The sequence below is a fragment of the Chenopodium quinoa genome, unplaced genomic scaffold (assembly GCF_001683475.1).
Source record: "Chenopodium quinoa cultivar QQ74 unplaced genomic scaffold, ASM168347v1, whole genome shotgun sequence".
Taxonomy (NCBI): domain Eukaryota; kingdom Viridiplantae; phylum Streptophyta; class Magnoliopsida; order Caryophyllales; family Amaranthaceae; genus Chenopodium; species Chenopodium quinoa.
The window spans coordinates 582,844-654,932 of NW_018745170.1; the positions used below are offsets into that span (position 1 = coordinate 582,844).

General features: G+C 35.5%; 5 protein-coding genes and 1 long non-coding RNA gene across 8 annotated transcripts in view; 3 read left to right on the forward strand and 3 right to left on the reverse strand.

Moving 5' to 3' along the window:
• Positions 1 to 14,977: 14,977 nt before the first annotated feature.
• LOC110710471 lies at positions 14,978 to 16,064 on the reverse strand. 2 transcript variants are annotated; one of them, XR_002509166.1, is made up of 2 exons: positions 15,553 to 16,064; positions 14,978 to 15,178 (listed from the first exon to the last, which is right to left on the reverse strand). It is a non-coding gene; the product is annotated as an uncharacterized LOC110710471 (long non-coding RNA). The 2 variants fall into 2 exon arrangements; XR_002509167.1 differs by having other exon boundaries at positions 14,978 to 15,181.
• A 983-nt stretch (positions 16,065 to 17,047) lies between these two features.
• LOC110710470 lies at positions 17,048 to 19,552 on the forward strand. The gene is made up of 2 exons (XM_021888776.1): positions 17,048 to 17,267; positions 18,675 to 19,552. Exons 1-2 carry the CDS (start codon positions 17,192 to 17,194, stop codon positions 19,184 to 19,186), a joined length of 588 nt encoding a protein of 195 aa, XP_021744468.1. The 5' UTR covers positions 17,048 to 17,191; the 3' UTR covers positions 19,187 to 19,552.
• A 1,427-nt stretch (positions 19,553 to 20,979) lies between these two features.
• LOC110710469 (ylmG homolog protein 2, chloroplastic-like) lies at positions 20,980 to 24,749 on the reverse strand. Its single transcript, XM_021888775.1, has 3 exons — positions 24,344 to 24,749; positions 21,760 to 21,959; positions 20,980 to 21,642 (listed from the first exon to the last, which is right to left on the reverse strand). The coding sequence occupies exons 1-3, from the start codon at positions 24,626 to 24,628 to the stop codon at positions 21,378 to 21,380; spliced, it is 750 nt and encodes a 249-aa protein (XP_021744467.1). The 5' UTR covers positions 24,629 to 24,749; the 3' UTR covers positions 20,980 to 21,377.
• Positions 24,750 to 37,350: 12,601 nt separating this feature from the next.
• Positions 37,351 to 52,984, forward strand: LOC110710131 (copper-transporting ATPase PAA2, chloroplastic-like). 2 transcript variants are annotated; one of them, XM_021888384.1, is made up of 18 exons: positions 37,351 to 38,538; positions 38,669 to 38,746; positions 39,567 to 39,664; positions 39,775 to 39,828; positions 40,569 to 40,655; positions 41,979 to 42,143; positions 42,318 to 42,428; positions 43,033 to 43,101; positions 44,018 to 44,127; positions 45,706 to 45,811; positions 48,402 to 48,468; positions 48,598 to 48,677; positions 48,803 to 48,950; positions 49,038 to 49,254; positions 50,209 to 50,383; positions 50,665 to 50,796; positions 51,137 to 51,287; positions 52,504 to 52,984. In XM_021888384.1, exons 1-18 carry the CDS (start codon positions 37,908 to 37,910, stop codon positions 52,617 to 52,619), a joined length of 2,595 nt encoding a protein of 864 aa, XP_021744076.1. In that variant the 5' UTR covers positions 37,351 to 37,907; the 3' UTR covers positions 52,620 to 52,984. The 2 variants fall into 2 exon arrangements, with proteins under 2 accessions (XP_021744076.1, XP_021744075.1); XM_021888383.1 differs by having other exon boundaries at positions 48,803 to 49,254.
• Positions 52,985 to 56,446: 3,462 nt separating this feature from the next.
• On the forward strand, positions 56,447 to 58,893 carry LOC110710310 (PKS-NRPS hybrid synthetase CHGG_01239-like). The gene is made up of 2 exons (XM_021888593.1): positions 56,447 to 58,106; positions 58,195 to 58,893. The coding sequence occupies exons 1-2, from the start codon at positions 56,579 to 56,581 to the stop codon at positions 58,809 to 58,811; spliced, it is 2,145 nt and encodes a 714-aa protein (XP_021744285.1). The 5' UTR covers positions 56,447 to 56,578; the 3' UTR covers positions 58,812 to 58,893.
• Positions 58,894 to 58,977: 84 nt separating this feature from the next.
• LOC110710207 (protein MAINTENANCE OF MERISTEMS-like) overlaps positions 58,978 to 72,089 on the reverse strand; it is a 17,901-nt gene continuing 4,789 nt past the window's right edge. Inside the window, exons 5-7 of the mRNA XM_021888479.1 lie at positions 59,750 to 59,970; positions 59,254 to 59,670; positions 58,978 to 59,169 (exon numbers count right to left, since the gene is read on the reverse strand). Of these exons, the coding sequence (XP_021744171.1) occupies positions 59,029 to 59,169; positions 59,254 to 59,670; positions 59,750 to 59,970 (779 nt within the window). The 3' untranslated portion in view covers positions 58,978 to 59,028. The remainder of the gene's footprint in view (positions 59,170 to 59,253; positions 59,671 to 59,749; positions 59,971 to 72,089) is intronic.

Genomic DNA, 72,089 nt, shown 5'->3' on the forward strand with positions numbered 1-72,089 from the left:
CTAATCAGGTCAAACAAATGTTCGCAGTAACCATCTGTGTCAACCAACCGACTGAACTACTTGGGATAAGAACAGTCGGTATCTTATGAGTTAATAGCTAACAAACATTGGCAAATAAAGGGGAGCAACCGGTACCCACCGCTTAAAACCTCTACTACTCAGTTACCCGGCGGCTAGGTAACAATCATGTTTACTTGGTCACTCCTTGAAAATTTAGTATGAGACTAAAAAGGTGTTCATACAGCGCCTGTTCACACTAGGTTAAATGTGGTGGGAAATAGCCGGCCTGGACCGACTAGAGTCTCTAGCTTAAAAAACAACAAAAAAAGCAAGGCAGGTAGGAAACCACCTTCCTACTTGGATAAAGGGGATCCAGTCTTTAAAGTGGCCGACTGATCGCTTAGCCTGGAAACAGACAACCAGTCGTCCAGGGGCATAGGTGGTGTGATTAACTACCTTGTACCTGTTCGCAACTATCGGCCATGCAAAACAGTCGGTATAAGTATGCAATGGGATATCAGAGTTTCGATACTTAACAAATTGTAACAAATTCAAAACGAAACAAATTCGAAGGACTGGCATAAACATTCATACCCCCGGCCCCTTGGCCAGGTAAAAGATACAAAAGGAAGCCGGTCATGAAGACCGGCAAAATATTCAGAACCCCGGCCCCCTGGCCGGGTAAATAGAAACAAACGGCACGCAGGCCGTGAAAAGAAGACATAAAGCTTAAGAAGGGGGCAGATCTTCAATAATAGCAGCTGCCGCCTGGTCAGCACTCTTTTTGCTGGACTCGGCTTCAGCTGCATCCTTCTTCGATGCATCACCCCCAAGCGGCACAAGCGCCACTACCGGCTCCTCCTCCTCCAACGCCTCGTCCTCAGCAGCCGCTAGGATCTCTTGGTTATATCTATCAGAACACTGGCGGTACGTTTTTCCCCAGGAGGAAAAGTCGGCATTGGGGAAGAGGCGGCCCCAGGTCAGGCGCTGGATTTGAGCAGAGTCTTCCATCATCTCCCGGACCAACTCTTTCTTTTCTTGCTCGGCCTTTGCCGAGAGCTCCTGAGTAAGACTCTTCTCCTGGGTCACCAGGCGTTCCTTAACGTGCGCCAAGGACTTCTCCAAGGTGTCGTATGAGGACATTTTTTGGCGAAGAGGTCTCAGCTCGGCCTTGAGATTGTTGATGGTCGCCTCCAGCTCATTATTTTTCTTCTGGGCCGCCTCTAACTGAGCCCGGATAGCAGAAGTAGCCTGCGCCTGATAATAAAGAATATCAATTGTCAAAATCTCATTTTGGGCAATTTGAAACATTGCCTTATCACAGTCAGAGGCGGCCATAGCTTTTGCAGCCTTTACCTCTTTGTTCTTCCTGTCAAGCGGCTTGCGAAGGCCGTTCACTCGGAGCAGGGCCTAAGTAAAAGGGAACAGGCGTCAGTTTCCAAACCAAAAACAGGCGTCCTGGAATTCAAATAACCAAAAATATGCTAAGTATACCTCAGCAAGGACCCCTGCAATCCCGTCTAGGTCAAGGGTGCCGACACCCCTGACCGCCTCCCTTTCAGCTGGAGGAACGGCTTTGATCATAGACTTGGCCACCTCGACCAAGTCCGGCTCCTGAGGGCCGGCTGCTTCAATCATAAACAAACGAGTTAGACCTAGTAAAGAAGGGAGCAAGTCTAAATTCACAAAGACAGCTTCATACTTCTAGGCGGCCCGATTGGAGTTTTAGAAGGAGTGGACGGCTGTTTCTCAGCCGCCGCATGTTTCCTGGCAGAACCAGGAGAGCTCGCAACAGTCGTCCTCTGGGTCTTGGAGTCCGACTGTTGGGAAGAAGAGGCTCTTGGAGTGCCCGTCTAAAAAAAAAAAAATAAATAAAAATAAAAAAAAAATAAAAATAAAAACACAACACTCGGTCAGTATATGCATAAACCCAACTCCAAAAAGAGAGTGAAAGGTTCGGAGCTCACCAAGGGCGCCCCCTTGTTGGGGGAGTCGGTTGAGGATTGTTGCATGATGGAGGCTCGCAACATGGCCGCCGCAGTCTTGGAGGCGGTAATTTTGCTCATGGCGTCCGCTGCAAAAACAAATAGCAAAGTTAATAAAAAGTCATAACAGTAATGCATGGAAAAACAGAGTATTCGACAGGCCGGCTACCTCTTGAACACCGACTGCTAAGGCCACAGGCGGCCAGAAAGTACTCGTCATAGAGCCATTTGAAGCTCGGGACGCAGTGCAGGGGTACTTGCTCTCGTACCCTTGTAGTAGAGTCGACCCTCGACTCTACTTTAAAGAGTCCTTTATCCAGGATCTCTTTCTTGGCTTTGGGGGGAACAGGCGGCATGTTGCGGCCGCCTGCAAGAAGAGGCGGATTCCTGTTCCACCTGTTGAAGCGCTTGTTCAGCTCTGTGTCTGAACTTTCAATGATAAGGAAGGTGTTTCGCCAATCCTTCCACTTGTTTGCTTTACCTCTTGTCATGAGGTAGCCTCTGTGGCTCATTAGTTGATACCAGCCGGTACCGCCTGCCTTAGGGGTCCGGCTGAGGTAGTTCATGTGGGCGAAAGCCTCGAAGTTTGGCTCCACCCCGTGCAGTTCGCACCCGGCCACATAGCCGAGTACGTTGACCCAGGAGTTTGGGGCTAATTGCCATAACCCCAACTCATACCCATCCAAGATCCGCTGAACAGCCGGATGTAGTGGGAAGCGCAGCCCAGCCCTGATGGCCGCCTCGTAGCAGCCAAAGCAGGCGCCATCATAACTAGTACCAGCCGGCCAGACGATTGTGTCTTCTGGATCCGGCACGAAAACTAAAAAGTCGGGGCCCATTGTGTTGTTCGCAATAAAGCTCCCCACTTTCTCTTGCATGGTCGTGATCCGGCCCCGTGGGACAGTGCAGTAGTAGGGGGTATTCTGCTCTCGGTAAGAGGCGGATGGCTCCGCCCAATTGTCCCCCTTCTCAACTGCGTGAGAAAGTCTCGCCTCTTGTAGGCGGCTGTTTTTCTCTTCTGTGTCCAGAGAAGCATGACCAGAAGAGTTAGACTCGGATTCGTCCTCTAACGAGTCCGAAGAGGACGACTCCTCCCCTCTCCCAGAGGGGCCCGCCTCCTCTCCTTCAAAAGGAGCAGGAGAGAATGTAGACTTGTCAACTGTAAAATTGGAAGGGGTCACTTTGACTCCTCCCTCAGAACTGTCGGCTTTCAAGCCCCTTTGGTTCACTTCCACATCTGGCGCCTGGTCAGATGTTTCACTAATCGGCACCCTGTGGGAGGAGCCGTCTGAGTTCGAAATCCTAGAAGTTCTTTTTGTTCTGGCCATCATGTTCTGCATAGACACAGAGACAGTCGGACTTTGTATAAAGGGCAAAGATGGGTCTGGAAAAGGGCAGGCGGCACTCCTAGTCCTAGATTCAGCCGTCCCCGGTGACCGGCTGATCACTAACCTAGGTCGTGTTGTGTGCTTCCGTGGTGCCATTTCAAAAAAGAATAAAATAAAGAAAAAATTAAGAGTAAGAGAACCGACGGTTACCTGAACGAGTGAAGTTGACGGAGTTCTGGAAATCTTGTGTAGTCGGCTTGTCAGAGCAGGCGGTAGGCAGAAAGGGTCCGAAATGTCAGAGCAAGTTCAGGGGTCCGAATGTTCTCTCCAAAAGTTCTCAAATGTGAAAATGACTGAAGTCAACACCCCCTTATATAGGCGAAGTGAGAAGTCGAAGGGTCACTTCCAGAATTTAAAATTTGGGCGGGAGAATCTCTCGGCCTTTCGCCGAGTGACACCTGTAGCAGGTCGTCGCCTGTCATAGTGCGACACCTGTCACAGGTAACACGTGACCAGTCACGTGCCACCTGTGAGGGGCAAATGATTAGGGGATTTTGCTCCCACCAATTGGAATGCGCCACGTGGGCCAATCAGGTCCTGCCAAGTGTCCCCCAGTTGGAACTGTCAGGGTTTGCCACGTGGCACACGCCTATTTGTCCACCCTGGACCTATTATGTCATGACACGTGGCATCCTCCATGCCTAATGGAGAAACCGGCCACCTAGGCCCAACTTCCAAGGGAAGCCCAATCAGCCCTAGGTTAACCTAAACCTAGGATTGACACGTTTCCCAAGGTTATAAATACCTCCCTTAATCCTCATTAAGGGGGATTACGCACATAAAACACTCTCACCTAGAGAGACCCAATCACCTTTATTTCCGCATTAATTACTCCTTAATCAAGTACTAACTTGACCGTCGGAGGCGGATCTCCAATCATCCGGAGCATCCGTTTGTTTTGCAGGTACAGGCGTCCGGTTCCAGTTTCGGAATTGTAACTCTCCCGCAGGACATCAGAAAACCCCGAAACAAATATTATATAATATATCTCATATTTTCAGAAATTCTTGCATGGACCTGGTCCACAATAATATTATTGTGGACCTGAGATTTATATAAACGCAGAACTAACGTTATTTGGAACATAGTGACCGTAATTTTAACATAGTATCCTTATTTTTTAACATAGTAACCTTTATTAAAACTTGTGTGACCTTGAATGCTATTTTCGTTTACATTTCAAAAAATTAACCTCTTATAACTTTTATAATGTCACAATCGCTTTTATTTCAACATATAACCTTTATTTTAATGTAGTGACTTTTTTTTTTATTAATAAAACAATCATAATATCTTTAATGTTAGTGGTTCACAATAAATTTGTGTGAACCAGGTCCATTTAAGAATTATTATTGTTTGTTACATGTGTTTATCTATAGAAACTGTAGGGGAAGTAAGAATTGTTGCAGACATGCATGAAAGAAAAGCTGAAATGGCTCTTAAACTATGGTGTAAAACTGTAGATGGTGAGATTTTTTTTTATTTTTTTTTTTCACAACGTTAAATTTGTACATAAATCGCCTATCGATCACATATTGTTTGAGCGGCATCCAAATCCCCAAGAGGCTTGATCTAGGGAAATCTAAGGAGAGTAAGGACTTATTATTAAAGGACCATCTCAATCAAAAGCTTAAGCTGATAGTTGAGGCCTAAGAATATGTTTTATACTCTACTACAAATACAAATACAAATACCTACATCAAAATATAAGTAATTAGTAGTGGGTCTTAAACTCAATTATGATGAAGATACATTTAAAAAAAAAAAAAAAGTAAAGAGGCCACTTATGAAATGCCATTGCGTTTTTGTAGCCATAAAATAAAATGTTTTCTGACCAATAATATTGAATGCCCTACAAATAAAGGACCAAATTAATACCTAAAATGGTAGGCTTTTGAGGAAGCAAAAGGGCATATTATAAATGTAAGAAGATATTTGGGTCAATATCATACACTAAAGTTTTAATCATTATTTGATGGTTCCACTTCTCTTTCATAAATTTCTATTCTATTTATCATTAATGTTAATTCTACCCTACATTTTTAATTCTTGGTTAAGTGCTGACCCAATTATATCATGCGTGCACAGTTTGTTGATAATTGATATTCCAACCTTCTTTAAGTATCAACTTGATTTCATCATCAAAATATTTGTAATGTGTGTTGGTCAAGGCCCTACGATTTTTGATGAGGTCAATTAATTAAATACGACATTTATTGTTTATTTAGTCAAGGCTTTCAGCATCAAATCTTTGTTTATCATAGACTCATAGGAAAGATTCTAATTGCAAATGAAATTTCTATATTCCGTAAGAACGTATTCATGTAGAATCTTGTTATTATTAGACTAATAATTTCAATATGTATTTTAAAATTTGAAATATGCATTTCTATGAAGATAATGAACAAAAAGGATTAGAGGGACTACATTGAAAATTATGCCAATAGAAAATTGAGAGATTTTCAATTAATTTTTTTTTTAATTTTATGATGAATAGCAAATTCCCCATTCATTTAAATTTGAGTGTATAGAAGAAAATTAACTGCGGGAATGATATTACTAAGTAACTAAAATAAAATACAAAGTAGTTGTATAAGACGATCTTTTAGAGACAAATAAAATATAATTCACATAATTAATCCCAACTATTGGCGGTCTTTCAATATTAATCCCTACTATGGGTTATCTTAGAATAATCTCAACTAGGGGCTCCTCCAAAAATGATCGGGTGACTTGGGTTCACCGTTTGGACAGGTTACTTGGGCTAGGTGGCATACTTATAATCATTTTATTATTTTCTTATTAAAAAAAAAAAAAAGCAGTCATAAATTTTGTTAATGGACAGCAAATTAAAGTCGAGACCCATAATGGTGACTGCTTATAGGGGTGCCTTGGGTTTTTTTGAATGAATAGGAGAGGAACAATCAGGGGAGTAAAGGCAAGAGAGGGGGAGAGAGAGTGCAATGGAGTTACAAGGGAGAACGCTTGGTTGATGTTAACAAGTGAAGGGAGCAACACGTCGGTCATTTAGGGTAGTCGAGTGGATTGTGGTGTTTGGAGGCCAATAAAGAAAGTGGTCGATTGAGGCTATTTGTTTTCGAGGATCAATGGCGGTCGATGGTGGCATTAAGGTAGAGAAAGGTAGTGAGGGAGAGAGAGATGACTTGGTGGTGAAAGGAGTAGGGTGGACAGCCGGACTGGTGGTTGAAGAGTTTTTTTTTTTTTTTGAAAAATAAATTTTTACCTTCTTAACTGGATTGAAATCATCCGAATTAATTTCGGAAGATATTACCCATAGTTGAGATTATTCTAAAATAATCTATACTCCCTCTGTCCCCAATATATTGCCCCTTTCCCATTTTCTGCTTTATTAAGATATGTTAGGTAGTGGGATTGTTTGTGGTGCCTAGGGCATTTTGTGTAATAAATTAGCAAGTTTTAGAGAGATAATGTGCAAGTGGGCTTCTTAATACTCTCACTCACAATTGTTCACTGTAGACAATGAGAAATTAACTGAACATTTCATAAACAGAGTAAAAGGAAATCCCACTCGGATTATGCTTCAAGAACTCATAATCCTCCTCATTTAACTCCGAATTCATACCTAAATACAGTAAATCTGGAAATGAAACGCCACCAATTTACGAATTTTGGGTAGAAATTTTGTCAAAAACCAAAAGAAAATCAAAGTTTTTCTAACAATGAAACACAAACACGAAGCAAAGATTTAGTTGCAAGTCGGATCTCACTATTCCGGTTTAGTAGATGTAGGTTTTCAGAGATTCTACAACTTAAAAAAAAAAACGAAAAACAGAGAAGAAGGAAATGGAAGAGGAGGATTTGTGTTTGGATGGGATTTTCAAAGAAGGAAAAACACGCCTAGCATGGAGGAGAAGGAGCCTCGGTTGTAACGGAGGAAAAAGGAAGAAGGTGATGGAAGAGAGAAAGGCAGAACCATTTTAGGAGAGAGAGAGGGTAAGAGGAGATTAGGGGAACAAAACGGCTGAGGCTTTAGGGTAAGTAAAGGGCCTAAATGAGGTTAGGAAGTCAATAAGTAACAAGAAAACAAGGCCCAAAATAGAATGGGGCAAAAAATAAGGGACTACTATAAATGGCAATTGGGGCAAAATATAAGGATACATTAAAAAAAAAAAAACAAACAAAGTAAGCGTGAAATATTAGAAATTTCTAAAAAATAGCAAAGATTAAATTAAATAAAAAAATTCTTCTAAGCTCGTTGGGTTGACAAGAACCCAAAACTTTGGCCTGAAGTGACCCCCGCTAGAATGAAAGAGGTTTTTCACTTCCTACACCCTAGCGAAAAAGTAACTGAATATTTTAATCGATTAGAATATATTATAAATGGATGTGGTACGTTTTGAAAAACTTCCTTCACTCCAAAAAAATATTACGATATAAAAAATAATTTATATGATAATTATTGAGAGTTATAATCTAATATTTTTTTGAAAAAAATTATAATTCAATTTCTACCTATGAAATATTGGTATTTTATCGAAATTAAAATTCTAAACTAACAACTTTATCCTAAAATTCTATCCAAATTTGATTGAAAATAGAATTCTAAACTAACTTTTTATTCTAAACTAACTTTATCCTAAAATTCTATCTAACGTGGCGCGACACTTGGTGAAAAGTTGGAACGCCAAGTGTTGTTGTCTCGTGGCCAAGCTAAAAGTTTATTATTTGGTATCTTATCGAAAATGAAAATCTAAACCAACAATTTTATCTAGGGGTGGCAATTCGGGTTAGCAGGTCGGGTTTGGGTCAGATTTTGGGTTATGCTTAGAAACTATCAAAAATAGTATAATATTACGAAATATGAAATTTGGGTCAAATCGGGTCGAATTCGGGTTGTTCGGGTTTGGGTCGTGCTATCGGGTCAGGTCAGGGTTTGCCAGCCCTAATTTTATCCCTAAATTCTATCCAAATTTGATTGAAAATAGAATTCTAAACTAACTTTTTTTATCCTACGAAGTCTATCTAAATCTATCTAACGTGATGCGACACTTGGCGAAAAGTTGGAATGCCAAGTGTCGTTGTGGCTTGGCTAAAAATTAGTTATATATATATATATATTAGTTACTAGTTTTGTGCGCGGGAGATGCGCAGATGGTTGGTAAAATTTTAAGATAAAATTTTTGGCTTGAATGTTAAATACGATCTTAGAATCCCTTTTGATAATGCAGGATATTTACACATAAGATATCATATTGCTTATTTATATAATAGCGTACTTTTTGTAGTTTTGTTTGTAAATAGGTATCTATGTTATTATTGACTTGAAAGTGTTTTTTATTGAACTTAAATTACTTCTAATGAGTTGAAAGTATTTTTACCATACTAATCTTATTTTTTAAAACGGATTTTATGATGGAAATATAACTGAGTTATACGATATTTATTAAAAGTTATGACTAACTTTGTATATATATGAAATATTAGAAGTATATCGATAATAAAACTCTATACAATATTTTTTATCTTACAAAATTTATCCAAAATTCGCTTGCTTAGCATCATATGTGTCACAATAATACCTATTTGTCGCTTAAGTGGCACGACACTTGGCGAAAACTTGGAATGCCAAGTGTCGATGTCTCGTGGCCTAGCTGCGAGACTAGCTTTATTTATTAGTGATATGATATGATATGATGAGTTGAGTTCAAATATAAACCCAATTTAATATCAAACAAAGGTGATCTAAACCCAAACTAGCACCTCGACCCAATTAAATTAGCTCTTGAATTCGAGTATAGCCTGTGAGAACTTATTATTGACCTGACTGAAATTTGACACGTAACAAAATTTCAACTCAACCTACTTGTACCCAACCTAGAACAAGTTTAACTAAAATTTATTTTGAGTTTAATTTGTTTATTGAATTAGGAAAATTGTTTTACTATTATGTAACATATTAATAGTTGGCCTTTTTATTATAAAAGTATAATTATATTAGCGGACTTGAGCTAACTTAACTTGATGTTGATCAATTCAAACTTATGATGTTTACCCGACCCAAACCCAAAATAAATCCAAATTTACCTGCCATAAACCCACCCAACCACGACATAATCCAAGCCCAAGACTAGGACTTGGATAAAATTGACTTAACCTAAATTTGAATCTGATGTGGAGACTAAAATGACCCAACATGACCTGATTGTAATATTATCCGACACTTGACATGACCCGAACTGAACCCGACCCAAATATTTCAATTGATAACTCTAGTTACTAATAGCGAACCTAACAGTCTTTTCAAGTGAGTTTAAATAATTTAATATTAAATTCTAATTAAACTTAAATATGCTTATAATACTATTTTTGTACACATATTGTACATATATTGCACATATATCATATAAGGTACGTCATTACGTGTACATAATTGCACATACAATACTTGCACATTAATTGACTCATTTAATTAAATTTAGGCATGTACCTTGTGTTTTTAGATTGAACTTGCAGATTATTTCTCCAGGATAAGTAATTTAGTTGATTTCTCTTCTTATTATATAATTGAATAATGTAGCAAACGTTTATAAAAGTGAGTTAATAAGTAGGGTCAATTTACCTCATTATCTTGAACAGACTCTGTCTATAGTTACTAGCATATATGTTATGAAGTAGTTGTAATGCATTTAAGTTGAACGGAAAAATAAATCCAAAAGAATAGGACCTAACTTACCTAATGACTTAAGCTATATTTAGTTCACCTTTATTTTATTTTATTTTATTTTATTATATTTTTTTGCTTATTTTGATATGATCTGAACCTATATTTTTTTTACTAAACTAATTAAATCAAATTAAAGTGAAACACATTAAAACAAAGCTAATTGAATCAAATGAAAGTCAAATACATTCAAAAAATGATTTTTAAATCAAATGAAAGTCAAACGCATTCTACAATGCAAATTGACTCTTATGATAGTCAAGCACATTCAAACAAAGCTTTTTGAATGAAGTAAAAGTCAAACACATTAAATGAAAACATTTTGAATCAAATGAAAATCAAATGCATTCAACAATGCTAATTGAATCAAATGAAAGTCAAACACATTCTAACAAAGCTTTTTGAATCAAATGAAAGTCAAATGCATTCAACAATGCTAATTAAATCAAATGAAAGTCAAACACATTGTAACAATGCTTTTTGAATCAAATGAAATTCAAATGCATTCAAACAAAGCTTGTTGAATCAAATGAAAGTCAAATGCATTCAACAATGCTAATTGAATCAAATGAAAGTCAAGCACCATGAAACAAAGCTAATTAAATCAAATTAAAGTGAAACACATTAAAACAAAGCTAATTGAATCAAATGAAAGTCAAACACATTCAAAAAATGATTTTTAAATCAAATGAACGTCAAATGCATTCTACAATGCTAATTGACTCTTATGATAGTCAAGCACGTTCAAACAAAGTTTTTTGAATGAAATGAAAGTCAAACACATTCAAAGAAAACATTTTGAATCAAATGAAAGTCAAATGCATTAAACAATGCTAATTGATTCAAATGAAAGTCAAACATATTCTAACAAAGCTTTAAGAATCAAATGAAAGTCAAATGCATTGAAACAAAGCTTTTTGAATCAAATGAAAGTCAAATGCATTCAAAAATGCTAATTGAATCAAATGAAAGTCAAACACATTCTAACAAAGCTTTTTGAATCAAATGAAAGTCAAATGCATTCAAACAAAGCTTTTTGAATCAAATGAAAGTCAAATGCATTCAACAATGCTAATTGAATCAAATGAAAGTCAAACACCATAAAACAAAGCTAATCAAATCAAATGAAAGTCAAACACATTAAAACAAAGCTAATTGAATCAAATGAAAGTCAAACACATTCAAAAAATGATTTTTAAATCGAATGAAAGTCAAATGCATTCTACAATGCTAATTGACTCTTATGAAAGTCAAGCACATTCAAACAAAGCTTTTTGAATGAAATGAAAGTCAAATACATTCAAAAAAAGCTTTTGGAATCATATGAAAGTCAGATGCATTCCACAATGCTAATTGAATCAAATGAAATTCAAACATGTTTAGGGTAAAAATACCCTAAGAGACGTGGCCCAATAAAGGCCTGCCACGTGTCAAGCTTGCAACGGTCAGCAAAGGCCCAATCCCTTTGCGACACGTGTCATTGTACCCTCATTGAGGTACAGTTCTCCCTACTATAAATAGTAAGGGCAGACCTCATTAATGGGGATCGAATCATTTTCCCACAAACCAACAAAACACAAATCCCCTTGCAAACGCTCTCAAATCGAGAAGCTTTTATTGTCTTATTTCCACATTTAGAAAGAGACTAACTTAACCTTCGGAGGCGGAACACCCCAGCCCCAGCCGGAGTATTCCGTTATTTGTGCAGGTACAGGCGAAGGAAGGAGCGTTCTAGGAAATTGTAACTCTCCCGTAGGACACTTAATAAACCCACAAACATCTGGCGCCGTCTGTGGGGAGAGTACTTTCTAGATGACTTCAGAACCGGTACAGCCGGGTAAAAGTAGTCAACCTGCTGGTGAGGTTGAGGTCCACTCGGACCAAGACACAGCCGACAATCATGAGATTGAAACCTACACAGCAGTCGACGGTTCCTTCAGAACCAAGCATACTCGTTCCAAAGACAAGAGGGAACGGGCAGAGCAGCAGGCAGGCCTTAATCATCCTACTTTGACCTTATATGTGTAGGATAATTCATAAGGAAAAATATATCACATGTGGTTGATAAGTCATATTTATATAGGATTTATAGGCACGTTTATGCTACTTTTATAGTTGCTTTAATTTTTAGGTCTTTTTGTTGCTTTTTAGGTTGAAAATGTATAGGTTGTTTGTTTTGTACTCTATTACGCTCCGTTTGTGTTTTTCTTAATGTTTCAGGTGATTTTATAGTCATTTGGACGCTTTCGAAGTGTTTGGAGTTGATTTGGATGATATTTGGATGGAAGCCAATGAATTGAGTTTATTAACCAAAGATCCCATGTTTGTGGATGTTGATTTTGATTATAGTGTGCATGGAAAATGGACATAGCATTCACAAGGATCACTATGTGCCTTTCCGAATTGAATTTGAGTTGAAAACGAAGTTAAATGATGATGAACGCTATGTCAAAACTGACCTTTGTTCACTCTTTTGACCATAACTTGAGTTCTACAGATCGGATTGAAGTGATTCAAATTGCATTGAAAATTAGACTTGAAGAGCTTTCTAAAAATAGGTCACACGCCTATATAAAATCTTTTCATCAGAAGTTACAAGCCTGTGAAGTCGACGGCGCCCAGCAGCGAGTGAGCCAGAGCTCGCGGGCTAGCTCGCATATGCCGAGAGCAACAGAAGCCCTGAGCGATAGCTCACTCGACCAGGGAGCTATAGCTCCGATTGACCCATGACATAAGAAAGAAAGGGGCCTCGCCGCATGTCCTTCGCTTGGCCCTCGATTCCATCGGGTACTTTATGCCACGTCATCTTCTATCGTCCAATGGTTTGACAACTTGTGTAATTTATATTTTCTTATTTCCTTTCTTTATTTATTTTTAGATTGGAACTTAAGGAATTAAAAATACTCAAGGGGAGATATTTTCTCCTTACGTTTGTTTAATTATTTTTATATGTTCATTTTCTTTTCTCTCTAGCCATAGTTTCTCTTGGGCAATTCCAATCCATGGATTTTTCCATGGATTGCTCTTGAGTTTGTTACATTAAATTATTAGAGGTATTTTATTTCTCTTTTTTAATTATGATTTCTTTATTAGATTTAGGTTTAATTATTTATTTCATGCTTGAGTAGTTTATTTCTAGGGTTTGGGAATCCATGTTAATTTATACAATGAATCTTGATTGATATTATTGATATTTTGATTATTAATTTCTTTAATTGATAATGTTTTATTGTTAATCTTGCAACCTGATCAATTGTTTGATTAGTTATTGTTAATAAGAGTTTGAATCGAAAGATCGCACTTTTAAAGGCTTACCTACAATTAGCAATTCTGATTATGTTAGCGATCGTACTACATATGTTGAATTGAGAGTGTTAAGACCCGACCGTTGGCTTAGCAATTTCTCTAGATACTTGTTTGATTGAATTGTTAATGGTATTTGATAGATTTAGAACTATAAGCATGGTGAACCATAACCTTAGGCCTTTTTTATTAATTGTGTTCGTTCTTGTTTTAGTTTAGACTACCTTTCTATCCCAATTTCTTGACATAGTTTAGATTCTCCAAATTCCCATAAGTTAGATTAAATAACCATCTCCTTGTGGATTCAACCCTACTTACCCTACTATATTGTTAAATGGTTTTGTTAGGAATTTATTTTTGACAGGTGTACGATAACCTATCAGCGGTCTTATTAAACGTGTATTTTCCAAACATGTATTTGTCATAATTCTCTTCATAATGAAATCTAAAATAGTACCAATGATAAAAAAAAAAAAAAAAAAAAAAAAAAAAAAAAAAAAAAATTGCATTCCGTAAATAAAATACTCCATAACATATAAAGTATGGTATGAACTTATTTTTCAAATAAAAACTTACTTGTTTTGATCTAAAATTAATAATACTTCCTCCATTTATTTTACTTATAACACATCATTTAGACATGTAGTTTAAGAAAAATATTAGATTAGGTAAATTGAATTAAGGGTTTTTCTAGGCTATACCCCTAAAGTAGTCGAGTTTTTAAGGTGTACCCATGCTTTTCAAGTTTCTAAGCTGTGCCCTTCAACTGCTTATCAATATTAAAATGTACGTTTATTAGTTGTTTAAAAGTTAATTGAGAGTGTGGTTTCGTGGCTTCAGTTTTCGTTATTCGGGTTGCGGTGGCTAAGATTTCTTTCTCCTATCATTTCCTTACCTTTTATCATCTTTTTTATTAAATTTATAGTTAACTTTAGGTGACGTGGAAGTCCCAAGGAGGGTATCATTCATTAATGATAGTGAGTTGAGGGGCACAACTTAGAAATTTGAAAAAGCATGTGTATACCTTAAAAACTCGACTACCTTAGGGGCATAGCTTAGAAAAACCCTTGAATTAATAAGAAGAATGTTACTCCATCTGTGTTTATTTAAATGTCCTAGTTTGACCGGCACATTTTCCAATGAACAATAATTATATCTTTCATTATCAATAATTATAAATAATAAAAAGCTGATATTTGGAAATAATGCTTTAAGACGATTATAACAAGTACTCATTGGTTATATTTTATCTTATGTATTAAGCACAAAAATTAGTCGGAGCAATGCATATAAATTAGGGGTGGCAAACGAATCAGGACAGGTCGGGTTCGTGTTCGGGTTTTCGGGTTTCGGGTCAGCTAACCCCCAACCTGAACCTGATCCATTTAAGTTTTTGGGTTGAAAACCCCAACCTGAGCCTGATATTTTCAGGTTCGGGTCAACCCAAAAACGTCCTGATTTGGCCCGGTTTTTATTTGTTTTTATTTTTAATTTTTTTTTTTACCTGAATAACCTGATTTTTAGCCTGATTTTGAGTTTTTGACTACTTAACAGTTAATAAAACCTGATTTTTTTTTACCTAATGTCTTCAAACTTGATTTTCAAACTTAAATTTTCAATAAAACCAAATAAAGTATAAGAAGTCTAAATGCCTAATTAATTATTACATACCAAAATAAAGTCTTAACAAATTACAAACCATAATTAAAAAGAAACAAATGTATTTAAAGTTACAATCTCCTGAATCTTCTCATATTCCTAGAAGAAAGCTATTGTACATGGGTGATGGGTGTCCATAACTGCTGCAAAAAAACATAACAAAATAAAACAATTAAAAAGACAACTCAAGAACAACCAAATTAGCAAGAACAACAAATCAGCAACATCTCAGGAAAAACAGCCAAAACAGCAAGAACAAATCAGTAAGAAAGCAACAAAAATTAGCAAGAAATCAACAACAAATCAGCAAAAATCAGCAAGAATCAAGAACAACAAATCAGCGAAAAACAAAAATTAAAAAGACATGCACAATACTTTTTCCCGTCAAACAACAAATCAACAAAAAATTTATCATATTACGATTATTAACCAAGAACATCAACACAATCGAATACAAAAACTGAAATAAAAAAAATTTAAAAAAAAACAACGAAAAAGTAAAACAGAAAAGTACCTCGGAAGCAGAGGAAGATTTGAAGATGAAGGTGAAAGATTTGAAAATGGAGAATTGCAGATCGACCGAAAAGTGTAGTTGAGGATATGAACAACAAATCAACAACATAAAATGTTAATCTTAATATCTGATTTGCAAATGTTAGAAAAAGAAAACAGAAATATAAATTAAACAACAAGTCAACGACAAATCTATCGATCTACGGATCTACCCTTTCCCGTAAAAAAAAAAAACAAATCAAAAATAGAAATTAACAACAAAAATCTTAGGCATATTAAGATTATTATCAAGCAAGAACAACAACAAAAATAAACAGCAAAAACTGTATTTAAAAAATAGAAAAAATCGAAACTAAAACAAAAAAACAATTAACAGAAAATTACCTTTGAGCTTTGACGGCTTGGAGGAGAAGTTGGAGAACCGAAGATCATTCAAAAAAATCGAAAATAGAGAACTTGAGATCGAAAAAAACAACCGAAACGAAAACAAAAACAATTAACTAAAAGTTTAAAAATTACCTTTGATCTATTAAGAGCTGAGACGTTAAGCTTGATTGCTTGAAACGATTTAGGGTTAGGGTTTTGAGGAGAAACAGAGAAACTGAGAATGAAATTTTTGAAGAGAGGGAAATGTAAAAACGGCTGAGATGAGATGAGAGGCTGAGAGAATGAGAGTGAGTGTTAGGGTTTCAAGCTCAATATAAGGCATTTACGGTTTTTGTTTAAAGATTTGGGCTTCGGGTTTGGGGCCTTGGGCTAGTAGTAGTTTTAGTTTTTTTTTTTTTTTTGTAAGACTTTTTTTTAAGGTTGGGTTCGGATTAACCCGACCCGAACCCGACCTGATTTTGACCTGAAAATAATTTTGGGTTAAGTGGGTCATTTTTAGGTTGAAATTTTCAACCTTAACCTAACCCATTTAATTTCGGGTCGGGTTCGTGTCAACCCATTTAAGTTTTCGGGTCGAAAATCTCAACCCAAACCCGCTATTTCAGGTCGGGTTCAGGTTGGGTTTTCGGGTTGGGTCAGTTTTTGCCACACCTAATATAAATAGTGCAAATGCAAACTGGAGCACTTAAATAAAAACAAAAAAAAAAAAATGTTATTACGCTTTAAAGTTTTTTGAATTAATTCATCCATTTATCTTAGAGGTGATCATTGGGCGAGTCGGGCTGGGCCGAAGCTAAAAAAGTTATGCCCACTTCTCGGACCGGGCCGGACCAAGCTTTGGGCCGGATTTTTTGTGCCCAAACCCGCCCAAATTGGTCGGGCCGTGCGGACTTTTTAGAGCAGGCCTAACAAATCAACTATATATGCATAAATACGCATTTCCAAACCCGACCAAAAAAATTAAATTTTGGGTCGGGCCGGGTCCAACCCGATTTTGGGCCAAAAAATCCTGCCCAAAACCAGGCTGGACTAACTTTGATCACCTCTAATTTATCTTCTCTAAACCATTCATGAAAACAAACATAGCCCAATTGTCACGAACAAGTACATAGTCGGATAGTCCAACCGATTTAATATGAAGAGTCGATTTTACAACTCATACTATGTCGGATTGTCGGTGTCAGAAACTTCACCAACGCAACCCCTTCTTATTCCTCTTCCCCTGCTTCTGAAAACCCAACTCACAACTTACAATGGTGAAGCAGAGTATTCTATGGCTTACTGTTACTTCTCTTTTCTTGTTCTCAGCTTCTGCTCTTGATACCCAAAGTAAGTTCTCTTCTCAATCTTCATTCCAATATTAGTTGTTGATCTTGAGTTATTAATAATGTTTTCTTCTTAGTTTATCCTAGCTGATCTTTTCTAATCTCTGCTTTTTGTAAATTAAATCTGGGATCTATTTATTTTTCTTGTATTTGTTTGTTTAATTTATTTGATTTACTGTTAGATTATGGATATTTTTTAGCTGGGTTAGAAGCCATTGCTAAGATTATCAATCAACTTATTATGTTGTTAAAGTGCAAGTATTGATTTTTTTTATTAAATTTTATAATTTTGATGAAATGGGTATGTTGGTAAAATGTCAATTTCCTTCCTATAAAAAAAAATAAAAAAAGCAGCTCTAAACTTGCTCTAAACTTTAGTATTAATCCGTACTACATTTCAATAATAAGTAGTGAAGTAGAAAAAATAAGAAAAATGTTGTGCAAATGATTTTGAAGGATAAAGAGTCCCAATATCCATCCATGATAGCACATGTTGTCAAAGTTGGAAAATTTTGGGTAGTTTTGTTGAGGTTTTAAGTAAAGAATTTTTTAGTTTAAGTGGGTTACAAGTTGCTTTACAAATGAACTAATTGCAATAAGCAAATAAAACTTTGAATTTCTTTTGATGGTTTTTCTAGTATATATGGAGTTGTAAGGGCATCGTATGCATTTGCCAATGTAGATTAATCATTTTTTCAACATTGAGTATAAGTAAGGATTGGAGGATTGTGTGGCTTATGGCCTTGAACTAGCTTATTCGACTAAGTTTAGGGTTTGGAATTATGAAAAATGTCTGTAAGACGAAATGTTAGTAATTTGAAGCTATTGTTGGATTGAAGGCGGAAATTGAAAGAAATCACTTGCGAGCATAAGAAAGGTTTTGCATTAATGAGAATTGAGGGCTTTAGTGCAAAGAAAAACCTCTATTGGTGATAGTGACACCAATAGGCATTAAAGACCTGTATAATCCTCCTCGAAAGTAAGACTGGTATTGGAGAGAGGCTCGGACTTGAATCAAAAGCTAGTTATCCTAGATAGGCAACTATAATTGTTTCAATTTCCTTTTGACATTCAAGAAAAATGATTGACTTTCTGAAAGATCAAAATGGTTGCCATCCTCCCTTTCCAAAAGAAACCTTTTCCAACCTTAATATTTGAGCCATTATCATTGAAGGTTTGATTCTAGGATTATGTTTTACTTCTAAGTTCTAGTAACATCTGTATACACTAAATTCTATCCCTTTCAACAAGAGAATTAGTAGCAATAGATATGCACATCTTCCTATGGAGTATGTACCCTATCTCTTGAGTTTATACAAGCATTTCTATTGCCAGAAGTCTTCATATTATGCAGTTGAATTTCGGTGTTTCCAATTTGTACTACTAAATTTCTTAAACAAATTATTAACAGGTAAAGTGACAAAAAATCCAGCTGACGAGCTTGTACAAATGCTGAATGATAATAGAACTGCACACCATTTATCAGCCCTCTACAGCAATCCTGGGTTGGCATGCATCGCTTTGCAATACATAAAAGCTTATGATGGAGATTGTGGCGACGTAGGTGGACCTAAAGCTAAGAAGCCTGAGGATTCTTCTTTTGCAGAGACATTTGCTCCCAATTGCAATGTGGAGCCTGCATCCATGACTCAAATCACGGGGCGCTTCCTGGGCTGCCAGTCTAAGTATCTTAAGCCTGAAAAAGCATTCTCAGAGATACTAATAAAGGAAAGCAAAAGCCTGAACATTCTCTACAGTAAGAACCACACTGAAGTTGGGGCTGCAGTTAGTGGGTCCGATGTTGGGGGGCCATATTTCTATTGCGTGCTCTTTAGCAATGGTAAATCTAACAGTAGCTTTGTTCTTGAGAACGGTGAGGCTAAAGTAAGTAGACCAGGTTGTTTCAGTGGTGCCAATGATTGAATGATGAATGTAACAGTGCTGAAGGTAGGTTTCACTTTTACCATTTGTTGAACCCTATTTTAAGAGTTTTGGCTGTTATTGGATTTGCTTTCGGCATATGATAATAATTCCTTTTGACATTTGTTCATTTTGATTATACTGATTGGCTTAAGTTTGGGGGGTGGGGGAGGAGAGAGGAGGGTGAGAGATTGTACTGTCAATTGACCGGAGTATGTTACAAATCATGAAGACAAGAGAATGAAAGAAATGCATATTATGATTTGAGAAAACTTGATCCAACTCTAATTTCTCCTTGTGCCTTGTCATTGGCAAAATTCATTATTTACTTCGTTAAATTTTAACGGTTACTATGTATGCTTTCAATCAGTTAAGTGTGTTTTTGGCATTTTTTTTTTCCAAGGAGCAAGAACATCTAAGGCGTCAACTGGGATGCTATTTTAATGGCTATGTGCCTATGTGGTTGTCTGATTAGTGCTTTTATTCGGAAAGAAATACAGTTTTGTATACGACAGCTACGGGTGTGAAACCATAAGATTCAGGAACACCATGAAATCCTAGCTCTAATTTGGTTGCTGCACAAAATGCCATACCCACCAACTGAAGATTTCTTCCCAAAGCCCAAACATTTTATACAATAGCTTCGGGTGTGAAATCATAAGAATCACTGTATCAGTGTCACCATGAATTCCAAGCTTTAGTTTGGTTGCAGCGCAAAGTGCGACAACCCCTTCCCAAAGCCCTAGAGAGCTAGCTGATGAAAGAGTTTGAGCTTCTTGAACTAGTATGTACATAAAAAAAAATAAAAATCACAATCAACTAAAGCCCCTACTCGCCTTACTCGGGAGGGAGTTAGTAAGATAGTAAGATACACACTTCATAAGTTACAGTATTAGAGTAAGCCCGGATACAAGAAACATAAGAACTCACTGAATCAAGCTGCCCTTGAATAACATGTGACTAATAACATTTGAACAATTATGAAACTGATAACTACATTAGAAAAGAAAAAGAAAAAAATAAAAAATAATCTCCTTTTAATGGGAAGCAATTTCATGACTTGTACTTCAAAACTAGAAGAAGAATGGTGAGGATGAGTATTATCCCACCCGAAGAACCCCCAACTCTGTGAATCCAGTAAGGATCGAACCTGTTCTGCTCCAGGTAGCAGGAGACAGATATGGCCAAAATCACAACCAGGAGCAGGAGAGGCAGGAGAAACGCCAAGTTGAATGTTTCTTCTTCTTCTTCCAGCTCACTCTCAGTTCTTCGATCGATATATAAAGGAGAGATCACAGCCACTATGGTGAAGATGATAGCTAAAAGTCTCTCATATGAAGAAGACCTGCTGCTTCTGCTTACTGCAGTTGTAGTCTCCATATTCAGAAATGCTATTGTTTTTTTTTTTTTTTCCTTCTGTGAAAGCCACCCCTCAAAGTTGGGAATATATGCTCAAGTTGTGCTACCTTAATAGTGGGCATCGGAAATAGTACATTAGGAAATTGCTATCTTATTGCTAAAAGCCTAAAACTCCTTTACAAAAGGAAAGGGTAGAATATTTGTGCAATTCTAATTATAATTTAGTATATACATGGTAAGATTTGGCACCTGACTATACCAGGCCCATCTCAACTCTCGACCGTGAAGCAAGAGTACAGCCAGGCCCAACAACATAGGCCGTGGGTCGCCTTTGCAGTCCCCATCCTAAAGCAGATAAAGAGGAACCCTTCCAGAGTATTGTATTCTTTAGAGCTTATTCAAGAAGATTGAAGTAGCAGTCAGCAGACTTGACACAGTTTTCAAATATTCATGGCTTTAGATTGGAATCAGATTCCTGCCTGCTCTATCTAGCACTTTCACAGATCACTGTTTAGTGCATATAGGCCTAATACTGTTACCGGAGCACATAACATAGTTAGCTCAGTCAATATGTTGATAGAAGAACATTATAGAAACAGTTTGAGATAAATTGAAATTACAGGTAAAATTACTGACTATAAAGATATCTAGCGCGCGTAATTTACAGAAATAACTAGTACAGAATTTGATCTTACAAACGCAAAATTAAAAATAAAATTCCACCAAATGCCGCAATATAACAACAAAAGAGCTTCTCATCAAGCAGAACTCTACAGATGCTTGCCATAAGTACCATCTTATTAGATATAGGTGGCTGTCGAATATTGTACGATGGTTAATTGGGACGATCAGAAGTACTCGAACTCTTACTCTGAATTCTTCTCTGCCACTTCTTCTGTGAGGCAGTAAGATCTGATAACCCTGGCTGGTCAGAACCTTCTTGAGAACCCATGGCTGGTGGAAGTTCAGCAGGAAGTGCAGCAGCTGCACTTGTAAAGGCATTCAGAACAAGGAATGCTAATATGGGCGACAAATCCAAGGTTCCTCCAATTGGTGGGATAAGTCCACGAAATATGTTCAAGTATGGGTCACACAGGGTGCTGAGAATCAAGAGTTAGTGGTTAATTTATGCACAAGGTGTTTTCTAAGATAATTGAAAAAAAATGTAAATATACCGAAATCAATGCTACATATGAAGTATATCATAGCAGGCATACCTGAGGGGACTAACTATTTGGGGGGGAGCACTTGGGAACCATGTCAAAACAAGCCTGACAACTAACAATGTATTGTAGATATTCAGAAAGTTCGAAATGCCATTTGCAACCACTAATCCTGCAACCGAATCACCAGGTAAAACAGCAGCAAAGTTGTGACTTGACAGAGTATTTAGATTTCTATGGCTTCTCCAGTGAACCTGAAACAAAGAGTTCACTAGATCATTTTGAATATAGGGTAAATCTTAAGCCTACAAATTTCAACACAAATAGTACTTCACCAAGCTCCCAAAGTTTTACCAATTCCTCAACCCTATGTTACGTATGATGCCAGATATCCAATTCCCTCTACCTACCTTACCTTCTTCAAGACCATCCAAGTTAATGAAAAGCAGCATCTTTAGAGTTTCATAGAAAATACACCAATAAGGCTGCTCTTTTTACCCTGTGTAAGGAACAGCTTTGAGAGAAATGGATATAACAATTTATTTCACAAATATGACCTTCTGTAGCTGAAAGCCCCCAAAGCATGTTGCTATATAGAAATATATTTAGTGAAGGGAGGAATTTCAATCAGTTTGTGCAGCTTGATGTATGAACTTACACATCAGAGTCCAACTAGCAGAGCCAGAACAAGAAAACAGCAAGTGAAGGGGCATTAGATAGAAAGGAAACTGTCAGCATTGGCAAGTCATTGCTTCTTTCTTTGTAAACTGTGCTTGAATGACTCTTGAAGGCCAAGGAAATTGGGTCCATGCAGCCAACTCCATCCTTTTGGGAATAAGGCTTTGGTTTTGTTGTTTTTGTGATAGATGATCAACACAACAACAGTGACAACTGCATCTATATTGTATCTTCTTGTTGGAGGGTGTCAGAAATAGATGTACAAAGCCCTGCCCCTAAGTCCATAACTCTATTAATGGAGAAAGAAGTCAGCCAAAGAGAGTACACAGATATGTAATTCTTGGTCCCACTCTAACTTGACTGTGACATTGTAAAAGGCTGAAGGCGTAGCTTCCCAGTTTCCTTTCCCCGAGGATTTTTACATAATACAGAGTAATCTTGCAAACTTATTTTGATTGTTTTTTACATACTGTCACCATGATCTGATAGAGAATATTTTAAGTGCACCTAACTAGTATGACTTTTGTTCAATTCACTTCCAACTTTCCAAGAATACTACTACAATCAAAAGAGTATTATATTGATTCTATTGAAATTCAAGTTTTGATAATACACCCAGCTTATTCCTTCTTTTCTCAGATATTCTTTCAAATTATTGCACCATAGTTGTACAACTAGTACCCTTGTCACCCTTGGAAGAATACTATAATGCTAAATTTAACTATATAGTAGACACAAGGGGGTGTCACTCTTATACATAAGAAGTGCTAAGGACAAAAATACTATGCCCTAGAGGCTAGAGCTATCATGAAGCAAGTTATCTACAGATATAAGAAGCCAAGATAAGAAATATATCAAAAGTAGATCAAAGGGACAGCAGCGTCACCATAAGGATTAAAAGTTCATGCCCTCAAGCTATGAAGCAAAAGGTTGTTATTAAAAAAGAACCGGCCAAAGGTTGTATTATTTTTGACAATTTTTCCTAATTAAATCAAAATCGATAGAAGGATCCTACTTAACTCCAACCATAAAAGCATAATTTAAGGAACTTGAAACATTAATAGGGAAGCTTCCAAAGTTATTTCCTTGAAAATCCATTGGGTTTCTTAGTTTCCAAATGCACCACCTAATTGCCAACTAAATCATCTTCCACACTTCGCCAAAGAATGCTATGATACATAATTCAACACACTTTTCCTTCAACCTTTACTAAAATCAGGATAGAGCATACATTTACATATAGTGATGAAATGCGCATTAGCTAATCTGAAGAAACATAAATTTTATTCACGTCAATTAATTCTCATTCTCTTCAAGGAAGTCGGGGCTACCCCATCCCCATGGACAATGCAACAGTGTCCTGAGGGAGGACCCTCAACCCTATGACATTGAACCACTCGTTCTCAAAATTTCGGCCAACAAACTCTTAATTCTAACAATTGCCAATTGCTTCACTAAAACGAGAACATTTCAAAATCTTATTTACCTCTACTCCGTATCAAAGATTCTTCAAACACATTGTACCCAACTAACTCATGTAACAGAAATACTTTGTATAACTTTAGGCAATTCAAAGAAAATTTCCACTAACATCCACTCAGGAAAAACTAATATTAGCACCTACAGGTTACATCAAATCTACTAAACACACAATTGTTAGGCCCTTAAGGAGAAATACACTCAAGCGCGCTACACGAAGCATTTTTAACTGCAAACAGCTGATTCTATATATAAATGTTTGGGTTTTTGTATATGTAAATTCACTCATTAACAATCTTCCTCAAAAAAATAGACTATGAATCAAATTCATGAAAAACAAAATATACCCACCAAGGAATAACATTCAATTAATCAATATGAGTTGAATAATCAATCAAAAACAAACTAAAATTGCAGAAAATTATTCATAATTAACATACATAAAATCCAAAATAAAAGTTATAAACAGCATTGATTTTACCTGAGAGAAATTCTGGAGATGGGAAGAGAATTTGAGGAGATTATTGAAAAGGGGGTTCTGGGAAGCAGAAAAGTGAAGAAACTGGAGGAATTTATCGGCATTTGAAGCGATTGTTTTGTGAAAATTGTGAAGAATTTCAACAGGAGAGAATGCAAGAACTGCAGTTGAAGTGGGTTTGAAGAAGAATTGTTGAGGACTGAAAGATGGTGAGATAATTGGGAAAATTGACAATGGATTGGATAACTCGCATTTGGTGATCTTCTCTGCTGGATTTGAAGAAGCCATGTTGTTTGATTTTGAGTCACACACTCTTCACTCACTCGGTCACTCCTTGTTTAAGACTTGAGGTTGAGGTGGGTGATGATAAACGGATAGGCTTCGACCTCCACAATAGATACACTCGGCTATATGTAATAATTAAAAATCGTGGATAATCTATATTACTCGTACGTATAATTTAACAGTTTTATTAACAACACTTCATTATCATCCTCCGAAATCTCAATATTCAAATTCTATAAATTCAACTTTTAAAAAAAATACTTGTACTTATCATTACTAGAGTGTATCCGTGCTAATGCTCGTTTTATACGTAGCATGTATATTTAGGGAAAAAAAAACAATAGGAGATGTGAAATTATTTTAAAATAAAATAAAATAAAAATGGAGAAGTAGAAGTTATTTGATTGGAGGTTATAGAAAGAAAAAAAAAAAAAAAAAAAAGCGCATAAGATTTGAGAATTGGAATTTTGAAAGGCTGTTATTAAGTGTTGAAAAAATGACTCTGCAATTATATCAAAGACTAGACTGTATCCATGCTGTTTGGGTCCAATTCACTTCAATTGGGCCGGTTCAAAAAAGATTCAATTACAAAGCCCAAAAAAGGTTCAACTCTCCTAAAAGCATGTCAAGTCAGTCAAAGGTCCGATCAACATGGCAAGCCCATTTGACTTCAAGGCCCAAGTTATCTATTTGAGCAAGGTATAAAAGCCTTGAAACCCCTCTCTCTACATTCATTCACTTCAAGCCTCAAACATTAATTCTCTTGCATAGCTCTCTCTATCTCTCTCTAAAAACATTGTGCTGACTTCGGCATCGGAGGGGCCTTTCTTGGCACAACCCCCGAGGCTAATTTACGTGTGTTTGCTGTGCAGGAAACCCTCGTCCCAGTCATCACTTGGGTCTAGTCCAGTCTTCAGCCCACAAGAAAGGTCCAGACAAAGGACCCATTGTTTTCACCCGAAATACATTTTAATGCATATGCTAATGCACGAGATATATGTAGGTTTATGGAAAAAAATAGTATATGTGGAAGTTATAGGTGTTTTTTTGTTTTGAAAGGAAGTAGTTTTTTTTAAAAAAAAAATAAAAAATTAATTAAATGGAGTTATTTGGAAGATTTGAGAGTCGGGGTTTTGGAGTGTTTGTGGTAAAATGCTAGGTTGCACAAGAACGGATACTAACACGGATACGGGTACTAAATGGATATGGAAAAACGTCTATCTCAAAATAAGGGACACGGGTACAAGATGTTAAAATTCATAAAATATATTTTTTTAAAAGAATTTGACCATATATTTGTCATTCCGTCCTCTCATTGATCATATTGTATCATATTAACAATGAGCTATATATGAAGGCACCCATACTATCTAACAATTACCTTATTTATCTTTCTTTTCTTAAAATTTCTCATTAAAAAAGTGTTGAACATCCCATATCATAGTAGGATACGGTCCGAAATGTATCGTCGTGTGCCCCACAAGTGTCGGTGTCTAACACGGTGTAATACCCCGTATTTTTTAAACGCATTTTCTAATTAATTAATTATTTTTTTAAAAGGGTATTTTAGTAATTTACTTTACTATTTGAATTTTGGAGCCAAAATGATATTTGAATTTTGGCGCCAAAAGTATTTTAAAACTTAATTTTTTTTTGGATTTTGAATTATCCATTTATTTATTAAAAGCTGGATTATTTATATTTTTTTTTATATTTTAATTAAAGCAAAAATTATATTTTTATTATTTAATTAATAAGTCCGAAAATTCCTAATGATTAGCTAAAGAATTCGGATTTTCCTAGTGTAGAAAATCTGATATTCTTGGTTAACTTATTTAGTGAATTATTGGAATCTTCTTAACTAATTATTTTATACAATAAATATTATTTACACAATTATTTTTAATCCTTAAATGTAACAAAATAATTGCCTAAATATTTAAAGGGAGGTCCGAAAATATGAGCTTAGGAAAGCTCAAATTTTCGGCCACCATATTGTATTTTGAGCAAAATTATTTTGGTAATTTTTGCATTATTCATCTTCCTCAATTCTATTATTTTTCTTAATTCTAATTTTCTACTCCCTCCGCCCACGGTTATGTGCAACAAAGGACATATTTTCGGAATCCTAGGAAAAACTTTTAGGGGAGTGTTAATTGAGTTTTGGTGGGTTTAATTAATGAGAGAGAAAGGTAAAAATACAAAATTACCCATATGATAATATATATAAACTAAACATTTAAGTGTTGAAAAATAAGGGTATATTTGGTATTTGCAGTGTGAACACAAATATTTGTAGTGGGTTTTAGGTAGTGGGTAATAGGTGGTGAAGGGAACCATTAACCAAAAAGTGGGTAATAGTGGGTAATTAATAGTTAAATATTACCAAAAAAAAGGAAAGAAAAAAATTGTTGCAGATAATAGAAGCATCCATTTTGGGCAATTGTTGCAGATAACCGTGGGCGGAGGGAGTATAAATATTTGATCATCTTATTCCCTACCTTAAATCATTCTTGGTTATCCCCCAAGCAAAGCTATTTGCCATATTATTTTTCATGACAACACACTATTCATAATTAATTATTTCTTTGTCACCATAATATTAAACCTTCCTTAATTTTAAAACTCTCTTCTCCAAGTAATAATTTCCTTAAACTAATTTACCATAATTCTTCCTACATTCTCCTGCCATAATTCTTGCATGAGTTAGCCTATAAATACCTCCTTATACCTCTCATATCCTTCACACCAAAAACTCAATTCTCTTCTTCTCTCTTTCTCTTCTTTTCACTAAACCTTTTCATACTTTTCTTTCTACTCTTTTCATACATAATCAGCCCGTATATCTTTAGAGCCAATTTTTGGGCACTTCTGCTCAGTTTTGGGGTTTTGTTATTTCACAAAAAATTGTTCCTCTCAAAAAAATCCTTGAGGTCAGGATCAAGAATCACTCAATTCGGAGTTATATTGAAGGAGTTATAGCCTCTTCAAGTTCTTCCTATTCTTTCCAACGCAAATCTAATTCTCTTTAATCCTATTCCTTTATTTTCTCATGGTTAGTTTTCTAAAATAAAATACCTATTTCAAAGCTATATATTAAAGTATTATTTTTAAAAGATTTTTAAAGTCCGTGCACATTAGATTTGAGTTTATGTCTAAAGATGTTATGATAACCTTATGGTTATGTTAATTGCAAGGTGTATTCGTGATTGAACTTTGAAAGTGCGAAGTGTTAATTGAAATTCGGAACCAAGGTACGTTTATATGGCTAGATACCTTTGAAATTGATTGGATTGAATAAGTATGTTTTACATGATTTTTATGATGATTGAATTAAATTATGATTTATGAAATAAAGCATGTTTTGAAAATTGGTTTTGATAAATAAATTGGAGGATTGATTTTATATCATGTTTTGAATGGTTTGAAATTATTTATTTTGTTTAAGGGGTTTGGTTTTTAAAAATATGTTGGATTGATTTAAAGAGTTTTGAAAAAAAAAAAAAAAAAAAAGGAAGAAAAGGGGTTTGATTTTAAAAGCTTGTTGAATTAAATACAAAAGGAGTTTTTGAGTTATTCTATTATAAAGTTTGATTTCATTCAAAAGAGGAATTTAAAGAGGATTTGTTAAAAAGCTTTACAAGCATAATTATTATATTAATCCCACTATGCGGATTCATTGAAGACTATGGACTTTGTATGACCTAGTCTTTCCTCAATAATAGCCTTGAAATAGTAGGAGACTAGCTTGGGAGGTGTGCACACTTAGAGAGGAGATTGAGTTTTCGAAAATTATCGATTTTATTAATCATTATTATTGAGTTATTGAGTTATTGGAATTGTTTTGAGAATTGGTTTTCAAAAGAGGAACTGGTTTTATAAATCGTTTTATCGAATTATAGAATTATTGGAATTGGTTTTGAATCATGAGTTTTGGAATTATATTATTGGAATTGGTTTTGAAATTTTGAGTTTGGAATTATTGGATTAACATTGGAATTGGTTTTAAAAGCATGTTTACAAATAAATTGAATTTACTTATCTTGCACTTATCGTACCTTAGCATATTTTGCTAATTCGTATTACCTATTTGTTTTGGTTCGCCCTGTTTACCTTAATGGTAAGCAATGTTGACTATTTGCAGGTGGAGTCAACATTTGAGCATATGGGAGTCCCGAGAATGTTCTTCTTCTAAAATTAGGATTGTTGGCCTTTGCTTAATTATGAGCACTCATGACAATGGTTCCTATTTATAATTATTATTAATAAAGAAAGAGTTTAAATTTCCGCTGCAAAGTATTGGTTTTGGTTAGTAGTTTGAGTAGCCTTGCGTAATCACGCGGCGGTAATACTCCTAAGTCTGCCTCTACGGTATAATTATATGTATTATATTAGTATTTCCGTAGAGGGGGATTTGGGGGTGTTACACATGGTGTCCGACACGGACACGAAAATTGGATGAAGTGTCCATGTATCCTAGGTGAAATGTTAAAAAAAATCTTTTAAATTATATAATTCCTCCTTTCTTTTATTATTGCACCATATAGGTTGGGCATACTTTTTTTGGCAGTGAAAAAAAGGAAGAGAGAGGGGGTAAAAGTACAAAATTATCCATGTGATGTAAATATAAACTAAAGAATCAAGTGTTAAAAACAAGGATATATTGGGTATTTACAGTGTGAACACATATATTTTGTTTCCTAAAATGGATATGGTGCAATATTTGTGAAACTTTCTTGAAAGGCAAGTGGTGCAATAATTAAAAAAACAGAAGAAGTATAAGATTACCTTGTCCACTAATTTTCTCCAATAACTACCAACATTTCAATTTGTAATGTTTTCTTTCACAAATAACATTTCCCGTGTATTAGCACGAATGCACTCTAGTTCATGGAAATTTATCAAAAATACTTTTTAGTTGGTTACTCTATCAATAACTTAATACTAATAGTAAAACAGACACCGGGAGTGACACATGTCACATCTTAGTGCTATTTTTTCCCTCCAGAACTCTCCATTCCTTTTAAACCCTTTTTTTTTTTTTTGTGTGTGAATATTTGAAAAAATTATAAAAATATTATTCCAAATCTTTTATATTATCTTTATGACAAATTTATTCCTTTTTAATTGGTGCTTATAATTCTTTCATACACATTTACCTAAAATATTCCAACTCCTTTTTAATTATCTTTTAAACGGAGTATTATTAGATTTTGCCAAAAAAAAAAGTAATAATAAAATTGATTCATATAATTAATATTAATTAATTACTTTAAAACATCACTTAATTTTATTTTTTTTCAAATACCTCTAATATTTTATTTCAATTTAAATATTAACTCTACATTCAAATTAAAGACAATTTTGTTCCTAAAAATTTATTATCACGTATTTATTATCACAAATTAAGGACTTATGGAGTATTAGAATGACTATAAAATAAATGTTGTGTTTGACAACTTTAATTTATATCATATGTCTAATTCTAGGGAAATGTAAATATCAATCAATTTTTTGTAAATTACTTAATTAAAAAAAATACTTAGTAAATACAATAAAATTATTATCTTTTACACACTTAATTAGATGATAAATTTATTACATTCGACATTCATAAATAATTTGCAAACTAAAAGACACGTCATTCATAGTGACAATTAATATCTCATTTTGTATCTTTGTTTTTTTGGATTAATATTTATTATCTACAAATAAACTTTTGAGGCACAAAAAATGATCAAAATACAATTATTGGAAAGCTTCAAACATATTTTTATATAATTACAAAGAACGACGAACATTTTAATATGCCAAACGTTTTTATTTTACTTTCATTTTAAAACATGAGATTATATATTAAACTTTTGCGTGCTTTGCCTTTTAATATAGATCATGACAATATAATTTCTATAATTGATGTTTATGTTTTATCAAATTTTATTTGTTAGGTATAATTATTTTTGTAAAAAAAATTAGACTTACTGTGCATGGCACGGGGCCTAAGCTAGTATGTGATAAAAACAACACCTTTCAAAAAAAGAACAAAAAATACTAGGACCTTTGCTTGGATTTCAGCCATTTACCGCTAGTTTTCAGTATTAACTATCGCATGCTAAACACATGCTTTCATTGAAACTCTCGATTTTCTTTCTTTCTTCTTCTCAACCTCTTTTTCAAACATCACACTGTCATTCCATTGACATTCAAGTATTCAACCAACATTCCATCATATTAAACCCGCAAGATGAGCCCTAGAAGTGTCCTCTAATCAGATAAAAATAAAAATTAATCCTATCCAAACCAAACTATAATTCAGATTGGATTTAAATATTTTTAAAATTTGGATTCTCATACCAAATTAGATTAATAGATTTGGATTGAAATAAATCGAATAAGCTAAAATTCTAAAATCTTAATTTTGTTATAAACTACTTGAATAATAATACATGAAGTAAGAACACAAAGCTAACTCAACTAAAATTGTGTCGATGTGGTTGCCACTTGTGCAATGGATTTTTGGTGGTGGTTTGGTGGTAAACACGGAGAGTTGGTGGTGGAATGCATGGTCGTCGAATGGTGGCATGACATGGTTTTGGATGACGATCACGGTAGTTGGGAAAGAAAAAAGGGAAACTTTGAAGTCATTTGCTAGGTAAAGGTCATGGACTCACGGTATGGTAAATTGGTAATAATAAATACTCTAAGGTCCCAAAATTAGTTTATTTATTTATTATTATTATTAATGACCAATATATCAAAAAAAAAAATTTACTCACAAATTGCCCTAGATTTACTATCGTTTACAAATTATTGTAAATCTAGCTAGTCGAATATTGATGCTTTATTCTTTCAATTAGAGCAAGGCTTTGAGGTAAAGTGTATTTTTCCAGGTCAAATTCAGGTTAGGAAATTTTGTAAATAACCACCCCTAAAAGCACTCTCTGTTGATCTAACCCCACTTTTTTTCGAAATTAAAAAATATCACCCATTAATGACAAAATTAGTAGATATTTGTAGACACCAAATTTGATCCCACTATTGTGATTATTTATTATTAATATCATTAATATTATTTTTTATTATTTTTATTATTATAATTGTTATTTTCGCAATAAATAATTTTATTTTCTATCGTTTTTTAACATAAGCATATGCTAAAATATTTTTATAAACTTAATAACAATTTTAAGCTAATTAAACAAAAAAAAACGAGTAATAATAATAATAATTTTTATTCACAATTTCCGAACATGTTACAATTTGTACTTCTAAGCTACTAAATTACAAAACTTTGAAGTACAGCTAACATCACATGCATTTTTACCCTGCTCCACCGAAGTAATATAGGGCTTCACTTGCTAATTAGCAAGTAAATTAATGCAGCCATTAGGAGGACCACTAACCCCACAGAGTACATGAAGTACAACCGTATCATTCTCGTGTCTTCTTCGAAGGTGAAGAGAGGTTAATTTTCTTGGTTATTTTGGAACATGGTGGGCGAATTAATGGTGGTTTTGGTTGGTTTTTTTTGGGTAAGAAGGAAGATAGAAGGAGATAAGAAACAAGTGGTGAGTGAAGATTTGGATAAGAGTAATCTCCTTTTTTATTGTAAAAAAGTGTGTATATTATACTATATTTTTATACATATATGTATTACTATCGTATAGTATAAAAGTACGATATTTGTCTTGCCATGAAAATGTGTCATTTTTTTTTATGGAGTTATAAATAAGCATTGTTTAAACCTTTAAAGTATTGTAAGTGTATTATTATTTTCATTTAGAGTGTTAGAGTACCTTTTTTTTTTATCTAGTAATTTTGCTTACTTATAAAGTAAACTACTCTAGAGACTAATGCCCAACAAAGGTAGGGAAATGAAAACAGTCCCTTTTTCCTACAATAAAGTTTGCCACACCTAAAAAGGTACTAAACGTCATAATGCTAAGAGAGCCTCCTTGGATGTACACTCTTTACCACTATGAACCGCAGACTAAAATAAAACTGTCTTATTTTTATCCCACGGTTAATATTATATCCAATAATTTTCAATTCAGACCAATTGTGTCAAAAAAATAAAAAATTATCTGACGATAAGCGAAACAGCAAAGTAAATGGGGATATTGATGAAGCATTGTACATATACCACACATTTCCTTCCTTGTGCCACTTCCAATTGCTCTAATCATTGTAAGTCAGCTAGACTTTAGGATCTTGCTTTTTTGTTTATTCCTTTTGTACTTCATGGTGGACTATAAGTACTGTGGCACTTCTTATCTTTCAATTTGTTACGATCATCAGTGATAACAAGCTTTTTATTTTGTCAGAATGAGTTGTGAAGTCGGTAAGTTTTATTTGTACCATGCATTTTATTAATACAACCCTAATAAATGTAAATTTGCGTTTTAGTAGAGTAAGATAGGATAAAGGTTTACAAAAGGTTGTCCGATTAAGGGAATAATTCTTTATCCTTGACCACGTCAAATTTATGTTGTATGACTTTACATAGTATATATATAAGGTAATTTATACCTCACCTTTGTTAGAAAGAGTCATTTTTTTTATTGTTTGTAATACTTGTGCTTATAAGATTTTGTCGTATGATTAGATGTCATTTTGTAAATTTATATGTAATGTCTAATAAGGGCAAAAGTTAATTTATTATGATTACATAAGCTCTGAAAATATTTTGTCTGACCCTACTAATATTGTAACCTTATGCCCTTGAGTAAATTTCAGAGTTGATATCTTAGGGAGATGTTTATTTTATAAGTATTGTTTCAGTACCTAGGTGAGTGTAATGAATTATGTGGTTCATGAATATTTACTTAAGTGGTTTAGGTACTCTGTCATATGTATACCACATGAGTATTTTTGAGTTTTGACATGACTTGGTTATATATTTTTCTTTTTGTAATACCATGGCATTTTAAAACCTTTTACTATATGATTATTAGAGTCTAATCTAGTTACAGTTTTCTTTATTTTAATAGTTTAAGTTTCTTAAAACAGATTAATTAGTTTGTTACATATAAAACAAAAGAATTTAATAAAAAGATTTTCATTATTACCAAAATCTAGATACTTACAATTTAAACCCTTTAATTATCTTTTATTTATTTACAAATTAACCCTTTTATTTTCCTATAAATACCCCCTAATTTTCTCATTTCAACACACCAAAAAAATCCTACTAAATCTCTCTCTAAAAAATCCTTTGCTAATCTCTTGCTTTAGTTAAAATCTCTCTAATTTAGCTTTATTAGCTTATAAAAAAGCATCATCTAGATAAACTAATATATCTATTTTTATTTAAGTATTGTTATTATCTTTAATTCCTATAAAAAAAACCACAAAAAAGTATTTTTTATTTTAAGTTAAAGTATTATTGTTATTGCTTATCTTTGTTTAAACCAAAAAAAATTAGTTTAATTGCTTAAGTATTCCTAGTCTATATTAAAAACAAAATGAAAAAGTTTATTTCTCAAGATCTAACTTTATTTTTCAAGAATTATTTCAAGTTTATTTTCTTTAATCAAAAATCCAAAAAAAAAAAAAACGGTTCATTAGCTTTATTTTCACTAGTTTCTCTTATTATCTCAAAAATTCCCAAAAAATATCACTTAGCCTTCTCTTGATTCACTTTAATTAAGGAGATCTCATCCTTTAATATTGGTAAGCCGAAGGTGTTATTTAAAAATAGCTACATCTAGCTCAAGGTATTATTCTTCTTCCTTTCTTAATTTCCTTAATTATTATTATTATTTTAACTATTGTGTTTGTTTTCATGTGATGTTACCAATAGGAGTGATGACGATATTAGGTGCTAAATTATCCCTAAATCTTTCATTACTTCATATTAGAAAACCAAGCCTACTGGTGAGGTGATAGGATATGGAAAAAGGGGGGTTTAGATGCATTTGCATTTCATCTTTGTTTAAATTAAAATATAAAGTGTTAATGCAATTATGTGTTTGTCTAAAATATATAGAAAGAATAATTTCTTTCTTAAGGTGAGTTTAAAGATCTAAGGAAGTTAGAGTTTATGTAAAGAATATTCAAGGATAAAGAGTAACCTACCACGTCTTAAAGATCTCCAATGTCGTAAGATCTCTTACGTCATGAATCAGTTCCCTTTCTTTAGCTCAAGTGATAGGATTTTTCAAGAGCTTTCCAACTGTATCTTACAATAATTTTTTCGATTTTTTTATGATTTTTAATGATTTTTTTCGTTCAAGCTATCTAAAATGTAAAAAAGACACGTTTTTCTCTTAATTACTTTTTAAAAATTGTATTAAATTATTTTTAAGAAACTAATGGTGTCATGGAACTTATATTACAGTATGTATGTAATTTTAATTTTTAAACTTTATTAATTAAGTGCTCTTTTTAAGAAGACTTAATCTTGTCTAATGATGACTTTTGAAATAAAAGAGTTTTTAAGAGAATTTAATTTCATCCAAAGATGATTTTAGAAATAAAAGAGTTTTTAGAAGTTAACCTTATCTAAAGATGATTTTAGAAATAAAAGAGTATTTAGAAGTTGACCTTATCTAAAGATGATTTTATAAATAAAAGTGTTTTTAGAATTTAACTTTATCTAAAGATGATTTTAGAAATAAATAGAGTTTTTAGGAATTTGATTTCATCTTAAGATGATTTCAGAAATAAAAAGACATTTTTAGAAACTTTAATTTCATTTTAAGACGATTTTAGAAATAAAATATTTAATAATTTTGTGAACACTTTATTTCAAACCCTTTTGTAATACAAGAATGAATCATAACTTTGCATACTTGTTTTAATAATTAATGATAATTAATATAAGGTAATGGCCTCATTTTCAAACATGATTACATGAGGTTAAGATTAATTATTTAGTTGTATAAGGTTGTAACAATTATCCATCTCCATAACAATAAGCCTACATCCCATTATAATTACCCGATGGATTAATTGACAATCGGATATGATTAAATAGTTTATTTTTATTTGGAAGTAAGGCCTTGACAGGTGTTGTGTTTTATTTGGTCAATTCCATTAGCCTAAACACATAACCTTTAAACCACTACAAAAATTACCTTTGAGTGATTTTAAAACCTAATAAGTGAGATTATATAGTGAACACCTATCGTTTCACTTCAAAAAGTACCTTGACACACTAAAAAGTCGTCAATTGGGACGCATTTGTTGAATTGTCTTGTTCAGAGGACATTTTTGGTAATAACTAATTGGGGTAATTTTCCTCAACCAAGGTGGTTCATTTTACTTTTATGAGTGAATCCGTCAATCACTAAAATCCCACTTACAAAATGACGCTTATGTCAACTACCCAAATTAAAAGCCCAATGGAATTGGTTATTTAAAACATGACATTTGTCCGAACTACGAAGGTTTTGATCCGTGAGTGGATTCAAATCCCACTATGATCGGTACGTAGTGCAACTTTGGTGCTCAAACCTACATTATACTAATTATTATATCATTTTATGTGACTAACATGCCTTAAAACTTGACTTTAAACAACGCAATAGTAAGAGCCCGTTCTTTAGAACGGAAGGGAAGACGAGTTCCAGACGTTCGATTCTCTTAACCTAAATCCCGAACCCAAGACTGTGCCTTATTAATTTAAATTTTTCTAATAGAGTTAGCAGTTGATTTTTAGTTTTATTTCTTAAAATTAATTGTTTTAAAATCCGTCCTTATTCGGGTAAAAATAAGGTGGCGACTCTAAGTTTAATAAAAGTCTTATTAGACATCTAAGTGGAACTTCATAGACTAATTTGTCCACTAAAAACTAGTTACCATAATATCACCACCCTTCTCCTATTTTCGATCAGTTTTCCGATTTAGGGGGCTTACATAATGGTTGTATTCTTCTTCTTTGCTCTATTTTTTTCCTCTACTCCTGAAAAATCTCTCAAATTTTTTCCAATTCTCCTATTTTTTGCACTTAATCAAGGAAATTGATAAAGAAATCATTTAAAATGGAGATTTTTTGAGTTGGTAATTAGAGTTCTTACAAATTAAGTTAGTGATTTTTTTGAAGTTGACCCACGAAGTCTTATTAAAACCCGAAATGAGCAAACCACCTTGACTGGGTACCGATATATTAGTGGTGGCGCTTAAGTTGAGGGTGTTGTGGTGTAGCAACAGCGAAGATGTGGCGCCTTGTTGTTGTGTTTGGTTTAATGGTATTGGAGCGATTTGGGTGACACTGTTGCGGGTTGGAATTGCGGCATGAAGGAAGGTGAGAATTGTTGGTGTGATGGTGTTGCGGGTTCAGTGGTGGTGGATGAGTGGTGGAGCTTCGAATAAGGTGGCGGTTTCGAAGGTGGATGAATGGTGGGTTTCGAAGTTGGACCTGCACGCGACAAGAGAAGGAATGTGCAATGCCCCCCCCCCCAATCTCAAGTCAGATTTTAGGCCGAAATGGGGAAAAGGGGGGGGGGTGAAACTTACTGATTTTGTTTTTATTGGGTGGTATTTTTTAATTTCGAAAAAAATAGGTGGATAGTTCAACAAAGGGTGCTTTGAGTTTTAGAGATGATTATTTATAAAATTTCAAACAAATGTGGACAAATTTATTAGTAAGATCTTACATATTTAGCAATTTGTAAATAGTGAAATCGATATTGTGCATAACCAGGGGCGGATCTTGGTTAGGGCGGGTAAGGGCCCGGCCCCCCTTAAGCATATTTGAGTTGTTGATTATAAGTAATATGATGTCTTATAATTACAAATAAAATGTTGTGGCATAGTAGTTAAGTATTGTATTTTTGTGCAAAAGGTTGATGGATCAAACTTTGGCCCCCTTAATTTTTTGGCCCAAGATCCGCCACTGTGCCTAACCTTGAGTTGGCAAATTGTGTATGCTATTTCCTTTGTACTCCATAATAAATTGAGAAATTGAGGATGAGTCAAACTTTAAGGGATAGATCATAGATGAAGTAATTTACAACGTGCACGTACCACGTTTGTTAGTTGTTGAGTCAATTCGGTCGTTAACTCGTTATACTCGTTTAGAATAAAATCATTTTCTTATCCTAAAAAAATTACATAAACACCCCATTTTTCACATGCAGACAAAATAATCCAAACACATGCAATGACTGTACAACACGTGTCAAACCCACCTTCTTCAACCTCAAAAATTAAAATTTAAAAAAATAAAAAAACCAGCGCCTGAAAATTTCTCTCTCCTCCATTTCCAACCTCTTATCTATCTCTACTCCCGCCATTGTCAACGCTCACCATTTTCTCTCTCCTCCTCCAAGCTCCAACAATGGCGGCCAACCTATTCAAGATCTCACTTTCTCTCTCCACCGCTTTCCCCGCCGCAACCGCCTTTCGCCGCCGCTATATCCGCCGATCTCACTCCCCAATTCTCTCTCCTCTCCCGCACAATCCTTCTATCCAACGTCGCCGGAACCCTAATTTTGTCGCAGCAAAGGCTGTCGAGTTAAATATTCCGACTTCAAACTCAACTTCGTTGCCGGAAAATCAAGTTCCGGCGGAATCCTCGTTTCTACTCGATGTCGGCGGGATGATGTGCGGCGGTTGTGTAACTCGCGTGAAGAAATTGCTCGTATCTGACGATCGCGTGGAGTCTGCGGTGGTGAATATGTTGACGGAAACTGCTGCAGTGAGGCTGAAATCGGAGGTTTCCGGCGGTGAATTTGTGGCGGAGGAGTTGGCGAAGAGGTTGTATGAGTGTGGATTTGAGGCGAAGAAGAGAGTTCCTGGTAATGGAGTAGGAGAGAGAGTGAAGAAATGGAAGGAAATGGCGGTGAAAAAGGAGGAATTAGTTGAGAAGAGTAGAAATCGAGTGATTTTTGCTTGGACTTTAGTTGCTCTTTGTTGTGGTTCTCATACTAGTCATATCTTGCATTTTCTTGGAATTCATGTTGCTCATGGTATTTTTATTTTTATTTCTAATTTCAGCTAATTTATTTGATTGTAATTTGAGTTTCGATGTCTATAAATCATTATGTTACTGAATAACTTGTGAATTTATGATCTTAATTTTGTGTTTTGGGGATGCAGGAGGAATCTGGGATGTGCTGCATAATGCGTATGTGAAGGGTGGTTTAGCTTTGGGAGCTTTGCTGGGACCGGGAAGAGGTTCGTGTTTTTGCCTTTCTGTCGTAATTTTTATGAGAAAAATTTAGAATTCTTAGCTGATATTTCAATTTGATGAAAGAATATACAGGATGTAATGCATGTTCTTTGTAGTACTTGAGATATCAGGAAGTTTGTTTCTCCATTGTAGAACTTCAAATTATTGCATTTGCACAGTTGGACTATTAGCTTATTAGATTATGGGGCTATGTTTGGATTTCTTTGTAGTGTGCTCATTGCCTTACTCCTTCAACTTAATGCAGTTGATACAAGTTGTGCCAAGTTTCTAAATTCTTTTGTTTTATTTGAGTTTTTTGAATTGAGCTAATGTATAAACTATAAAGCTTGGCAAGATGAAAACTGAAATATCGTCCTGAACTAGTGAAAAATGAATAAAAACTCCATCCTATGATTTTCCGGCTTCCCAAATTTCTTAGTTACATCTTTGCTTCAGTTGCTTGTGTTACACTGTCAACTTGCCTTGATCCCTACTTTGGACCTTGGGAGTTGGGACATTATATCAAGTATGAGAAAAGGTGGTAGCGAGATCTTTCAAAGTGAAGCACCTAATGTGAGTGGTGTTATGGTATGTATTATAATTGAATGTAAGCCTCTTTGTTCTGCTGAAGTTAGCCGACCCTCCATGGCACTTTTACTGCTCCTTATTGTCTCTAGTTATTTCATTTGCATAGTGAAGTTTTTTTAACCTACTTAACAGTTCAAGAATGTGGCAAAATCTCTTTTTTGATATTTTGAAATACAAAGTACTGTAGATCAATTTTGTTAAGAATTGAAGATTGACATTGTGTACTTCTTGTGTCAGATTTGCTGTTTGATGGTATCAAGGCATTTGCCAAGGGTTCTCCAAACATGAATTCTCTAGTAGGATTTGGATCAGTTGCTGCTTTTATCTTGAGTGCTGTAAGACTGTTTTATCAATGAGAATTCTTACATTTCAATGCATTAATTTTGAATTATTTATCTGCTATTTTGTACTAATATTGTATATTAATTTTCTTTCCCTTGCCCAGGTCTCACTTGTCAGCCCTGAACTTGAGTGGAATGCTTCATTCTTTGATGAACCGGTGAGTTATCACATTTACAAGTTACAAAGTTGTTATGATTTTCTTCCGCAATTTTCTCATTTATTTTTGAGGTCACTCAACTGGCCACATTATATATTTTAATGATGTTAAAATCAACTAATGTCTTTTGATGTCTTCTTATTCAGTAGTACTTTATATAATCTAATGCTATTATATCTAGGAATTTCTTTAGATCTGTTAGCAAATCAGACATAACCAAGCACGATATGTCAATATATATGGCTATTGACTATCATCTCCTCCCATGATATAATGGATTTTATCACGATATAATTAGTAGATGATTAAAAAACGATTAATTACAAAGATTATCATATTCTACCTATGATATATGAGGGGTCAGTGTTTCATGGGAAATTGTATCCCATTCCCATGATATAATGGATTTTACTTCTTCTAGATGATATGTTAAGAACAAGGATTTTGTGCATCTTGGAAACTTCACCAGTCCCTCCAAAGAAAGGACAAAAATAAGTGAGTAAAGAAAAAAAGGGATAGTGTTTGATGTATCAAGGGTTTTAGGTTTCTTGAGATTTTGTTTCATTTTTTTTTTCGTATATAATTTATGAAAGTGATGCTCAACATGCTTATTCTAATCAATCTTTTGTAATATCCTCCTCTCAATCCCTTTTTTTTGGGTGTCTTTTAATTATTCTTTTATTACTGATGCATGAAGGTGGTACATTTCTCATATGGTGACATTGGCTTTTAGTATGCAGGTCATGCTTCTTGGTTTTGTGCTTCTTGGTCGTTCTTTGGAAGAAAGGGCAAGGATCAAAGCCTCTAGTGACATGAACGAACTTTTAGTAAGTGTTATAATATCTGGTGGCTCTTTTTAATATTTGATCATGTAAATTCGCTTGAGAAGCTCAGCTACAATATTTACTTAAAACATTTTGACAGAACATATATAGTTCATTCTTTGCATCCATGATTCCATCCTTTACTTTTTGATAAGTTCTACAGCATCTCAACTTCATTTCTGTAATGGCTGTATTAAAAGCTGTATGGGTGGCGACTGGCAAGGGCTGTGGGTCGTACTTTATAATGCAAAGCAATTTTATTTGGAGGCTCGCTGTACAAATAGGAAAAGGCCAGAAACAATGTAGCATTATCTATTCTCACTTTTCTTATGTCGGCCCGGGTTTTTATTTATGTGCTGAATGAGAGTATCATACATTATGAATCTTAGTTATTTTCTTTTCCCTGATTAGAGACGTGGTGGTTTTAGATTCTTTTTTCTTTTTTTTTTTGTCTTTTTTTTTTTTCCTTTTTTTCTGAAGTCTACGAAGGTGCAGTTTTTGTGCTGCTAATTATGGTATTCTACGAGATCGTGGGATTGAGAGCTATAGAGCTTTTTCCCAGAACTTGTTAGTTCTTTGGATTCTTTTTTGCCTCGATTATGTTCTTTCCCGTTTTCTGTTGATCAAGAAGGGGTGAGTCTCAGTCTTAGGCACAACATTTTACAAAGACCCTTGTCATTGGAGGCAAATTAAGCAAGGGATGAGCTCTGTTAGTTGATGGTTTCTAAAAAAATTATTAAACGTATCTCATACTCAGTAATCAGCACCAACCAACTTTCCTCTGCTAGCTCAACTCTTATTAAAATTAAGTAGACACCAAAAATAACAATCTAAAACACTTTGTATCCTTTATACCTTTATCCCTGGCATAATATTGTTGTGATTGTTTTACTTCAAAAATAGGACACAGTGAGTATTTACAGAGAAAGTGGTTGGTTTATTGCAGACTCAAGATGGTGGCAGAAATTTGGCATATTATTTGAGATATACTTCATTCTAAGTCACGCCTTTTACTGGAAGAAATCAAAGCAAAATATGTTTTCCACACTTCAATAATTAGATAGAATTTAGTGGTAATATACAAGCTTTATGGGACCTTTTAACTTGTGCTATATCCTAATTGTTCTTGTAGACAATATTTCTAGACATCTTAAGAAGTGAGTGATAATCATAATTGATTTTAAACTTGCACGTGATGGTTTCATATGTTGATTGTATCATTGAATCTCAATGAGTGAGAGCTTAAGTGGCATTCTTGAGCTCCACAAATCCTATCTGTTTTAGACATCGATCGCATCTTGACAAATTATGAATTTTATGTTGCAGTCTTTAATATCTACTCAAGCTCGACTTGTCATCACTTCCTCAGAGAGTGATTCTTCTGCCAACGAAGTGCTGGCCTCTGATGCCATTTGTATTGAAGTTCCTACTGATGACATTCGAGTTGGTGATACTGTGTTGGTTTTACCTGGAGAAACCGTACCTGTGGATGTAAGCCTATATCTTACTGTTCTGAACTCTTTTGCTTCCTACTCAGTCCATTAAGGTGCAGTGTATCTGCTGGCGTCTTTTGACATTTCTGCATTTAAAATGTATGTCTGTGTAAAGAAAATAATTGTTGGCATGCATAATGACGAGTTGGCTATGCAATTATATGTGTTCCAGGGAAAGGTAATTGCTGGAAGAAGTGTTGTGGATGAATCTATGCTTACTGGAGAATCTCTTCCTGTATTCAAGGAGGCAGGGCTTTTTGTGTCCGCTGGGACAATAAATTGGGTATGCAATCTATGCAATTAATGCTTTTCTAGTACTGTGAATATCGCAAATGGTAATGTCTGATTTCCCCTCAAATTTTATATGACATTTTATTCCTGCACCTAGATTAGTATTGGTCCTCCAGAATCTTTGATGAGCCATTTGTATTGGCCTTCTGTTATAGGGGAGTAGGGGACAGGCTGTGTAAAATGTAAATGAGCATATTGTGAAGAATTACTATTCCTAAAACCCATATAACTTAATTGTATCGTCTGGAATTTATACAAAGCGATACCATCACTAATTTACTTTAGTGCTTACAATGATGTTCCTGCCTAGGATGAAAGAGAAGAGTATTATATGTTTTTAGCCCTAAACCTAATGATGTTTTACATTTACCCATGACTATCAAGGCAGCTAACAGACAAGGGTTGGCTGGGACTACGGCAACTCAACTCGTCTTAGTCTCTCTTGAGAAATACCTAAATAGTTCTCATAATATTTTGTTCACTGCTGCATGTTGCACACATATTTATTTGTTGATGGTTTATTAAAAAATAGAAGCATTTTCAGGGCAAAGCAAAAATAAATTATATCATTCTCTCTTTCTTTTTTTTTTCCCCAGGATGGTCCAATAAGGATAGAAGCTACTTCCACAGGCTCCAACTCTACTATATCCAAAATTATTCACATGGTATGTAAATATGTAATTTACCATTTTGCATCCCTTAAACATATACTTCCTCCAGTTCAATATGATTGCACCATTTATAAATGGCACTTTATGTAAGAAAGATGAAAGAGAATGTTAAAAAGGCAACAATACCTACCTAAGGGTGAGTAGAGAGATGGGAATGGGGTCATGAAAGGATTATTTGAAGGACAATATGATTGTTTTTTGTCGTAATATTCCTACCAAATAAGATAACGGTGCAATTATTATCTAATTTCCGAAAAAGGAATATGGCTCAATTATATTGCAATCGTTGAAGTATTGAATAAGCAAGAAACAGTGACTCTCCACAAATGTGATCCATTCTGTTTTCTTTTTGCCAACAGTGTAAATCATCTTTACTTTCTAGTTCTTAGCTAATAAAATGATTGTAGTTTTTAATATATCTCACACATATACTTACTCACTTATACACACATGTGAAATTACAGTGATGAAGCTGCCAGCTTGCAAGAAAATTAATATATTTGAAGCCAGTCATCTAAATTTCATGGTATAAGATCACATTCAAATAACTAAGTTTTTACATATTCATAATCTTTAATCCATGATCACTAGCTATATCTGTCATTAATATGAAATGTTAAAATGGAACTTGCCGATTCGAATCTTCCTAATATGGTGCATCCCATATTGCCTAATCTCTTAGTCCCTTAAATAGGAATGTAGTAGTGGGAGCTGGTTGCACCTGCAGGAACCGCCATGAAAATTTCTTTGCATAAATATCATGATCAGCATGTAATAGTTTAGGAACTTTCATGTGATGGAAATAAATTTGTTCATGGTTTATCATCAATAACTCAGGTTTCCTAATTTTCATATAATTCTGAGGGTAACATTTTTCTATTATGTTTATATATGGCTTTATTATTTTCAGGTTGAAGATGCCCAAAGTAATGAAGCACCAATACAAAGGCTTGCAGATTCAATTGCTGGACCGTTTGTCTATAGTGTGATGGCTTTTTCTCTGATGACATTTGCCTTTTGGTATGTCACTAGTTTTTTAGGTCTGGTTTTAAATGATACATCTGAAACTTTTAATTTTAAAAAGCGTGTCTGGCGCAAAGACGGTACTAAAGGCGTGTGCCTATGTGCTTTTTTCCAGGCTTCAGGCACAGAGATCTTTGCGCCTTATGTTGTATGGTATCAATAGCTGATGTGTAAGATAGTTTTAAAAAAAGAAACCACGTGACTTTACAACAATCAGATTTACTTTATAACTAGAGGAGAGAGAAAACCCATATCCCCCAATTTCATTCAAAGAACCCTAGCTATTGATCGGATGGCCCTTTCACCTTTTCTCATAATTCTTTTTTTAGACTTAATAACAGAAATTAATTAATTTTTTGTTATATTTAAAGTGCGCCTTCGCATTGCGCCTAGGCTCCAAGGACGTTTGCACCTTGGTGCGCCTCAAACTAAGCAGACACTTATGCATGAGGGACTACTCATGGTCAATGTGGGGGTGGTGAGTGATGATATACCATACTGTAGCTACCTAGTATTACCCCAGATTCTATGAGTTTCTTGCTAGACTGTAGAATAGGGCTGTGTGGGGTCTCGACTCACACATGCAAGTGATGCAACCTTACCCATTGAATTGTGAAAAAGCCTTTTGTGATGCTTTTGATGAGCATAAGAGTCAAAACCAAAATTTCTGAAGCAGTGGCTTTCTTAAATAAATCAAATCTAAACAAATTTGGATATTGTGCTTATAGAGCCAATCAAGGTTGTTCCTCGTGACAAATGTCATACTGACCAGAACCCTTGAACTATTGAACCACACTCTTTAAACCAACCAAGGTCTTGACATATGTAAAAGCATACACCTTGAGAATGAAGAGATCTTTTTGTTCCACCATCTAAGGTTCCCAGTACTGTATATGAGCTCAATGATGTTCTTACACTATGCCATTATTGTCTTCTCATCTTCATTGGAAAACCTCTGAAGCCACTTTGCCTTTGGATCTTTATTCATCAAATGGAAGGACTTGATGCCAAAACCTTGCTTGGGTGGACAAATCAACATACAACTTCCAACTTTATCCAATGGAAACCCTATCAGAATCATTGATATCCTACAGGAATTCCAGTTCAAAAATTACAGCTTTGAAGCCCCTCTAGGCAGGATAGTGAACATGGACATATGTCAATAAGGAAGCTGAAAAGTTTTTTTTTTTTTTTTACAAAAATCTCAATGTAAATCTACTCCTCACGACAAAAAGCTGCAAGTCTTTTTTGGATTCTCTCAGTAATAGAATCCATGACAAAAATGCACTTGAAAGGTGCACATTAAGGAAGACACGAATTAGTTAAGGAAAAAATTCCACCGCACAGCCTAAAAAGTCAGCTATAGAGTCCAAATTCAAACATCACCAACTTGAAATAGCACCATCTACTACTGAAAGTTAGCCCTTAAGCCTGCAGACTGCAGTACTTTAAAAACTCAGAAGAGCACATGTCAAGTAACCCAAGTTATTGTCGTCAAGTTTGCAAACAAAATTTTATCATCACCAGTAAAGAGTTGAGAATTGTTATATTTTTATTGCTTGTTGACTTTTGTAGGTCATCAATCGGGACAAAATTATTCCCTGATGTCTTGCTGAATGACATTGCTGGTCCTGAGGGTAGTACTTTGATCTTAAGCTTGAAGCTGGCTGTAGATGTGTTGGTAAGTAACAACACTCAATTTGACCTATACTAAGAAAAAAAATTATGCTTATGGTCATTTAATTTCTCCATCTAAGGTGATTTAAACAGAAAATAGGATGTAGTCTAAGGTTAAAGTTACCAAGCAAATTATACTGTCATATACAATTAGTCTTTTTCTTTTAATAGATTTTTTCAGTAGAATATATGCCCCAACCTGACGTGCTATAGTGTATATATGCTTGCATCTCCCTTTTTATTTTGTACACAATATACAAAAAGAAGTCTGTAGTACAACCACACATACTACTCCATTAATAATTATTGAAAATTTTGTTAGATTTTTTGTACTCCACACATCTGTTTCCAGATAGTATACATTCCAAAGTGTGATACATATGATTTCTTTTGCCCTCTGTGTACTTCATGAATTTTCTATTGGTATTTAGACAATTGAATTAATACAGTTATCCTTTTGGGATTTCCATCAATTGACTTTTCTTTGATCCTTATGCCTTTTCCTTTCTTGTTCTCCATGCTATCTCAGTCATCTTCCTGTTTTATCTATTTATCTCTTAATTGGGCAGTTTTTCCTACCATCTGCCACTGAAGTCAAGACCCTGCCTATTCCTTTTCTTCTTTTGGGGGGATGGGCAGTGACAAGGGTGTATAAAGTCTTGCTGATGCAAGCTGAATCATCGAATTGTTACACTCCTGCCAACTAAGCGGATGCATAACCATCATGTGTCCCCATGGAAGCATGCATGGCTCATAAAAAAACTGAGGATTTAGGAACATGCCTTTTGTTGTCAATTATTGTTCTATCAAACACCAAAAAACTTACAATAGTAATTGAAATACAAGCCTTCACAATTAGAATACCTTAACTCATACTTGACTTCTTTCTCCCACCTTTTAGGAAGGGTTGACAGAGGAAAGCTTTAATGTGCAAAGAGCTTACGTAATAAGATGTGCTTTCATCAAATATGTGCTCCTTCAGGACACTCTGAGCAGCATCTCTCTCAAATCAGTATCCATTGATTAAAATGTTTTTCAAAAAGCAATCTTTCTTTTGAATCGATCATTGTAAATGGTGTTAGTGAACTTAACTTTTAATTAAAAACTATAAATATTGTCAAAATGTTTTGTAGATATGTATTTGCTCTTCACTTAACTGAGAATCATGTGTCATACTCTTATACAATCACTCCCTAGGACAAACTTTTCTTATACAGCCCCAGTACAATATTTCTATTTGATAACAACTAGGTCGTCACATGAAACACATCTCATGTTCCATTGTTGATCTATCATTATATTGGGGTTTGGTAAATAGCTAGTAAAATGATATTATCCATTTTGGGTACCCAAAGTTAGGCTTAATTTCACTTTGGTGACCTCTATTTTTTATATTCTCGTTTTGATTAATTGAGGCTCATAACCTCCACCAAAGCAGAACTAATACCTGCAATCACTGACATGAACAAAACAATACGTTGACCAAAGTAGGTAGCCTTTTGAAATTTTGATTTTTGATGTGTGTTTTTTTCCTCTTAAAAAACCATCCAAGTCTTTATCTAATAGTCTAAATTCTAGTTATTACACCTTATAAGCAATTTATTGATATGTTTTGGATCAATTATATGTGTTTTTCGGCTGTTGGATCAAAATTAATGTATCTTTGCAAGCTGCTGCAAATCCACCTGCTTTGATTGTGCTAAACATGTCAGCAAATTAATAGAGGTGTTGATTTTTTATTTGATGGAGGAGGTCACCAAAGTGAAATTTTGCCTATCCTAGGGTATCCAAGGTGGAAATCTTCCCTATTAATATGTCCTCCTTTCTTTCATTCTTTTCTTTTCCCCTTTCATCTTCACTTCTTAGCAGCCCTTATCTATATCTTCTTAGTGATCAGCAGTAATCTTTCTCTTTATCTCTCTTATTTTCTTCGCTGATGAATATTAGCTCTGCCAAAGCTAAATCATCCCTCCCCTTTTCAATTACCAATAGACTGATAAGTTAAGCTTTACCATCTGACTTGCTTTGACACAATTGTGCCTTCGTTCTGCATAATACCAATTTTTACAGCCTGTTTATAGGCAGTAAAACTAGTTATAATTGGTAAGGAATTTCCTGTAACTTTGCAAAGGAATAGTTAATGCCGATGTTCAAGATAATGCAACATTTCAACTCTACTCCAAAATTATGTGTTTCTTCTTCGTTAATTTCCATTACTTTGCTAGATATGGGCCTTGTAGCATTAAATGCCAATGGAAATTTTTAGAAACAGCTACGTATATATCTGGGGTGAAGTATTATCATGAAACTTGGCATGTGACTTTCCCTGCAAAAGCACACACAACCCCATTATCATTTAACTTATTTATGACCGCTTACCAAAGGGCTATTTATGCCCTCTTGAACAATCTTGGATAGTTTTTTTTTTTATTTTTTTTTATTTTTTTTTGACGGGAACAATCTTGGATAGTTTGTTATGTTAACTTAAAGGATACTAGTGGCATGCATGGTAAACTACCTCCCACTCCCCAGGCGATGACAACTATATATTTACATATATTTCATGAACTTAAGCTAATATCTCTCACTCACAGGTGGTCTCCTGCCCCTGTGCTTTAGGCCTTGCCACACCCACAGCAATTCTAGTTGGCACTTCCATAGGTACGTTACTTTGATCTTGCTTTTCTTTCTGCATAGTCGGACGTTTTAAAATCCCATATATTCAAACTTCGTTTTTAGCTAAATAATTAATAATAATTTCTCTTTCTTTTGCGTTTTCTTGATTATCAGGAGCAAGACAAGGACTTCTTTTAAGAGGAGGTGATGTGCTGGAACGCTTGGCTGGCATAGATTATATGGCTTTTGACAAGGTTTAATATATGTATTCAGTCATGCTCTTTGCTGAATATTTGAACTTGTTTGCAGAGCTGAGTTTAATTATCTTCGAATATCTGAGAAAGTTAATCTGCTAATTCATTGTTGTACATGTGTTTAGACAGGAACCCTCACAGAAGGAAAGCCTACTGTATCAGCTGTGGCTTCATTGGCTTATAATAGTTCTGAAATTCTCCAGCTTGCTGCTGCTGTAGAGGAAACAACATCACATCCGCTTGCAAATGCTATTTTGAGTAAAGCAAAATCATGTGGGTTGCAGATTCCATCCACAAGTAGACAATTAACAGAACCAGGTTTTGGAACATTAGCTGAAGTAGATGGACGTTTGGTTGCAGTTGGTGCTTTGGAATGGGTTCGTGAACGTTTTGAAACAAAGAACCTCTCTGATATAACAGATTTGGAGCGTGCCTTGATGCTTGAGTCGGCTAAACCAACTTCATCACTGGATAAGTCAGAAACGGTGGTGTATGTTGGACGGGAAGGAGAGGGTGTAATTGGTGCTATTGCAATCTCTGACGCCTTGAGGCATGATGCTGTGGCTACTGTGGCAAGGTACTTCAATTTCTCTTTGAAGTCATTTGAATACTAAAATGGATGTCAATCTTTTAAATTCTGTAGTTCTGTGCTTAAAAAAGGTATATTTTATGTCAAAATAGGGAGACTTAGCAGACAGCTTTTATAATGCAAGTTGAAGAATGAAAGTACCATTATATCTCTTGATCACACATCACAGGCACTTTTGTAGATTTATACAAGCATTTTTACATAAGGGTATCTGGTTCCTACTCTTCCTAGTTTCACATTAAACCTATGCAGGATACAGCTGCAGAGATTATCTCTATATGAACTTCTCTCTCTCCGAAATTTTAATTATGGACGGAGTATTGGAGTAGTACCAAATTTTGGAATTTTTGTGGAATACTACATGTGCGATGTGCTTAACAATATCTCATTTAGTCATTCTCGACTGGAGTTTAGCACCAAATTTACCATGCATTTATATTTCATTGCTCCATTCTTTTCTGCTAAAGCGCTTATTGCCTGATGGCCTTGCTTGCCCTAAACCAGGTAAATATAATGGTGATATTTGACCATATAAATTAGGTGAATGAGCTTTTTTTGAGGTTAAAAATCTACAGTATGCTTAGCAAAAAATTTCTACCCCGGTTCTTGATTTTTGGATACCCTGGCTCCTTTGTGTTACTAAAAGCAAACAGTAGCCATTTGGGTATGCTTTCAGAAACCATTTTTTTGTCATTATATTTCTTTAGCTTTGCTAAATGCTTTGTTCGAATGCACTGCTTGCAACTCAATATGTAGTGATGTTCTTAGATTAGCTTGCATAAATATAATTTGTTTACATTTCAATTATATCTCTCCCCAACATCCTTTCTCTATGATATGGTTCAAAAGTTGTGGGCCTCTAATAATTAATTTACCTGCTTATACAATTACTATAATAAGTTTACATGCTAATGCTGGATCTTATTTCTTCCCGGTTTGAAGGCTTAAAGGGATGGGAATCAAACCTGTCCTCTTATCTGGTGACAGGGAAGAAGCAGTTGCAAAAGTCGCAAAAATCGTTGGAATAAGTCGTGAGTTTGTCGAGCCATCCCTGAATCCTCAGCGGAAATCTCAATTTATATCAGATATACAAGCTTCAGGACATCGTGTTGCTATGGTATCTAGCCTCCTCTTTGGATTCTCTAGCTGCTAATTAAGCCCAAATCTTGCAATCTTAGCTTCTGAATTTTTAGCCTTTTGCTTTTATGTAAACTTATCTACTTATGTCCACCTCGCTCGCTGAAAATTGGGAGATGGTTTTATAAGGCATGATTTTTTCTAGTTAGTCTTATGTTATTTTGCATCATGTCGCCTTGAGATCTGCATAAAGTCCTTTGTGTAACCTATTTTATGTTGCTTCCTTGCATGCTTTCATCCTAAACATGAAGTTCCTTGCAGGTTGGTGATGGTATAAATGACGCACCCTCTTTGGCACTTGCTGATGTTGGAATCGCTTTGAAAACTGGGTTACAAGAAAATGCTGCATCTGATGCTGCTTCCATTGTACTTCTTGGGAACAGGATTTCACAGGTATCTTCTGCATGGAAATTCAAATTATGCAGTGTCTGCTGACACAAGTAAAAAGTATTCAAGGGAATAACTGAAAATTGTGATAGATTGCAAAATATCTATTCTTGGAAGACCTTCTCTTGCACTATGTTGTTTTATTAGATTTGATATTTCTTCATAATCTCTTCACCGTCCATTAGCATCCCCCCATTGCCCCCCTTTTGGTCCTTCCTCATGATTGCCTGCGCAAGCTGACTGTCGCAAGCAATATCAGCTTCAAAATTTTCTAGCTTATAGCTTTCAGCATCTCAAATTTTCTCGTGTAACTCTTTCTTTTCTCACTTACCCTTCTTCATTGCAGGTTGAAGAAGCTGTTGACCTAGCTCGCGCAACTATGAGTAAAGTACATCAAAATCTATTGTGGGCAGTTGCATATAATGTTGTTACAATTCCAGTAGCTGCTGGTGTACTGCTTCCCCATTTTGATTTTGCTATGACGCCTTCTCTATCAGGTATAGTTACATGACAACTGAGATACCTGGATTAGTGGTAAAGATTTGTATTAGAATTTATGTCCTCACCCAAAAAGGTAGCTAGGTCCTATATATGGGATGGGAAGGTTCAGTTTCTTCCTTTGATTATAAAGAAGGAAAGATTAGGGGGGGGGGGGGTGGTCAGCTTCGTCCTTTAGTGTGAGCATGGAGTGACAAAACAGTTCTTTACTTCTTTTATAATTATGTGCAATTTGGTATTTTGACTCCCTTACCTTAATGTTATACAATACCATTACCTCATTGTTTATAAGAATCTTCCTTCTAGAGCAGAGCAAGGAATAGGAGGATAGTGCTCAGATGCACACAGCCTTGTAATTGCAAAGACCTCTACAGTTTGAAATTCATTCTTTCTATACCCTTATTCTGAAGGCAACTCTTTTGTTATACACCTAATTCGAAGATGCATTTCCTGCAGTCAAAGAAGTTGCGGGGTATGAGAATTAAGTGGGAACTCGATGGTAGAGATCCCACCTCTTAACTATGAGGTTGAGATTCAATTCTCATCACCCCATTTATATGATTGAGGTAATCAACTAATCATGATGGCTTAACCCAGGGTAAACTCCTACTATCAGTAAAATGACTGATGTTGATGATACTGGGGAAACAGAGAGACCCAGCAACAGGATCATTAATTCATTATGACTTGTGACATCATTTGATAAGTCTTGAACCTTGGCTAGATTAACTAACCAGATTCTAATTTTGTAAAGTCTTATCTGTTTTCTTTTTTCTTGAGTTTTATTAAGCATTTACGAGCTGCTAATTTAAGAACATGTTCCGCCTAACATTTTAAGTTTAGGGTTTGTTTGGCATCACTGTGGTTTTCTGTTTTTTGGTTTTTTGTTTTTCAAAATCATATGATATACATATAATGAATCAAAAATTGGTTAAACTTATTAAAATCATGATAAATTTGAAAACTGACAACTAAAAAGTGAAAACACCTTTTTTTGTTTCCTATTTTTGGTTTTTTGTTTTTAAAAAAAAGAAAACTGAAAACCAAAAACGATGTCAAACAAGCCCTTAACAAATGATGTTCAGTTCTAGCTCTTAGGGGACCAACTAGAGTCTGCATTGATACGAAGGCATCCCAAACTACGCTTGAAGTAGCAAGTATTTGTCTGCCCATAGAAGCTTACTGATTGCTTTTCTTTATTTTCAATTATATCAGGTGGGCTTATGGCTTTGAGTTCAATTTTTGTGGTCTCCAATTCTCTTCTACTGCAGCTCCATGGTTCCAACAAAGAGAAGAAAGAACTTGCCTCAGGACTTCCAAAACAAGTCTGAAATTATTTATAGGGATTTCCCTTTTCATTTATAGAGATGATACCTTAACACAAAAAGGCACCATGCTTCACGGGCTGATAGGTGTCTTCTACGACAGGGTCACTGTTTTGGCACGAAACCTACACAGGCTACATTTGAAGAGATTATATTCCAGTTAATCTTGTAAATCTGTATTAATACACCCCAATTTTATTGTAAATGTGTATCATATGCCTATGGTTGTAAGTCTTGTCACTTGTAAGAAAGAGTGTCTTCCCTGTAGAATGTATAACATTGAACCTAGCTGTTCTATTATTGGCAAAATTTTGTCCCTTTGACATTTAATTTTTGTAAGGCCTCCAAGCATCAGTCTCCCTCGCTCTTGATCTCTTCGTTGTTCTCTCTGCATCAAGAGATAATTGCAGAGTCCTTGAGTAACATTTCCACCTCAATAAATAAGATAACGAGCATTGGTTCAAGATCATGCAATCATACCGTTAATTAACTTGTTCTTTGTCATCATTCTTATTTATGCTTTTAATTGGATGTTTGGGAACAAGCGGGTGCTTTGGTGCTTATTGTGAGAGGAAAATGAAGCGAGGACAAGAGACATAATGAGGTAAGTATGAAAATGACCATTATACATGATTACATATAAATGCAAATCGTCAGGTCTCTTTCTTGAGCGTCATTGAGGGTCGCTTAGTAAATGTGGGGTTGATCCTATATGTCTTCAAGATTTGGAAGTAACTGCATTTTCGGAGTTTTGGGACCTTACCGATTTCTCCTCATCACTCGGAAAAGCTTATCGCTTATCCTTCTTCCATATACTACCTTCGTTTTTTTTTTTTTTTTTTTACACGTTTTGACTTTAACACTATTCACATATTTTCCTTTTACCGTGTTTTATGCTTTATATATATAATGAAAAATATAGTCACGTGGGATCTTGTTAAATTCGTCACGATATATATTTTCAAAATATAAAATTTTCATAATATTTGCTTATCGGTAATTAAAGATATGAATTGTTGAAGTTGTGCATTGACAAACGTAACTAAAGAAACGTGTCAACTAAAAAGAAACGAAAAAAGTATTTTATATGGTTTTGGAAGTAATACCGACTCATAAAATGAGAGTGAGTGATGAAATTAGAACTTATTTTTTCTCATAAGAGTATGAGACGGTGTTACAATAACTTATACATTTTCTTATACTTTGGTGCTTATATTGTTACAAGTATGACATTAGATGGTCTTCTATAAATTGTTCAACTTGCAAACACCAAATAATCAAATATACTTTGATTTCATAACTTTTTGCTGCCTCTGTAAACAAGGTAATATAAAATAAAAAGCCTAGACTATAGAGTTTTTTTTTTTTTTTTTTTTTTTTTTCATGAAATGTCACTGAGTTTTAAAAAATTTCACCGAGTGTCATTAATGACTGACAGTCGTTAGTTGACCCTACCACTTGTCACGTGTCACCTTCTGATTGTCCGTTTTTTAAATAAAAAAAAATTAAACTCAAAGGTGGCCAACCACCACCTCCTCCCCGCCGTCGAACCCCCTGCCCACCCCAAAACCCTAGCCGCCACCACCCCCTGCCACCGGGGCTAGCACCAGAAGGCGCGCCGGCCGCCGGCAACCCCTCCCCTTCCCCTCCCCTATCCCGTCGCAACCCCCTAACCCGCGAAACCCATCCCCCCCCCCCTTCCTCCACCACCCCAAAACCCCACCCCCCTTCGTCTCCCTCTCCGTTAGTTCCCCTATGTTATGCGATTTATGTTGAAATCTGTTGCGACTTGTTTATCAATTAAATTCATGTCGCATGTTACCTTGTTTGTGAATTTTCAAAGTATGATAATTGAATATGGTTTCGTTTCGGTTAATTCGTTTTATTTGGATATATTTTTGGTGAACGATGGTTTGGTAATTCTTTGTCGTTCGTTTTATTGGAATCGGAATAATGATCATAGATTTGCGTTTTTTTTTTTTTTGTGAAATCAATTTCACTGCATTTGCTGCAATATGGTTGTGAACTAACGGAGAGGGAGAGGAAGGGGGTGGGGTTTCGAGGTGGTGGAGGAAGGGGGGTGGGGTTTTGCGGGGGTCGCGACGGAATAAGGGAGGGGTAGCCACGACCAACGTGCTTTCCAGTGCTAGCCCCGGCGGCAGGGGGTGGTGGTGGCTAGGGTTTTGGGGTGGGCAGGGAGCTCGACGGCATGGAGCCACCACCTCTGAGTTCCTTTTTTAAAAAAAAATTTGTGTTATTTTTTTTTTGTTATTTTTTTTATTTTAAAAAATGAACCAATCAGAAGGTGATACGTGGCAAGTGGTGGGGTCAACTAACGGCTGTCAGTCATTAATGGCACTCGGTGAATTTTTTAAAACTCGGTGGCATATGGTGAATTTTGAAAAGGTTCATGGCATTTGGTGAATTTTACAATTGCTCAGTGGCATTTCATGAAATAACCGTTTTTTTTTTTTTCAGGGTTAATGTCTAGGCTAAGTTTTCTTTTTTCTCTACATTTTTTTGGGACAGCTAAATATCTAAAATAGTTGATTAGCTTATTTATTACTACGGATTAAGGCTTGTTCTAGTACCTACTATCTCCGTTCTTTTTTTTTTAGTTGACGCGTTTTGAATTTAGCATTATTCACACACTCCCTTATTACCGTGTTTTGTGCTTTATACGTAATGAAAAATATAGTCATGTGGGATCTTGTTAGATTCGTCACGATATATATTTTCAAAATATCAAATTTAATAATTTTTTGTTTATCGGTAATTAAAGATATGAATGGTTGAAGTTGTGCGTTGATAAACGTGACTAAAGAAACGTATCAACTAAAAAGAAACGGAGAAAGTATTAACTTATTTCTTAAAAAATTATATCTTAGACAAGGTAAATTTAATAAATTCTACGAGTACTAATATACAGGGAGTAAATGAGTAATAATTTAGGTTGAGAATTTCAGGTCAACATGACAACATGGGCTTATAATCTTGGGACTTGTTATTCATCGCCCGCAAATCTCTACATAAAGCCCACATTTTATAATTTTTTGACAAATTTGCCCTTTTTATAATTTTAACGGAAGATAAATTTTTCGCACTAAAAAAATGTGGAGCAGCACCGGATCGCCGAGGATCACCGGAGAATCGCCGTCGTCATCGGAAAACGAGGTTCGTAACGCATCGTAAGGACGAAATGGTGGCTGGCGCCTAGCCAAAAGGCCATGCCGTGGTTGTGGCGCCTAGCCAGGACGCCGCCACCGTGGTCACGGCGCCTGGTGGAGATGCCTCGACCATAGTAGTGGCGCGTGGCCAGGACGCCGCAGCCACGGCCAAGGCGCCTGGCCAGGACGCCGCCACCATGGCGGCGGCGTCCTGACCAGGCGCCCCGGCCGTGGCTCCGGCGTCCTGGCCACGCGCCAATAGGGGAATATTTTTATTTTATTTTTTTTTTATTTTTTAATTTAATCCCCTTTTTTTTTTTTGTTTGTTTTTGTTAATTTAATCTTAATGTAATTATATTTATACGTTATATGTTATTGTTACAGGATTATGGTGGAGACGGAAATGATTACAGTGGGATTTTTGTACATGATGGCCTGTTCGAAGATGCTCAACAAGCGATTGATTGGGCAAAACAGGTTGCAATTAGATCAGGCTTTTGTTTAGTAGTAGCAACTCATAAATCTCAACGGGATGGTAGAATGGATCGCATTTTGAGATGCGACCGTTATCGCAAAAGAGAAGAACGAGATTTCAGTAAAGCGATTCGGTTTGACTCAAAGCGGAAAGGTTGTGGGTGTCAGTTCCGAGTTAAGGTTCGACAACATCAAAGGCGTGACGGTTGGGAAGTGAAGGGTTACGGCAAATGGGGGTATCACAACCATGAGCTGATAGCATACAAAGTGGGGCATCGGCAGTTAAGCGGCCTAAGTCCAGCTGCGAAACTAGTTGTAAAAGAAATGAGTGATGCTCAAGTGAAGCCCGCTAAAATATTAGCGTCTGTGTTAGAGAAATTCCCCGAAGACCAGCCAAACCGAAGACACATCTACAACGTCAGACAGAAATTGAGGTTTGAACGGTCAGAGGGAAGGAACCCTATACAGCAGCTTCTGCACCAGGCACAAGCACGTGGTTACCTTTACTGGTTTGAATCTGACGAAGACACATCGGAGGTAACTCATTTGTTCCTTGTCCATCCTGATTGTGCTGATATGATTTCGTCTTGGCCATCTGTGATTTTGATCGATTCAACGTACAAGACAAACAAGTACAAGTTCCCACTGGTTGAGATGGTTGGGATGGCTCCAACGAACCAGAACTTTCTGATTGGTTATGCAGTCATGAAGGATGAGACGGCTGCGAGTTACCGTTGGGTGTTGGAAAAGTTGAGAAACTACATCGGCCCAAATGTACAGCCATCGGCCATCGTAAGTGATTGTGAGGGAGGTCTTTTTGCCCCTATAGCGGAGCTGTTTCCGGAGTCGAGCCATTTACTGTGCACATGGCACATCAACAACTGCGTGAAAGTCAAAGCCTACAACCTTTTCAACAAGAACTTAGATTCAGCAGAGAGATTGGTAAATGGTAAGTGGCGGAAGATCCTGCAAGCTACCACGGAGGCAGAGTACGATCGAGCCTTGGAAAACTTAAAGGATGCGTACAAGTGGTGCCCGCCAATCGTAGACTATGTGATGCATCAGTGGGTACCTCAGAGGGAAAAGTTTGTCAAATATTGGACGAACCAAGTTCTTCATTTTGGGAACACTACGACATGCAGAGTCGAGAGCGCTCATAGAGCTTTGAAGGACTGGATTGATTCTTCCACGGCTGCTCTGGATACACTGTTCGAGAGAATAAACAAGGCTATTGATACTCAGAGGAACGGCATCAAGAACTATCTCGAGGACTCCAGACGACGACATGGCATGTTGTATGGCCATTTCATATTTAAGATTCTCCACGGTCGTGTGTCACACCACTGTTTGGGGTTGATTCTGAGCGAGTATACCAGGATGAGGGAGTTGGGCGATGAAGTGGCTATTCGGTGCGGATGTGCTATATCAATGACTCATGGATTACCTTGTGCATGCACCATTCACCGCGTAATTACGCAAGACAGGGCGTCGTTACATGTCGATCAGGTTCATCCATTCTGGCGGACGCTCGTTATCGGAGAGCATGCTGTTCCGCATACGGTTCACCGTGAACAGGAGGAGTTGGAGCAGTTTCAGATGATGTTTGACCAAGTGTCCTCCAGTCACCCTTCGATCATTCGTAGTGCTACACACATACTTCATGACATGTTCAATACATCGTGTTTGGATACCGAGGAACCGGAAGGGGTCGAGCGACCTAGGGGTCGACAACCACGGCGGAACAAGAGTGCGTTTGAGTACATTCGCGGTCGTGGCCGTGGCCGTGGCCGTGGTCGTACATCCTCATCAAGTGGCAGCCAATCATCGTCGTCGGTGAATATGCCCGGCACCGGTAAGACATTCGACTTCAATTTCTTTTGTTGACTGTTTGATTAGTTTACTGTTGACTTGTTTATTGTGTTTATTGATGTGTGTAACAGGGAGAATGGACATTGAACATTTTCCATATAAGGACAGGATCCCTAATATCATGATGCCATTCTTGGACGGGTGGAATGATGTCATTGCAGATGGTAACTGCGGATTTCGGGTTGTGGCGGATGTGTTTCAAATGGGTGAAGACAACTACGGTTTAGTGCGGCAGTTGATGTACAGTGAAATCGCATCAAACCGAGATGTGTATGGCCATGTGTACGGCGAGGACTTGGATAGGTCTCTGCAGCGTATCCGGTGGGGAGGGGGACCTTGCGGTCAAAATCATTGGTTCGATGCGCCACTTGATCTCTTTGCCGTTGCAAACATCTACAAGTGTGCAGTCATGCATTTCGGCCTTGGTTTACATAGTCGAGCCTATTATCCATGTACAACGGTTCTGCCCTGGTGTTCGCGCGAGACCGTCACCAGACCGGTAAGGGACGTTGCTATTGGATTTCTTGGGCCGTCATACAGACATTTTATCCGATTAGACATGTCACCCGATTTTCCGGTCCCAAATATCATACCGAAGTGGTATGAAATTCGTAGAGCAAGCGTGGAGGGTTGGGATGCTTTGTACCATGCTCGCGTGCAACAGTGGAACAATTTAATTGCCATGTAGTTTTTGTTGATGTACACCTACCTTTTACTATGAGGCCTTGTATTGTCAATACTATGTCATTTCTATGTGTTCATTTTTAAAAGATAATGTTTCATTTTAAAAACTAACAACAATAATTTCAAATATTACAAACTAAAAAGATAATATTGAATTTTAAAAACTAAGAACAATAATTTCAAATATTACAAACTAAAAAGATAATGTCTAATTTCAAATATCAGTAATCCCTCTGTGACGCCCACTGCCACTGCTCAAGGGTCCGTTCCAGATCGTCAATAACAGCTCTGCCTGATGCACTCGTCATGCAGTCCCTTTCCTCAAAAAGTCGGTGTCCCAACTGCATAATCTTGCCCATCCACTACACAAAACAAAAAACATCAAACGACGTATTATACATATATATATTAAAATAAGAGAACAACAAATAAAAGATGAGACGTACCGCATAAGAGGCAGTGGCAGGTGGCACATCGTCATCATCTGCGTCGTCGATGTCTTTGATCAACCTCGGGTGCGAGTGCCGGATGTACCATTCCATGTAGTGCTGGTCACACATGGCAGTCACCCCACTTGGCGGCCGCTGCAGCTCCGCCGTCCATAGGCGGGCAACCATCGGAAACTGCTCCCACATGGATATCATGTTTGACGGCCATTGGACGACGTACTCCTTCGACGACGCAGATCGTACCGCCTTACTGGGCCATGCCGGTGGAGGTGGGACAACTTGGACAAATCCAAGCTGGCGAAGACAGCGCTGCGGCATGTACGCCTCTACGATCTCGCGATACTGAATCAGTCCAGTGTAGAGGGTCCTGGGTACCCTATTACTAGGGTTCTGGCCGAAAGGCATCCAGTTCACCTGCACATTATTTAAAATCAGTAACAGTCATAAAATAAAGCATCAGATTGTAAAAGTAGAAATAATTTAATCACTGTACCTCTAAGGGGGACATCCTGTCAAGCGATAACCGTATGGAGCGCAGGCGGTCAACGGACTTCTTCTCGACACGCGGACTCCACGCACAGGCACGTGGCTGGCCATCACCAATGGGAACCGGGTCGCGGTGTGGTCGAAACGCAGGAAAATACTCGTATATCCAGGTCTGTAACAACGTCAGACATCCAGTGATACCTGCTGCATCAGCCCGGCTCGAGAATCCTAACTGGCGATACAGATACGCCAGCGTAGCCGACCCCCAAGAAAACGGGCCTACTCTGTCGGGCTCACACGCGTCAACTATGTCGCGTGGCCTGAGCTTGTTCCCGCTCTTATCCGGAAACAAGGTACACCCGAGAAGAAGAAAAACATATGCAGCCAGCTGTGTGTCCTGCGTCCTACGTGCCGTAGGGTGCAAACATCGCTGCAAGACGGCTGCGATCTTAACGCCGCCGTGATCCCACACACCAAGTGCCGATGTGTACAGCGCAGCCCTATCCACCGCCAACAGCTCCGCTAGTAAATCTGCCTGATCCGCATCAGTGACGACAGATGCTCGGTTTCCCTCCACGGGAATCCCAAGGATGGCCTCGACGTCATGCAACATGATCGTCATCTCACCGAACGGAAGGTGGAACGAGTTCGTATCCGGCTGCCATCGCTCAACGAAAGCCGTGATCAGCGTCCAGTCAATCCTGTCGTGCATGGTGGCAGGAAGGTGACTCACTCTAGTGGCCCTCAATCGCCCGACCATCTCGCTCTCCTCCGGCCAAGCATCAGCCCAGCTACACAAAAACCTACAAGTCTTTTCCCGGGTTTGGCATTTCAAAATGCCTGTATCCAAAGCCCTCTCCTGGTCCTCCCAAATACGGGTAGCGATGTGTCCTAAAAAGCTAGGAATCACACTCCCGTCTATAGGTCCCCCGGCCACCTCACCCCTCACCATCCAAGAATCATTAACGGCCCTCGACCGTTTTCTGCTACCCGCAGACACAGTGGACGCAGATGATGTGCCAGATCTACTAACAAACCTACCATCTCGACCCTTACGCACATCTACCCTATGCGTCTCATACGTATCATCAAGTCTCTGACTGAATGGACCGTAATCATCATATGGTCCACTCTGATCGTCGACATCCTCATCTGCATCATCCTCGTCCTCGACCTCCTCCTCCTCGACCTCCTCCTCCTCCTCCTCATCATCATCATCTTGATCGTCCGCAGAACAGTGCACCCGTTCTCTGCGGGCCGAGGCCGAAATACCACGGGATCTAACGTGTCTGGGCCCCGAGCTCTCCATAGAGTAGATCGTACTCCTCACGACGTCAATACTCTTCCCCGCACCAGGTCTAAATTGCGATGCCTAACTCCAAGTAAATAACGAAACATAATAACGAAAACAAATTAAAAAAAGTCGAAAATAAACACAAAAGCAAATAAACATGTCACGGAAATAAAATTATAAACATAAAAAATATAAAATTAAAACAAATAAAAAAACAAAATTTTAAAAAAAAAAGATAAAAAAAAAAGGGAACATACAATTTAAAATAAAGAAAAACAAATTTTTTTAAAAAAAAAAAAAAAAATCGAAAATAAAATTTAAAATTAAAAAAAAACAAAAAAAAAATTTTTAAAAAAAAAAAAGAACGAGGCGCCTAGGCAAGGCGCCCGTGCGGTGGTGTCGGCGCCTAGCCCAGACGCCACTACCACGGCCGTGGCGCCTAGCCTCTGCGCCGCCGCCGTGGTAGTGGCGTCTGGGCTAGGCGCCGCCACCACCGTACGGGCGCCTTGCCTAGGCGCCTCCTCCGTGGTGGTGGCGTCTCGCCTTGGCGCCACACCGTCGCCGGAGGTTTTTTTTTTTAAAAAAAAAATTACAAAAATTAGAAAAATTACCTTCTGGCCGGCAAACCGCCTTCCGCCCACCGCCGGTGCCGCCACTTCCTTGCCGGGCCGCCTAGACATAGCTCTGGAAATAATTTAGAGAGAGAAAGTGGAAGTAGAGAGTAGAGAGAGAAATTGTGTGTTTTTTAGTATGAGGGCAAAAGTGTCATTTCACTCTTATTTTGTGGGCTTTATGTAGGAATTTGCGGGCGATGTTTAACAGTTCACATAATCTTTACCTAAGTTCAATTCAACCCTATGACAAGTTCATATTCAAAAAATAGTACTCTTGTTCCTATTTCTTTGCCCCATTGCAAATAAATGGGTTAAGCTTCAAAAATTTTGACCATAAATTCTCATTAATCAATAATAGGTAAAATTATCGTGTGTCTTTAAAAAAAAAATTAATAATAAATAAATAAATAAATAATCATGTGGAGTCTTGTTAGATTTGTCTCAAGTTTTTATAATCTTTATGCATATAGAAATGAAGTTATATTCGTTTTAAAACGCGTCTGGAAGACTATGAAAATTCAAATGGAGCAAATATATATATATATATATATATATATATATATATATATATATATATATATATATATATATATATATATATATATATATATATATATATATATATATATATATATATATATATATATATATATATATATATATATATATAGATAAAGTAATACACTTATACACACCATTATTAGTCTCATTACTCTCATATATCAAGAGTCGAGCGTGTCCTAGATTAAAGATTTTATCTAAACAACTCATGATGCAAAAATCTTGCTTTCATCTTTAATTTAATAATGGTAGATCAAAATTTTACGCATTAATCAATCTTCTTTCTCTTTTTATAGGCCAACGATTCTACCATGCACATGAAAATTATTGAGAGTGATAGTGGTGCATCCTATTAAACATGTACACAACAGTACAACACACATATGTATAAAATCGTGCAAGTTTACTCGCCTTTTTTATGCACACATTTTCAATCGACGCAATAGTTATGAGCTTAATCTATGATGCTTGCAAATGCATCTAATAAGTCGTGCTAGTATAACAATTGTCCCAGAGTCCCCGTCCCAATTGTGTGGTGTATTGCATATTTGCGGGCTATCTTCTCTCCGACCACTTTACTAATAATACTAGATAGGCATACCCTAAAGAAGGAGGGCAGGTATAAGGTTTGGGGATTAAAGTTGAAAAATAAAAAACAATTTTACCCTTGATGAAAGAGAAGGAAGAGGAGAGAAGAGAAATGTTAGTAAGGATAGTTAAGTAATTTTACAACTTATCTCAATTTAACTGAATTGCTATTTGACGAAATAAAAATACTCAAGCTGACAATGTTAATTACCTTCATACCCTTATTTTCAAATGTTATTACATCCTCACCCATACTTACCTTCAAACCACAAGTTCATACCACCACACCACAACACCTACACTGTCACCACCACTAATACCCCAGCCACCGTCACCACCACCACCACACCACCACATTAATGAACGCATAATCATGCAAAATTAAACCGAATTAAGGACGACACATATTAGAAGCAAAATTATTAATGTTGACTAATTATAAAAATTCAAATTAGATGCAAAACATTAATTTTGACTAATTATTTTCGAAATAAATAAAAAAAAATTAAACGAATTTAAAAAAAAAAATTAAAAAAAAAAATTGGTGGACATGTGTAGGAGATGTCTCTACCGTGGTAGGGACATCTCCGACAGATGTCTTTACCAATGGAAGAACATCTACAACAGATGTCCTCCACATGGTGGAGACATCTGAAGGAGATGTCTCCACCACGTTGAGGACATCTCCGACATATGTTCGTAACCAACAACAAAAAAAAACTTACCGACGTGGTGGCCAGCGTTTTCCCCCATAGTTGCTTCCCTTAACGAGGCATGATGGTGGTGGCGTTTATCTCGCGCTTGCCCTGGTCGACTGAGCCTCGCCGGTGTTGCTTGGTGGGTTGCTGCCGTCATGAAAAGGTTGTTGTCGTTTAGGCCCTGGTTGACGGAACTCGGCCGGTGTTGCTTGGTGGGTTGCTGTCGTCATGAAGAGGTTGTTGTCGTTTAGGTTGGTGTTGTGGGTGGTGGCTTGGTGAACAGTGTGAAGGAGATGGTGGTGTATGAGGTAGATTAAATCAGGGGAAGAGATTATTTATAAGGGTATATAGGTCATTTATAATGTCGCTCTAAGTATTTTATTTCGTCAAATAGTAGCTCTCCAATTTAATTTCCAAATCATACCAAAGAATGGATAACATAATTTTTATCATTATCCCACCTATTATTTTCCTATCTATATCGTACTTTCTTATCCTCATTATTCCTATCCTTGTTACCAAACAACCCGTAATTTGACAAATTGTGCCACATTTCTAGTATATGACTAAATGATTGACTAAACTTAATATGAATATCAAAAACTAATTAAGCTTGGACCAACTAAAGTCAAATACGAAGTACAAGGTACCAAACTAAGAACTACATTCTTTTTTTTCTTAACACTAAATAATGATCTTATGATTGATGGATACTGCTGCTCTTGTTTAAAAACATCACAACTCCAAAAAGAAGGTATTACAGCATGAATAGTATCTAAGACGAAACTGACGGCTATTTCCTGCTGATGAATAGTTTAAATTTCCAGTGTATACTGTTGGCCTGAAAAGTTGATGGTTAAAGCATACTTTATACAGTAAGTAATTACGGGTTTTTAAATTTACTCCCTCTGCCCGGGGTTATCTGCAACAAAGGACGATTTTGCGGACTTCTAGACAAAACTTCTTAAGTAAGATTATTGAAAAGTAAGAGGAGAGAGAAGGAATAATTAAACCAAATTAAATTAAAACACACAATTAAACAACCACCACTTACGAACACCGAACCACCGCGCTACCCCAAGAACCACCAACACCCCTCGAACCACCACCACCAAACCCCCGAAACCCACCACCAAACCCCCGAAACCCACCACCAACACCCCCGAAACCCACCAACACCCCCGAAACCACCACCAAACCCCCGCCCACAAAACCCACCTCCAAACCCACGAAACCCTCCCCCAAACCAACGAAACCCACCACCAAACCCACGAAATCCAGATCTGGAATTGCGCGACGGTGGCTGGGGTAAGGTGGCGGAGAATTGGCGACGAATTGCGGTGGTGTTGGTGGTCTGTGCTCGTCTGGGCTGGTGGTAGGGGCGGCGAAGGTGGCTGGGGTAAGGTGGTGGATTAGTTGGTAAGTCAATGTCATTAACATATTAAAAACAAAGTTAAGAGTTTTAAGTAAGGGTAAGATTGACATTTTGCTGTTAAAAATTTATTAAAAGAGGAAAAAAAAATTGTTACGGATAATAGAGAGCACCTATTTTTAGTAAATGTTGCAGATAATTGCGGACGGAGGGAGTACATAATCTTCTTGTGTTACTGATTTTTCAAGCTGTGACCATTGTTTTTCCACATTACACATGATACCTCTCAGAATCTCTGTTACAATTTTTTTAACACACTACGAGTATATCTTTATTGTTAACCTAACGATAAGTAGTTCCGTTAGTTTACTTAGTTACATTAGAATCCAAAGTCCTACACTACGCTACGGGGCGCTTGTAGTAAGATCCATTTTAATACATACATAATATAAATTTGGATAATACACTTAAAATTAGATGAACCAAACATACCCTAGAATATCTAAAATGTTTATGATGCATAATTAGGGGTTTGAAATTGGGGACCCAAAAAACCTTAAATATTCTCATTAAATGGGCACGTGACAGAGAAACGAATGCTTGTTAGTAGTGATTGAAACGCACAATCATCCATCATAAAAACAAACACGCATCACATGTGACTCTTGGGTCCCTTTCCTTCACTCATCCCTTCTCTGCATTTACTGCTAACTTTTTTTTGCCCAACATTGTTATTTTTGTTTCACACATTTTGACCCAAACCAACAACTTCTAGCTCGTCGTATTTCACAAATTGATTCTAACGTAATGTTCGGATAGTAATTTTAACACTTCAAAATTTGATTTTAATGTTCGACACAACAAATTAGGAGTGGTAATCTTAATTTTTGAGGATTGGAGTGCCATAATCAGTGTTCATTTAATTTGGAAGAAAACTAATAACGAGGAGTACTAGTATTAATTTTAGGGTTAATAAAAGTTACTCACGTGATTAGTTTTACGGATAAATAAGGAGATAAGGTCGGATATGTTCATATACTTATAAATCAGGTAAGAAAACGCACTCTAACTCTAATCAACATAATTCATATTTTTTCTTTTTTTTTATTTGCATTATTGTATTAATATATAAAAGTTAAAATTTACTACAGAGTAATATTATACGGAGTATACACATACACATAACACATTGTATATTTGTGTATCACTTGTAAATTGGTAAAGGTACAACTTCACCAAAAGAACTTCCTAACTCAATTTCATGACAAATTTCATGTCTACATCTTTTTTCCACTTAATTTCCAATGCCTGTTTTTACAAAAGTTTGCAAATCATTGGAAAAAAATATATTTACCCAGTTAAGAAAAAAGGCCAAAAAAGAGAATGAAAAATAGTAACCTAGCTAAGGTACCAATTTATTTATACAACTTTCACCAATTTAGACTGTCCTAGTTATAACCAATCAAACCAAAAGGCTAACCACTTCAAAATAAAAACTCACATCAACTTACCACTACTGCTGCCACATGGTGAACCCCACCACCCTCCTTCACACTTCACTTGTGTTTGGGAATCAATGTAAAATTAGAATTATATAAATGCATAAAATTAAGATGGTGATTATTAGTTAAATTGATTTTTGAATTTAGGTAAGATTGTTTGATTGAATTGATTAACTTATTTTGTCCCAAGTTATCTAAACTTATTTTGTTTGATTTTTTTTTTTTAATTTATTAAGGTTATTTTATATGAAAAAAAATTATTGTTTTCTAAATTTAATTTGTCAAGGAAATTAAATAAAACTAACGGACCCTATATTTATTGTATAAATGAGAAACCAGCCAAAAAGGATGTTGTCATGTCTATTACTCCGCTTATAGTTTATAGGGAAAAAGGATATACTTTATATGATGATAAAACAAGTACATTACTAAATGAATCTTTTCTTATTTTCCAATTGTATGATTCTTTTTTCAAGTTGATAAGGATTGGTTTTCAAAGATTCATTAGTGGATAGGCAATGGCATGTACAAATAATACAAGGATGATGGATTGGTTTAAGTTTAGCTCACATGCATGATTTCACTAATTTGCAAACACACATTATCAAGTCATTTTCAATTCACAATTTTAATATAGTGTTCTCTTCACTTCATTTTTTTAAATTTCAATATAAACGGGCCACAAAAAAAAAAAAAAAAAAAAAAAAAAAAAAAAAAAAAGCATTCATTAAGGTTTTGTAAGAATTTATTTCTTGATGTATCTTTTCAAGACATATTATCAACCGAACACAAATAACTACTTTTATATCATGAAAAATAAATAAATAAATAAATTTGATATCACATGCTACATGTAACCTAAACTGCTTGACACAATTAAGCTAATTGTATAGTTCGTATCTTAATTACGATTACTCCTTTTCCCTACACTATTGTGTCTAGCTTTTTTTATTTGGACTCAAATCAACTTCTCTAAACTGGTTGTAATTGTAATTATGAATTGTATGACAGATCTTGTCAAAACTTATTGTAACTTGCCTTTTCAAGGTAATCATATATGATTATATGAATAAGACACTATCACTTGTTGGTTTAAACTTTAAAGTCATATGCGCCAATTAAAATTTTGCTATGACATTTATACATAAATTACAAATATAAAAAGCATTATATTTAATAGAGGTATAATGGCATTGCTATTAATTTTTGTAAGGGGAAAAAGTAGATTATTGTTGGAAAAACTACTCCAATTTCACCAAGCATGTAATGCTAACAGAATTGAAAATAATTTAGCTCATCTTAAACGAATTATTGACTTTTCAGTATTTTAGTTTTAATAAGCATAATAACTCTACCAAGGACCACTAAAAGTGGTTGATAATTAAGAAAATATGTACAATTTATTATCCTTAATTCCTCCCCTTTTAATAATATTGTTATTATTGTATTGGTATAATTTATGATAGTTTGGCTGTTGTAACTAATTCTAGTAAGTACACATTGTCAATTCAACAAGAATTGAGATTGCTACATTTACCTATACTAAAAAGTTGGATGAATTCGGGCCTTTTTCCCGGGTAATTGTATGGTTGAATAAGAAAATCCGGGTAATAGGAGGTTATATTAATACTTTTCATTGAATAGTAAGACTTCATGTCATGTGGGTCCTTTCTCTATCATTTTGGTCCTAGTTTCATACGAGTATGATCATAAGATTTGTAGAAATTTATCTTCCTCGGTTTTTTAGGAGCCATTAGTTAGGGCCGAGCAAAATAACTTGAAAACCGAATATTTGATTTGTAATCAATCTGAAAATTAGAGTACTTAATCCAATAATTATAACGATTTGGGTATCTGATCCAATAATTTGTTATCGGCGGGTATGATTATTGGGCATCATTTTAAAATTAATGGTTATCCGATTCCATATGATATATAATAAGCAATTTTTTGTGTTTTTTTTTCCTATTTAAATTTGTTTATCCAAAATTAAACTTTTACTTTACTTCATAATCACTTTATAATACGAATGATTAGTAATATTATTAATAATTTGGTCAAGTTCATGTGGTATTGTTGTTAATTAGTGTTGAATGATATCATAATAACTGCATTATCAAGTTTAATTATCATTTTCGGATATCTTATTGGGTACCCGATAACCGATCCGAAAATCAGGGTACTCGATCGAACTTATCGGTTCAATTTATGGATATCACTTTTAGGCCCTGTTCTTTTGAGCTGCTCTGCTCTACTGAAATATGCTCTGCTCTGCTCTACTTAAAAATAACAATTAATAATAATAATTATTATTATTATTTAATGATAATAATAACTAATATGTATAGATAATAATAAATAATATTTAATGATATAATAATAATTAATATTTTACAATAATAATAATAATTAATGACTAATATTTAATGATAATAATTAATATTTTATACTATTTAACACATTTTCTAATGTTATCAAAAGAGGAAAAGAATCTAAAAAAAATCAAATAATAATAATAATAATACTTTTATTAATAATAATAATAATAATACTTTTATTATTAATAATAACAATAATAATAATAATATTAATAATAATAATAATATTAATAATAATAATAATAATAATAAAATAATGCTATAATAATAATAATAGTAACAATTATAATAATATTATTGTTATTATTATTAATAATGATAATATAAATAATATTTACAATAATAATAATAATAATAATAATAATGTGATAATAATAATAATAGTAATAAATAGTAAATAATTAATGATAATAATGCGATAATAATAATAATTATTCCTGACTTTGTTCCTGGACGGGTTGTGGCTGATGCGGCTCATCGGAAGTGGGTCAAGTACGAATCCTGTTGGCGGCTCATAAGACGGGTTGTCGGGCAATTGGATATGGCTTCCTTCCTTTCTCTTTCTCTTCACGTGAGGAATTAGAGAAGGAGGCAGTTGCATTGCTGAAGCAGATCTAGAAGTTCTCGAAGACTCGGGACATTGGGGCACATGTTGCTGCTCATATCTTCATTATGATAGGATTTGCTATAGCTAGAGGAGTGAGGACCCAAATTGTATCTTGGCTTCCCACTATATTTTTGTAGGTTGTATGAGTTTGTCTATTTTTGAAATATAATAATAATAATAATGAAATTTGCTCTGCCCCGCCCTGCTCTGCTTTGCGTTGCTTTGTCTTGCTCTACTCTGCTCAGAAGCTCAAAAGAACAGGGCCTTAGTGTTATTGGTTATCGGTTACTCGAACCGTTAGTGTTAACAGTACGGGTACCTGACCCATGCTCACCCCTACCATTAGTTATGCCCTTAGTGGTGGTTACTAATCATAAAGTTACAAATCTTATACTTGTAACTTATGGAGTTTATATGTGAAGTTTGACTACATTTCAATTAAAATTAATTGACCAAGAAAAAAAGATGGGTTAAGTAAGCAAGGATTAGGAATTTTAGGATGTGTTCGGCTCATCTACTTTTTTACTAATTTTTTTTAAAAAAATTCCAATATTGTATAGAGTTTTTAATATTATTTTTATCGCTTAATTAAATATGTTAGTGATATATAGATAATCATAAATTCAAAAATACTTACTCAAATAAATCCAAAAATACATAGTATAATATAATTTGATATGATCTAATCATTTTTGAAATAAGCGAATGTTTGCATGGATTGAATATGACATAGCCAAGAGCCATTATGTTAAGTCCAACTAAAAAACAACACATAAAAACTTAAAAAAATAGAGGAAATATAATTAAAATAAGCCAAGTAATATTATTGAGAAATGCAACAAAATGACAATGTTTTCCTCCATTTGCAAATTATGATTTTTTTGTGGCCATCTATAGATCCATGAGATGGAAGAAGCCATGCATGATATTTGTTAGGGATCAAAAAAATTGGAAGCAAGAAATCACATGGCAAGTACTGAATTAGGTCACTTAGATGGTCCTACGAGAAAGATGGAAATGCAATAATGAAAGTCCCTCCACTCCGTATGATGTTTGATATCGGAAGAGCATTACCCTACGAGGGGAAGCACTATGGACCCCAATTTCTATACTTGCCCATAATTTCATCCTTAACTATACTTCTACCTTAGTAGCTCAAATCATGCACATAAAAAGGTCTTGTAGTATAATTACTCAATCAACTTTGTGTCCTACGTCAATTTCACTTTTTTCATGTTATATCTTTTCATATTGTTATTAGATTTGTGGTACATATTGTGATTTGGCGATGTGGGCTAAAATAGGCTGAATGCAATTATGTAATACGGAGTACAGATTAGGAAATAGTGGGGTACTAGTATAAAACTCGTGTAATTGCACAGTTTTAAAAGTTTAAATACTAAATTTTATAAAATTTAAACAATAGTTAATTTAATGGGGGGATTTTTCTGTGTGGTCAGGATTACTCGAGTAACTCGGCCAGGGGTAACTCGGTCAAGGGTTACTCGAGTTACTCCTGACCGAGTAACCCCTCGAGTAACCCCTGAACGAAAATCCCTCAAGTAACCCCTGACCAAACCCTCAAGTAACCCTTGACCGAACCCCTCAAGTAACTCATAACCGAGTAACCCCTAATCGAACCCCTCAAGTAACCCCTAATCGAACCCCTCAAATAATCCCTGACTGAGTAACTCGAGTAACCCCTTACCGAATAACTCGAGTAACCCCGACCACACGGTGTGGCCAGCCACGTATAAAAAAATTTCTAATTTAATTTACAATATTGAAAACCTATATAACAATATAAATCACAATAATATGCAACCATTTATCACAATAATTACTCATTATGATATTTTCAATTTAATGTTTTAAAAAAATAAAGACATATTAAAGATATGAATAATAAGTTTCATGGCCTTTATATATTTCGATTATATTATACCTTTAATCATTATATGTCTATTTACATGTCTCATGTATTACACTTTATGTGTATGTTTATTTAAATCAAGCTAATAAAACATACATTCTTCGTTCCATAAGATTGTCATAGTTTAAAAAAAAAATCTAATTTACAAACGTCCATATTGTACATTTTTATCTTAAAATGATCAAAAGTTACACCAATATAAATAAAAATTATCATGATGTATCTATTTAATGTAAACCCTATATCTAATTATCTGTCAATATTTTAAAATCTAACATCAACACTTTAATATCTGACATCAACACTTAAATATTTTGATATCACTATATTTAATATCAGATATCAAGATTTAATTTTAGTATTTGGTATCAAAAGTAATTAATATGGAGTATCTGATATTAAAACTTTAATATTAGATATCAACAATTTAATATATCTAATATAGTAGCTTAGCATCTTCATCATTATCATGAAAATCATATCAACACTCCATACACTTGAAGTTGCTTGGCGTCACACATAGTGATACCCACATTTCCTAACCTCTTATAAGGTCTCCCTATAAAGATCAAACCCACTATTCACCTTCAAAATCATATCTTAATAACCAAATCATTCCGTATGATTTTCATATACTACGTAATATCAAATGTATACTTATTATTTATAATATCTTTCAAGAATATTTGCATATTTGTCACATATTTCACGTATAATTTTTTTTTTGAGGACTTGCACATATAATTTAAGATAAAAAAAAAATTATGCAATTTTGTCACATAAGATCTAATTTATTCGTA

Coding starts and splice junctions, on each gene's coding strand:
- LOC110710470 (XM_021888776.1), top strand. CDS start 17,192: ATGGTGAAGCAGAGTATTCTATGGCTTACTGTTACTTCTCTTTTCTTG. Junction 17,268..18,674: donor TTCTGCTCTTGATACCCAAA/GTAAGTTCTCTT, acceptor AATTATTAACAG/GTAAAGTGACAAAAAATCCA.
- LOC110710469 (XM_021888775.1), bottom strand. CDS start 24,628: ATGGCTTCTTCAAATCCAGCAGAGAAGATCACCAAATGCGAGTTATCC. Junction 21,960..24,343: donor ATCTCCAGAATTTCTCTCAG/GTAAAATCAATG, acceptor TCTTTGTTTCAG/GTTCACTGGAGAAGCCATAG. Junction 21,643..21,759: donor CAAATAGTTAGTCCCCTCAG/GTATGCCTGCTA, acceptor CTTGATTCTCAG/CACCCTGTGTGACCCATACT.
- LOC110710131 (XM_021888383.1), top strand. CDS start 37,908: ATGGCGGCCAACCTATTCAAGATCTCACTTTCTCTCTCCACCGCTTTC. Junction 39,829..40,568: donor CTTCATTCTTTGATGAACCG/GTGAGTTATCAC, acceptor TTTAGTATGCAG/GTCATGCTTCTTGGTTTTGT. Junction 51,288..52,503: donor TATGACGCCTTCTCTATCAG/GTATAGTTACAT, acceptor CAATTATATCAG/GTGGGCTTATGGCTTTGAGT.
- LOC110710310 (XM_021888593.1), top strand. CDS start 56,579: ATGAGTGATGCTCAAGTGAAGCCCGCTAAAATATTAGCGTCTGTGTTA. Junction 58,107..58,194: donor GGTGAATATGCCCGGCACCG/GTAAGACATTCG, acceptor TGTGTGTAACAG/GGAGAATGGACATTGAACAT.